We start from the raw sequence: 65,405 nt of genomic DNA, 5'->3' as shown, positions 1-65,405 counted from the left end.
TCTGACGACGTCGCACACCCGAGTCTATTCACGATCTGCCATGGGGTTCTTTTTACTTTGAAACATCTGCGTTATAGTTCGAGGGAGCTCAAGGGTTGAGCTGTCAAATGTGACGGGCTCATCAAAGTAACATATCCAGAGCTCAGAGGCATTACATCATCATCATCATCATCATCATGAGTGACGGTCTATGGTATATCACAACATAGCTATGCTTTCGATATACTACTTCAAGACTCAGGACCATACAAGAATCAATCTACAATCTTGGGCTCCTAGCTCAGTAAACGGTTAAAAAATATAGATAGTGTGGACGATCTTTCCCCAAAGTAGTATAAAAAAACCATCGATGCCAAGACTGGAGCCTGCTGGAGTGACCCATGTCATACTTCACGATGACCAGACATGATAGGCAAGAATGGCTCCCATGTGCTTCAGAAAAGCCAAAGAATGCAAAAGAATCGATAGCAATTAGTAATCTCTTGGACCTGAAGAGCTCCCCCGATCGGTAAATCCGTTTCCAATAAGCCCTGCTTATCCCCGAAAGCTTTGGCCGTTGATTTAGTAAGCCGGCTGCAGCTAACGGTTAGTGCCGCCCTCGTTGTAGTGGTGGACTCGCTCCTACAAAAGAAATGAGACCTCCGCCTTTCCTCCCTTCGCGTCCGCCTCTTTTCTCTTTGGACTGATCAATGTTCCTACCCCCTTCTTTCTGCTCCCTTTACTCTCTGAAGTGGGTCATACAGACCAGGGATCTATGAACCCGGGGGGCATGATGTTGAATGGCAATTCCCAGGTGATCCTGGGAGATTCCCGCCCCGGATCCTTACCGTCGTCGACTCCAATCTCAGCATTCCAACCCCGCAAGCTACAGCCCTTCTGTGGCGATGTGGAAGGCTGGGGCCCTATCAGTCAGCTGCGATTCGACCTGACGCCATGCTTTCTTGACTTGACTTTGGCCATCGTCGGCCTGTGGGGGGTGCTGATGGGTGCCGGCGCGATCTGGTTCTTGTTCCGAAAAAAGATTCCCCAACCGGTATCGACGAACTGGCATTTCTTCGCCAAACTGGTATGTTGATGATCTCCGTTCTGTTTTTGCGCGCATTTCTGGTCAACATGGGGACTGACGGGGACCGCGTTTTCTGGTGATCAGGCCGTACTCGCCGCCATTATCTTCACCACCGCCCTCGAAGCGGCGCTGCAAATCGAAACCTACACGCGTGTTTGGTGGAATGATATCCGGTTCTGGAGCTCGATCCTGGTGCTGCTTTCCCTGTGCGTGATCTTCACCGTTCAATACTACGAACACTGGAGAAGTCGACAGCCCAACGGGGTGGTTCTCTTCTACTGGCTTTTCTTCTGCGGCGCGTACGGCGTCAAACTGCGGTCGCTTGTCGATCGGCACGCCTGGGAGGACCGACTGCCATACTTTGTTAGCTTCAACGTGAGCTTGGGACTGGCGCTGGTGGAGTTCGTCTTGGAATACTTGGTGCCGAAAAAGCAGAGTGACTACGATGCTCTGGGCGATGAGCATGAATGTCCCTACGAATATGCGGACATTTTCTCCGTACTGAACTTTAGCTGGATGACACCGATGATGAAGTTCGGATACACCAACTTCCTGACCCAGGATGATCTGTGGAATCTTCGCCCCGGCGACAGCACCCGCGCCACCGGAGGCAACCTGCAGGAGAGGTGGGACGAGGAACAGGAGAAGAAAAAGCCCTCCCTCTGGTTGGCTCTTTTCAAGGCCTTTGGAGGTCGCTATATGCAGGGTGCCATGATCAAATGCGGAAGCGACGTACTCGCCTTCATCCAGCCGCAGCTTTTGCGACTCCTCATCGAGTTCATCAACACGTACCGGACTCCCGAGCCCGAGCCAGTGATTAGAGGTGTTGCCATTGCGATCGCCATGTTTGTCGTTTCGGTGACCCAGACGATGTGCCTCCACCAGTATTTCCAGAGGGCCTTTGACGCCGGCATGTACGTCAAGTCCTCGCTGACGGCTATGATTTACGCCAAGTCTTTGAGGCTGTCGGGCGAGGGTCGCGCTTCGAAAACCACGGGTGACATTGTCAACCACATGGCGGTGGATCAGCAGCGACTGTCCGATCTGACTCAGTTTGGCATCCAGCTGTGGTCCGCGCCCTTTCAAATTACCCTCTGCATGCTGTCGCTCTATCAGCTCGTCGGACCGAGTATGTTCGCCGGTATCGGGGTGATGATCCTCATGGTCCCATTCAATGGAGCGATCGCGCGGATGATGAAAAAGCTCCAACTGACCCAGATGAAGAACAAGGACTCCAGGTCGCGTCTGATGACGGAGATTCTCAACAACATCAAGAGCATCAAACTCTATGCCTGGAACACGGCGTTCATGAACAAGCTCAACCACATCCGAAACGACCTCGAGCTGAACACTCTTCGCAAAATCGGAGCGACCCAGTCAGTTGCTAACTTCACATGGCAGTCGACTCCTTTCCTAGTCTCGTGCTCTACCTTTACTGTCTACGTCCTCACGGATTCCCGGCCTCTGACCACCGCCGTGGTCTTCCCTGCCCTGACTCTCTTCAATCTCCTCACTTTCCCCCTGGCGATCCTGCCCATGGTTATCACCTCCATCATCGAGGCCTCGGTTGCCGTCAAGCGATTGACGGAGTACCTCAATGCGGAAGAACTGCAGACCGACGCCGTGAAGTTTGAAGACCCTGTGGCTCACATGGGCGACGAGTCGGTGCGCATCTGCGATGCCTCGTTCACCTGGAACAGATATGAGCCCACCCCCGTGATCGAAAACATCGACTTCAGTGCCCGCAAGGGCGAACTCAGCTGTATCGTGGGTCGCGTCGGCGCCGGCAAGTCTTCTTTCCTGCAAGCGCTCCTGGGAGACTTGTGGAGAACCGAAGGTGAGGTCGTCGTACGTGGTCGTGTCGCATACGTTGCGCAGTCGTCCTGGGTCATGAATGCCAGCGTTCGTGAGAACATTGTTTTCGGACATCGGTGGGACCCTGAGTTCTATGATCTCACTGTCAATGCGTGTGCTTTGCGTGACGACTTCAAATCCCTGCCGGACGGCGATCAAACAGAAGTCGGAGAGAGAGGAATCTCACTTTCCGGAGGACAAAAGGCCCGTTTGACGCTGGCAAGAGCCGTGTATGCCCGTGCCGATATCTACCTGCTCGATGACGTCCTCTCCGCGGTCGATCAACACGTGGGACGACATCTCATCAACAAGGTCCTTGGCCGCGATGGTATTCTGAGCACCAAGACGAGAATCCTCGCAACGAACGCTATTCCGGTCCTCAAAGAGGCGGACTTTATCGGTCTACTACGCAACAAGACTATCATCGAAAAGGGTACCTACGAGCAGCTGATCGCCATGAAGGGCGAGATAGCCAACCTTATCCGTACGACCATGAACGATTCCGACGAGGATGAGGATTCGACCAGTGATGACCACGGCCTGGCTAGCCCGGAAAGCTCGGAATCTGCTACCGTCATCGATAACCCGGAGTCCGAGAACACGGATACAGACGAGGCCGAGCAGCAGTTGGGAACGATTGCTCCGATCAGAGTGGGTCAGCAACGGAGGGCCAGCGGCACGACCTTACGGCGTGCTAGCACGGCGACCTGGCACGGACCCAGGCGCAAGATCTCGGATGAAGAAAACGTGTTGAAGACCAAGCAGTCCCAGGAAACTTCTCAGCAGGGTAAGGTGAAATGGAGCGTCTACGGCGAGTACGCCAAGAACAGCAATATTGTCGCGGTCGCTTTCTACATGCTCGCGCTCTTGGGTGCTCAGACGGCGCAAGTTGCCGGTAGTTTTTGGCTCAAGCATTGGACAGAGGAGAGCGAATTTCAGCTACATCCTAGTATTGGTAAATTCATTGGAGTCTATCTGGCATTTGGTTTTGGATCCTCCATCTTGGTCATTGTCCAGAACCTCATCCTATGGATCTTCTGCTCGATCGAGGCCTCCCGCAAGCTGCACGAGCGGATGGCTTTCTCGATCTTCCGTTCTCCCATGAGCTTTTTCGAGACTACGCCGTCTGGTCGCATTCTCAATCGGTTCTCTAGGTAAGTCTGATTGTTGCGTTGTGGGGGCTGAGGTTAACGTTTTTAGTGATGTATATCGAATTGATGAGGTACTTGCGCGCACGTTCAACATGGTATGTTCTGAAACCCTTCTTTGATCTTGATTGTTGTTGACTTGGTCAGTTGTTTGGAAATTCCGCCAAAGCACTGTTTACTATGCTGGTTATCGCATCTTCGACCCCCGCGTTTATCTTACTGGTGATCCCCCTGGGGTATATCTATTTGAGTTATCAGAAGTACTATCTCCGAACGTCGCGAGAATTGAAGCGTCTGGACAGTGTTTCTCGAAGCCCGATCTTTGCGCACTTCCAGGAGTCTCTTGGCGGTGTGTCAACTATCCGCGCATACCGGCAGGAAGAGAGGTTCATCCTCGAGAACGAATGGCGCATGGATGCGAATCTCCGTGCATACTTTCCCTCCATCAGCGCGAACAGATGGTTGGCTGTCCGTTTGGAGTTCATTGGCTCGATCATTATCCTGGCTTCCGCGGTACTTTCAATCATCTCCGTGGCGAGTGGCAGCGGACTATCTGCAGGCATGGTCGGTCTGGCAATGTCGTATGCGCTCCAGATCACCCAGTCCCTCAACTGGATCGTCCGACAGACGGTGGAAGTGGAAACGAACATTGTGTCGGTCGAACGTGTCCTTGAGTACGCCAACCTGCCCAGTGAGGCACCTGAGGTGATCTTCAAGAACCGCCCGGCCATCGGCTGGCCAGCGCAAGGCGCCGTGTCCTTCAACAACTACAGCACCCGCTACAGGCCCGGATTGGACCTCGTGCTCCGCGATATCAACCTGGACATCAAGCCTCACGAGAAGATCGGCGTTGTTGGACGCACTGGTGCCGGAAAGAGCTCGCTTACGCTGGCGCTGTTCCGTCTCATCGAACCGACTGGGGGGAACATCAGGTAAGAATCATGCCCGATGTCTACCGTCGTGGTCCACTGGTACTGACGTCTTCCAGCATCGATAATCTAAATGTGTCTACGATTGGGCTGTTCGACCTCCGAGGCCGTCTGGCTATCATCCCGCAGGACCCTGCCATGTTCGAGGGTACCATCCGAGATAATCTAGACCCGCGACACGTGCATGACGACACGGAACTTTGGAGCGTTCTCGGTGAGTTGGGCTCCTGCCGCTGCATATAGAATTACGGTTGACTAACTTGTGCAATGCAGAGCATGCACGTCTGAAGGACCACGTTGCGCAGATGGACGGCCAGCTCGATGCCCGAGTCCAAGAAGGAGGTAAGCTATCCGATTCGAGAACCCTACGATGGCTGCTACGTAGCCATCCGGCGGAAGCAGGATTAACACGATCACAGGATCCAACCTCAGCCAAGGCCAGCGCCAGCTAGTTTCGCTCGCGCGGGCGTTATTGACGCCCAGCAACATCCTTGTGCTAGACGAAGCAACGGTAAGTGCCACCGTCACGTCCATCTCGCCGAAAAGGTGTTTTTTTACTAACGGTGACAATCCAGGCGGCGGTGGACGTGGAAACAGATGCGTTGTTGCAACGCACGTTACGCAGTAGCATCTTCTCGGAGCGCACCATCATCACGATCGCGCATCGCATCAACACGATCATCGACTCAGACCGCATCGTTGTACTCGACAAGGGGCGCGTGGTCGAGTTTGACACCCCCGCCGAGCTGATCAAGCAAGGCGGTAAATTCTACGAGCTAGTGCGCGAGGCCGGTCTGCTCGACAGCGACGGAAGCGCGCCTGCACAGTGAGTAACAACTGGGGGCAAGTAGCTTGCGGCACAGCCGATCGCAGCTGGCGTGCGGCTGGTGGGTGTGGACGTGGGATGGATGACTGGCTGGCTGGGCTCTGGGTCCGCCATGGAATGGCTCTCATGCAGCCAGGAACGTTCCCCGTCGATGTGCATGAGACGATGGGCGGGTTTGATTTGAACGATCCAGGATGGCCGTTCATAAGGGTCATACGAGCAGATGACAGGGAGATTCACAGGTGGGGAGAGAAAGGAGGAGGGGGCGATGATCCAGGCCTCCCCCCTCCACAGTTTTGCGAGGCAAATACCTAAAAAGAAAAAAAGGAAAGGAGACAGAAAAAGAAAAAAGGGGGCGACTAAAAATTCTGGGCCGGGTAATTGATAGGCCCATGGCGTTTGATGAGGATTCAATGATATACAACTTCCTATATGATTTGATTGGGGATTGCATATCCCAGCCGTTTCGTTTCACATTGTCTGCCTATATTATATTATATCTGAAGCTACTCAACAATGGGTATGTTGATTGTCTAGGCAAAATGACCATACATATCTATATTTTATCTTATTTGCCCCAAGCCCAATAGTTAAGCGAAGACGCGCAGGAAAAAAAAAAAGTAAAGCACGAAGACAACCACACCAGCAGGGAAAATTTTCTCAAAAAGAAGCGAAAAGAAATGAGGCCTGGTTTTAATTTCCATCCTGCGTTAGTATAGATATGTACGGAGTATAATAGCGGTCATCAACATGAGGTGTCAAGGAGTAGCGGTGTAGCGAGGCATGGTCATCATGGTCATCTTGCAAGGATTTTTCCCCCCCTTTTCTGCAGCCAAAGCGGTGCTTGCATGGAGGAGATTTCCGGGTGTTAGTGAGGATATGATATGACTTGGAAGGGGATTAGTTGGGGGGGGTAAAGGGGCGTTGTTGTTGATTGTTGTAGTTATTCCTGTTGATATTATTGGAGGTATGGGTAGTGAGCAGGTGAGGAGTAAGTGACAGGGGTGTTGGTATCAGCTGTGGCGACTGAGGGTTTTACATATGTAAGTATGTAGGCAGCAGCAGTTGCAGGCGAATCCATCCAGTGCTTCAGAGTGTGGGATAGCATACTCCCGCGGGTGGTCTATATCTGATATTTGTTGAGAGTCGGAAGTCAAGTCCACTCCACCGTACAGAGTTTCTCACATGCACGCAGATTATCCAGACATACTTCAATGCCATGGTCATGGAGGAGTTCGGAGGCTAGGAACCCTGCTGATGCCAATAGACATGAGGGGAGATGGGAACTGTCGGGATGATATTACTTCTTCTTGTTGGCGGGGGAGTGGAGAGGGGTATCCAGCCAGGCTTTCTTTTCTTTTCTTTCTTTTCTTTTGATGGCTGCTTCTTGTGGAGGAGACTGGGTCATTGTCATTGTGTTTAGAAAATTTTGATTGAATCCAGTTTGTGTTTGGGGCGATGCATGATCTTGTCTGTTCCATTTCTGTATGTGCTTGATAGTGTGCTCTTGTCGCGTGGTCTATAATATAGGCTCTTTCTCAGACAGTGAATGGGATAGTATATTCTATATATTCAAGTCCCTCCACAACGTCAGGTATCCAATATTCAATAGTAAGGATGCACGTATATCCATTCAAACCTGAGAAGTTTCACTGTTCCACCATCCAGACAATCCTCCACATTAAAATAAACATACCGATCTAATATACTGATAATATAACTCTTAGGTATGCACTAGAAACCAGCATAACCCTGGAACTGTTATATCATACAACACTAACGCAGCAGCATCATCATCATCAGAAAGCTGTTCATACCCTAGGATACGGTCTAAACAGGACCAGTCAAGGAGAAGCACGTCCGTTTCATTGTTAAACACACAGCTCAAGCCAAAACAACGGTCTGATAGGATAGGCAGTCATAGATGTACTACCTAGCTCAATCCAGTTCAAACCAGCAAATGACAACCCTGGCCAACCGTTACTCGTCCAGGCAGTTCCATATGCCAGTCTGCTTATGCGCCATTAGACATTGCAGAGTATGCTGTGTGTGGCGTCTAAGTGGACTTTCCTACACAGTTAGAGATAATCTTGGACCAGACCGTACCAGACGAGAGGTGGTGAGGTCTCTTAACCCGTGGCATTGTATTACCTCGCAGCTGGTGCGCATGATGTGACTATACGATGTCGTCCATCTTTCACTGGATGGATGTTATTGTAGTATATTCCTAGTACTTTTTTTCTTATTTTTATTTTTATTTTTTATTTTGAACCAGTAACGTCAGGTGCTTCTCTAGGAGCCTATTCATATGCCCAGTAGATTCGTGCTGATGATAAGAAGCTGTAGATACGACTGTTAGGGTGGAGAACAGTACCAAGTTAGGTATATATTCCCGGATGTCATCAAATTCCCCAGGCTGCATGGTGGCCGTTTTTCAGCACGTGGCTTGTCTTTCTCTTCCTTACTCCCCTCTATATATGCGAAAATATTAATATGTATTTGTTTAATGTTGGAAGTTAAAGAGTATACTAATCTAGGATTAAACAGATAAGGGTGTTAATTTACGGCTAAACCATGTTGTTTTCTTGGATTCGTTCCGATGGAATATATATATATAGCGTATATCAACAGCTACTCCACATCTACTCCGAACACCACTAGTATTTGTATGTCCTCTTAGATATATATATAAACGCAAGAAACAACAGTAACACAATATCTTAATAGCATTCTAGTACTAAACAATGACAAATACTTCTAATCACACTATCACATACGCTATATAACAAGCTACCAACAGACCCCTTGCGTCTGTCAACGACGTCCTCGCAGGACGTATCGACGATCACAAACGAGGAGAGGGGTATATCGCGTGGTACCTAGAGTCATAGCGTCATGATCTTAGGAAATCCCGAACGAGTACCGGCCTTGTTGTTGCCCCCCCGGCGTAGATCAGGGTCTAGATTGATACAGGTGGATACTACAGAGTGAGAAGTATTTCCCTCCTTGCACTGTCGTGCATTCTCTTATCTAAACTGTTGCATTAAGTGTGTGATAGCGCAGTCTGGAAGAACGCGATCAGTTCCGATTGGCAGGAGGGAAGGGGGAAGAGGCTGTAAATGATCTTCGACAGGGAAGGGGTCCGGAAAGAGGGGCGCCAGACGAACAGACACACTCTCATGCGCGTCGCAGAAAAGGGTATGCGATTCGTATAGAACCAGGGAGGTCCACGGAACGATTCACAGATGACAAGACGGACATGATCCGCCGTATATCACCACGCAAATCAACCCTCGAGGAGCGACCGATTGGCCACGTCCAACAGCAGTGAAGAAATTAGAGTATACTAGGTTAGATAGATAGTCAACCTGATCTCCATGATTCGCATGCATGCATTCCCGTCGAGAAGATATTCTGGTAGTCGGTATTGAAATCTGGATCACCCCGCCTGGCTTAACTAATTCCGGAGGGACGTACGTCGATGACACATAACGGACAGGAACTAGTGCGTTGCGAAGGACGCCGAAGCGTCAGGATAAGGTAGTTGAGTGGATTCAATCTTCTCTCTCAGTGGCTAGGAAGTCAGGAAACCAAATTCGGATGGGGGGCTCCTTCGATTTTGAGCTTCGTACAGAGGGAACTGCTCGATATGATGTTTGTAAAAGACGATCGAAGGCTGAGGAATTTGTCATTCTGGCGTCGAGGGTGGATAGTGAGGGGAAAAACCCCGGCACTTTCAACCTGGCGGTCGCTTGCCGTTCCAAGTGCCTGTTCAAATTCGGCAGTCTGAGTTGCCCGACCGGTCTAGACGTTGTCCTGCGCGAGTTAGTACCATTTCCAACCAAACGGGGAGAAGAACACACGAAAACCTGGTAGAAAACTTCTATCGTCCTGGATAAACAAACGTCAGTCAGCGTCAGTGAGAGTATTGGCATAATCTCAGCACGGACAATTTCAAACACTCCAGCCACCCAGCTTTACTTAAGTAACTACCCACACACTAAAGCAGCAACTACTGTACAGAGTCCGAATCAAGATTAACCCCAACGCTCAGGCCTACTGACTCGCACTGACGTAACAAAGTCCACCGCGGCAATCGGGTCGAAAGCCTCGAGTCGATCCGTCCACGGAATATCAAGAGCAAGTATCCGTATATAGCACTACTCCCTGGTCGGATGGATGGATGGACCAGGGAACCACCTAGGAGGGGTCGTACTACATGACTGGCCCCTCAGTTCTCAAACACTGTTGACTGTCTCTGCAGGGTCCCCCGAGGAATCTCTTCCAGGATTACCGTGGGAGAGATCTCTGTCTCTCCACTGACGCACAGTAGCGTCCTGGATCAGAGGCCAGCTGGCAGGAACAGTCCACCCGGCGAACATCCGCGGATCATCTCGTCTATTCAACCCGTGTCTAGTCCGTCTTATGAAATGAAAAGAAGTACTGTCTTCTGGATAGAAAATTAATCCCACAGAGTAAAAATGGGCTTGTCCTGTAAGCAGATAACGAGAGCACGGCATTTAGTCAAGACATCAGTCTACAAATGAAGTTATAGAAAGACAGCTATAACGGTAGAATTTGAATATGGCCAAGTCAGCCGCAGAGACTTTGGCCACCCATCCCATAGTGAATCTAGAATCGGGCAGTCCGACAACAAACAATCGATGAAACCATCACCATTCAGAGCGCATACTCAAACAGGAAAGAGGAGGAAGACGAGGAGGCAAAAACCTAAACAAATTCTTCCCTAAGCTAGTCCCTTGACGGTGGGTTACAAACGACAAAAGCACCGGCCGAGCAAATCCTGCTACACCACACTACCTACCTAGGAGGAAAGATCGTGACAAACCAATTGTCCGTCGTCAGGCGGTCGACCGATGATCGACCAGGGACGACGACAACAACAACAACAACAATAACAAGGACAAGGATATTGTGGCAGCAAGCGGCCAAACACCGAGTGCAGAACCACTCTCGTGGTTGAGCCCTCGGCAAATAGAGTTAGTTCGCTGTTCAGCGTAAGGGGCTTCCGCTCTAGTCTCCAGTGGCGTCTTCGTTGAGGAAGGCAAGGAAGTTATCTGTCAGTGTCAGTCAGGCTGTCAGACTCAACAGTCATATCATCGTAACATCGGCTGAACTGTGGGGTGGGAAGAAGACACCAAGGCCAACGATCTTTATAGGATCTAGGGCTCAGGGTTGGAGCAAGCAAAGTGTCCTGCCAAACAGGGAAATCACCACAACAATCATGGAGGTGAAAAAGGCGGTGGGATCCTGATCTCATCAGATCCGCACAATTGAATCGCAACTAATATGAATGATACAGTATAATGAAACGAGAAAAATAAAAATAAAACTTTGTCGAAAATCTAAATAGATGAAAATAGATAAATTAGAAAGCGAAAAATAGACAACTCCACGATACTGCGTCCCAGTTACCAGGGTATCCCTCCCAGAGATATCCCCATGTAGATCTATGATTGGGTAGATCGCCCCTCTTTACTCGATTGTGTACATACGTGCATACAGACAAAAAACAAAACGATCCACAACCCGGCAAGAAAACTGTATTACCCGCGCGACATGGATATACCAGGTAAGAGGAAAAGTCAGTTCGAAGCGGACATCCACTCGTCCTCCACACATAGACACGCTTCTGCAGAATCGAAGCGGACGGAGCGGCCGGATTGCAAGTGCCGGGTGGAGACACGACTCGGATTTCTCTTGCGAGGGTTGAAAACGCCGATGAATGGGAAGGCGGAAGCGAGAGGAGAGACTCGGGAGTGTGGGAGGATTGTTACATATCATATCTGACTCTCCTTCCGGTGGGACTGACCATCGATGTTCGCTCGCACATTTCTCGGCCTTTGCTCAGCAATCCTCCCCTCTCCATCGCACTCCACGGTAGTTCGTTTTTGCCGCCCCTCTCCTCCCCTCTTTCGAAACAACCGACATATGGGGGAGGTGGGGAGCGCGCTCTAGGCTAACCTGGAACCTGTAACTTGTAACACATCGGAGACCTTGCAGTGGCGGATCGGATCCAATCGAGTCAGATTCTCGGTTTTACCGCTATCCGCGATGCGCTTGCCAGTTCAGGCCTTCTTCTCGAGTGTCCACAGAATCGGTGGGGAGGAAGTAACTAGTTAGTGGTGTTACTTCGTCAGGCGGTTCGACCCGCGGTACGATGGGTCAAAAGATAGATCCATAGATAGGCGAGATGCCAGGGAACTGAAAGGGTCTACCATGTTCGTTTTTGAACAACACACACCTACCTGCGTCTGCCCGTTCGAACCGGTTCGAACGATTGATGTCCGCGGTTCCATGGTTCAAGGGTGAGAGGGTGTTCCCGCCGAGTCTGATTCCGTGGTACGATTTGTGCGGGTGGATGTCGTGTTCCCGCGATTAAGTCCACACATTATGGGGCGGAGAGTGGTCTCCTCTAGATTTACCCCGCCATTCATCGTACCTGGTCCGTATCTACCATGGAGTGCGTGTCTCCCATAGAAACCACATCTGCCAGGAGACAATTGACCCCGAAAGATCTGTCCGACAATACTATTGTAGTATTATCAAATCATAGCCACCAGTATACACCAACTCAGCCAGCCTCGATCTCTGCAGGGCTCGGCCCGGTCGGAAAGTGGCCCTGACCATCTGCCTATCCACCCTCCCCAAAGATCAAGTCCGCCATCAATTGACAAGTAACACGGATCGGGGAAGAGAAAGCCTAGATGGATCTCGACAAGGAAGTTCCCTCTAGATTTGCCGCCTTCGCTTATGTACTCCGTATGTATCGATGTTGATAACGGGTTGGCGCGCATCATGCATACATGCATGCATGGTACTTACTTGGTCGTTTACACGGTTGGTTTTGAGCGTCTTCCGAGTCCTGACGGTCGTTAGGTAATGAGAGTAACAAATTCTGTATCAGATGTTAGTCACGACTCCTTTCTTGAACTAGATCCGCTCATCCGACTCGTGACGAAGAACATCGACGATCGGAAACATAATCTTAATCAAGCGGATCAGAATCAACCCATACTAGGAGTAAGTCGTCTGTTTCAAGGATCGTAACCAATTCATCATCGGCCTACAATCTTACGTAGCATGCACCGGTCCCCGGATTCTCCACTCCGATGCAGGCGAGCGGGTAAGAAAGGACCAACCTCATCATCATCAACGAGCTTCACCGACTGATGCGCACTGTGCAATCTTCACGCAGAAAAGACTCCGAGAGTCGTGAGGGTGTGGTTGAAGGGCGTATCCGGGGATTGCCTGGTTCATACCGCATTGGTCAATATAGTCAATATAGGATATTAATGACAAGCCTGACGAATATCTTTAATCTATGTCGCATCATGACATTGGTTTGAGATAGAGACTCAATGGTCCAAAGGTATCCGTCGAGTGGCTCACATCTGAAGCGTAGTGCTCTGCCATGGATGCAGGGGATCCCTCCCATCAACCTGGAACCTGGTCCAAAATCCCTGATGAGAAACTGTTCTCCGGGATCGCCAGGTGGAGGATGAAGCGAACCACCCATCGTCGAAAGAACAAGGAACCCGAACCTTCAGAAAGGGAAGGGGGGCGGCGCAGTGGGTTGGTACTTTGGGGATTCCAGGGCCCCTCGCGGGAGACAGTCCCGGAACATGGGGCGCTTGCTTAGTTAAGAATAATATCCAGTCACTCCGTCCTTCTGTCGTACACGAACCCCGATCGAGGAAACCCAGATCTATTCTTCACCCGCCGTAGGAAGATGGGGTGATATCAGCCAATGATCGAGACGATCTCTCGATTTGAAAAACGGGGCATCATCATCGCGACAGGGGGTAGGTGTATGGAAAGGAAGGTGGAGGTTCTGGACCTACCTTAGTACATACTAGTACTACTAACCTAGTAGGAAGTACGGAGTACTAGGGTAGCTGAACTTCGACTGACAGGGCCTTTTTAGCTTAGCGCTGGAGACGTTCGGACCGCTGTCGCCGGCCCGCCATCCGCGACCGAAAGGATGTGGGGCGGTGAAAGCCCCAGGCGGGCTTTGACAGATGATCACTGGCTACTTTCCTGCCCAATCCGAGCCACTCGTTGGGCTTTTCATGCCCGGTCTTATTTGAATGATACATTTGTCTCAATTAACCGACATTATACCCAAGATGGACACGGTGAGTTAAAGATAGAGGGAAGCTTATCCAGACAAATCTCCTAGCGAGGTCAGTTGATCACCCCCTATTCGACTCCGTATTCAAATAGAATTTACCAAAGGTACGGTACACGCTGGGGTGTCCCGTGTGGGCCTGTGGGGGATGGTCAATGGCACTAGACTTGCCCTAACGTCTTGGTCATCAACTAGCTTCTCTGCTAAACTCAACGATTGACAAATATGGACCACCCGGAGCCAATGGTCTGGCTAGTCCCTCCCTACTTAGAACAAGGTACCTTTTGATATTGGACGATTTTCTCCCCCGATCCTTCCAGCAAGGGCTTTGACTACCCTGTTCCTGACTTGAAATCCTCTCCGGTTCGCCCTGGCTCCCGCGGCTATGCCTCACAACACCATATCAGATGTTTCAAGCGGACCATGACGTCCCCCCCGCCGGGTGGCTACGATCTCCTGCATACTAAGAACAAGCGTCGATTGTTACACCAAGTTCTGCATTTCAACCCGCCATAGAGTCTACCATGATAGGAACCCAGACCGTACGATGCAATAGATGATCCCTCAGCATCTCAGCCTCGCTGACACCTGTAACACCGTAGCACGAAGGAATCTCTGCGCCCGGACAGGAACCTATTTCCGGATCGTCAATGCCTACTCACCGACGTCAAAGAGCGAGCAAGGCCGTTAACTTGTCGAGCTTCAACCTGAAATGAACAAAACTCGCTTACCATTCCCTTCCTTGGTATGTACTCCATATTTAGAGACCATCCACCCCTTACCTAGTAGGGCCTACGGTGGACATCTCTCCGAGTCTCCAGTTCCGCCGAGGCAGCAGAGCGACACCGTGCTCGGTCCTCAGATTTACCTTTGATGGCACCGCGGCACCACAGCCGTCCAACTTTCCATCCAGGTGGGAAAGGGCCCGTCCCTCGTGATGGGACGCCATTCCCTCTTCGCGACCATCCCGACGGGTCTTCCGTACCTTGGGGTCGAATAGGGAGGCACCGGATGACGAATGGAGATCGGATATTGAGATGGTCGTGTTATCCCTCCTATCTGGGGCACTCTGGGCGTCCTATCCTACTACTCGATCTGGTAATGGTCAATCCCAACTACGAGGATAGTATTAGCTAGTGTCACCCGGGCCCCCTCTGCCTCACTCTCCCGGGTCTGCTCACCCCTTCGAACGAGCTAACAGTGACAATTCTAGTCCGCGAGCGGCTAATTGGAATCAACGAGGCAACACCCCCGAGACTTTTGACGTGCGGCTTGGACCCGATGATCGTGTCAAATACCATCTTTAATCGGATCCTCCACTCCTTTCGTCACCAAGGAGTCCACTCTCCCCTCCTTCATCTTCCCCAAACCAACCCAAACCAACCCAAACCCGAACTACCACCTTCAGCCTGAGGAAATCTCCAGAAAGTAATGATCCCCGATATACTCCTCTACTTCTAATCTAGGCAGGAGTCGACCCAGCAAACAGGTAAAGGTGGGGGGACAAAGGAGGTGGGGCAGGGGTTATGAGCGGGGCGGTAACCGCGGAACATTCACTGATAGGTTGTGTCTTGAATTAGAATATCCTCGCCATGGCATTAAGGAGGGAGCTTTCTAATCATCATCAACAATCACCGACCCCGACCAACGGTTGACAACCCACAACATGAATCATTAGCATAGAATAGGGAAACGAAAATCCTGTCAGCTGTCATTGTCATCATGAATTACCCGTTGATACTACCATTGTAACCCCATCTCCAATACCCAGGCACATAGGTACTGACCTACCTACCTACCTAGTAAACCTCCCACACAATGATGCACCTGCACAATGCAACCTACCCCAACAAACAAACGAACGAACCAACCCCATCCCGCCCTCCAGACCGACTCTCAAAGATCGATATGATATCGTGGCGGTGAAGCCCTCACCGTGTCGATTCTGCCTGCCTCCCCTGACAACTGACCAGTGGTAGTACATTATCTACACCGTTTGATGCAAGCCGAGGAACTTAAAGAACTGCCTTCTTCTTCTTTCCATGCCACGTTGTCGGTGCCATGGTTGATACTGACTGAAGTGCATACATTAGTTTGATCTAGGGTTAGACTCCGTACATATGCCTGTATGTAGTACCGCCTAACTGATAAGGTCTACCGTTGATACCTTCCTACGAAAGACGCTCGGAGAAGGGCGGAGTAATCAGAGGCTCGTCATCAGCGGTAAGAGATAAAATATTCTTATTATTATTATTATTATTATTATTATATCTTTTTATTATGATTTTTTTTTCTTTTTCGAAAAAGAAATAATATGAAAATCAGCAAACACAACAAGAACCCCAAGCCCAAGCACGTTTGATGCGCACCAGACGATCACACAGCGCCTAACAGAGACAAAAAGCAATGATGAGAAAGGGGGCAATACGGTTACGGAGGGAGGCACCAAGTCACCTGGTTTTAGGGCACGGCTTGGCGATTCCTGTCACCTGAGACCCCTCAGCCCAGCCCAGCCCAAAGGGGGGGGGAAACACAAACGGTTCGCAAGGGCGGTCCTGGAGTTATTACAGCAGACCCGCTAAGACAATAACTAGGAAGTGTGATAGTGACTGACTGACTAATTATGGTGATGCTGGAGAGAAAAGGTACGATGTAGTATTTGGGGGTGAGACTATCCCAAACCAAACCAAACCAATTAGACCGTGGTGGTTAAAAGTTGCGATGCTGGAGAGGAACAAAGGACTCACTTAGGGTCTGTTTCCCCCTCTTTGGGGGGTTTGGAGGGTGGACGGGTGATAGCCATTTTAGTTTCCGGAAAGGGGCAATGCTGTTCTTGTTATTTTGTTTTTGATTCTTATTTGTACTTATTTTTATTAGATAATTATTCTAGGGAGTAGATTACATGATGTTGAGGTCACAATCTTTCGCAGAGGTACGTGCCTACATACTAAGAGTATGTCAGGGTGTCAGGATGTCAAGGGGTCAACTTCAAGAATTGTTTCAGGGCAAATAAGTCAGGAGTGATGCCTGTCAGACTCCATCTTACCTTATCGAGACGACCGGAAGTCTGGGTCGAACGATGATCCCCCCGGAGATTTTCCGTGTGTTTGAGTAGGTGGTAAAGTACTGTCTTTACCCATTCTTCCCCACTGTCAGTATGCTGACAGGATAATACACATACATATATATATATATATATAATTTTATATACTCCATATGTTTACATAGTTGCACAGGTCTGACATTTCCGCAGCAGCATAGCAAAAGAAAGACGAGTATATACATTACATTAATTATATGGAGAGACATTATCGAATTCAGCTCGGCGTTAAAAATCTGCACTCCAGCAAACAGATATCGTATTTTTGATTGAACTAAATTGAGCTATTAGAAAGTAGACACCAATGCGGTTTAATTACCACATTTTCTCGTGTCGTTGAGTTGACCTTTAGAAACAGTCCCTTGACTACAAAGAAGGTGTCGTGTCGCAAGAGTAACTATAGAATTAGAATGACAAATCTCCATCTGAAGCTAGGATCGGGGGAGGTCGATTCTCGGGACTCGGTGACACGGCGCTGGGACGCCCCGATCTGGGAACGTACGTAAAATAGAAGGGGGGGGCCTCTCATCGCGCTTTATTAATCCAAGGGATCGGGTAACGGGGGAAACTAGACCGCGAAGCCAAGCTGCATCGGCCCTTCTTCATGATATTCCGTATGCTTCAACGGGAGGGAGGCAGAGGGGCAAGAGAAAGGCGCGGTGGCGGACTACACTCCACCTTTTGTTTCTCTTTCTCAACCTCGCATACAACCTTGGAAGGCTGGCTGGTGTGTGATGGTTTTGAGGCTTGAGTCCTAGCGAACGGAATGGAGGGAGCTTTGATCCGCCCGCGCCGGTCCTTTGCTGGGCTAAGCCTGGGTGGGATTAGGGCAAGGGTCAGCACTCATCACCACTGTGACACTGTCAAACAAGTTCCGTCCTGTTTTGGGTTGGGTCTAACGCGATGGATGTTAGGTTGGCCTGTTTGGTTGTATAGGGGGGGACTGTTTCTTTGTTCTTCCATTATTATTATTATCACTATGATTTGTGTTATAATTACTATCAGGAGTCGTGGGAGTGTGGTACGGAGAACTTATTGGGGTTCCATCGTCGAACTGCCGATACCCTTGACAAATCTGTAGTATACCAACTGCAAGAAAATGACAGCCTGTCCATCTGCATATAGTATAAACTCACTCAGACAGCCAAGCACCCTCCGATCAAACCATACAACCATGATCCCAGCAACCTGGGCCTGCACAGGCCTCTTCACGATCGCCCTGCGACAGTTCCAACCCCCTAGGCCTCTCTCCAGCTTCCTATTGGACTCAACCACTCTGACACTTGGAGTAAAGTAGCCTTCCCTAGTCGCCCACTGGCTGGCTCCGGGGCACATTTGAGAGATCCGCCGATGATCGAGTCTGGGGCCCTTGCCCTGGTTTACTTTAGGGGGACCATCGTAATTTCTTCCGCTTCACTTCCCTTCTCCCACGACGCAATTACTCGCAACCATGTCCCTCTTTGATACTAGCTTCGTACTTTTGTCGTTTTGGTCGGCGGTGATGATTATGATTGTCGTCGTTATGCTCAAATAGGGTCATTGCCGCTATTACCAGTTCCAGTCAAAGTAGGTAGCAAAGTCGGGAGATTCTCAGACCTTAACTATGCGGAGGGACCTTGCCTTGACTAATTTTACTCCACGGTTCAAAAGGTCGGGCGCTGCCGCCGTCGATCCAAGGAAATAGGGTGGAAATAGGAATGAGGGTCCAATCGACTCGACCGAGTACTTAGTTATGGGCCCGGACTAGGGCTCGACCTCTGTCAGGTGACAATGGCGGTGACTCGGCGAGACCGACCTCGATCGTCGGCTGAGTATTGTTACAGTGGATGCATATACATGGTTTATTTATTTATTAAATTTGACTCCTGCCGTATGGACTCAGCCATGCTACGTAGATGTGTACGTAGTGCGTACCTCATGGGCTGTGTACGTGTGGCCAAGGAGGCAGAAGGGAAAACGTGACGATGCTATGGAGAAACAAGCGGATAGACTGCATGTCGTTCGTCTCAAGATGTATTGCGTGTAACTACCTATATGGGTATTATACTTCAGAGTTTCTTTATTCCACGGCGTACTCCGTAGTATACACTCTCTGAAGTAAGCGGCAACCGGACGATTCTGCGGCCTGTGCGTGTATGTCGAGGCATCAGGATACCCTCAGGCTCGCCGTCCCTGGATTTGAGGCTTTCCACTTGGTCTGTGTTTGGCGTTGTACCACTTCGCTGCAAGCCATCCCGGGGTTGGTAAATTAACGGCGTCCAGAGTCCTCATCGTCCCATGATCCCCGAAATTAGTCACTACAGAGGTCTCTTTGTGTCGTCAGGCATCAGTCATCAATGTGGTTGTCGATGTTAAGCTATCGACCTTTAGGGCGGGGTTAGATGACAAGAAACGAAACAAGACAAAGCAAAAAGAAAAGCAGATCAATGAAAGTAAATTAATCAAAACAAATAGATAGACAAAAATAAAGGTACCTCCGAGTAGATCCTGATCCCTCCGAACATGGAGTATTTGACAGGGAATGACTTGCTTCCTAAAATTATATCATAATTCCTCCGACCGGAAGGCTCATTCCTGTTCTGGCGACTTTTATGAAGAGCGTTAAGAACAGAAGAGAAAAAAGATAAAAATAAAAACAAAAAGAAAAAGAAAGAAAGAAAAATAAAATAGATTAGACCAACAGCTAAATCAGTCAATCGAAAAGGAAACACGAACGGAAAAAGCAACCTGAATCCTTGCTGACAAACTGATACTCGACATCAATTCAGCCAGAGTTAGACATAAAACCCGCAGTGGCGAAGATTCAGACTCACTTGCAAGACTCTGGCCATGTTACTTATTCTCTATTATCCATTGTTCATGTTATTTACTCTCGATGGTTCATGCGATGATAGAACCAAATCCAATAGCAATGGTACTTCTGACAGGCAGAAGCAACCGATCGTGATATACTTAAAATACTTTAATCCGAATAATATAAGATAATCAAATTGCAGATCAATCGTTCCCTCCGGACGGTGGAGAATCAATTATCGACACGCCACCGCGAGGACTCTTGACGGTCTTTTGCCCCCGAATAAAGCCTGGGGTTCTTAAGTGACTAGTTGGTCTCCAGTGTTGGGTCAAAGACTAAAAGGAGGTACTTTGAGACCCCGCTTGAGACGATCGACAAGAGTACTTTTAAATAAAATAAATAATATAATAGTTATGATAATAATAATAATAATAATAATAATAATAATAATAAATTAAACTAAATAAATACTATTTTATCTAAAATCAAAAAAAAAAAAAGAATAAATAAATCGAAACATCATATTCTAATCCTTCCAGACCAAGAAAATAATAATACTAATAATAATAAAATAGTAAATTAAACAGACTACTGCAAATGGACCCTCTCGTTGTTTCTCTTCCTACCCTCAAGGATTAACCCTGATCCTCGATTTGATTTGGATATCAAGAGGTTACCGAATCGGGGGGAGCGTTCGACTGTCTCCCCCCGGCCAGAGGAGGGGCGCTTTTTTTGTACTGAGATCCTAATCTCGATCCATCATTCTTCGTGCAGCTTCGCAGATGTGCCAAAAGTCCAGTCCTTTTCATTTTTCATTATTATTTTGTTGATTTTGGTTGATCACCCTCATTTAACAGTCCTTTCCCCTCGATCGTTGTGTTTTTATAAAGACCTCATTCTTCCTTATCACTTGCAAACCACTCCCTTCTTCTTCTTTCTTCTCCATCGTGATCAGACTTCTTCTTCTGATAATTGGTGTTGAGGTTCTATAGAATCCTCCACTCGATCTAGACCTGACTCCCTCTCTCCCCTTCTATCGATCTTCAGTGATACTATAATTATATCCTTTCCCCCATCCCACTCGTTGGTCTACTTCTTCTCTCTCTTCCCTGTCCTCCAAGGCTTGTCCTATACACTCAACCCCCGTTGGTGTCACCATCCCAACCCCACTCTCGCCCACTCCTACCCTCCCCCTCCCGTTTACTTCCCATCCCGGATTCAAACAAAGAAGTCACCCGCCAGGACTTCTCATTCGCGCCCAACCCCGTTGTCTCTCAACCCTCCACCTAGTACCCGTTCCAGTGTGCCATCTGCGGCTGCCAGCAGATTCCCCTGCAGCCTCACTCTTTGGATTCCCGCAAGCGCCGTCCTTGGTCTCTCCCCCAAAGACTTCCGAGGCGCTCTGACCCTCACCACCCTTTCTACCTGTGAGTACGAACAGCCTATCCCCGGTGTACCATCCCGAGACATGTTGTTTGCTTTGCTTGGATGGGATTCGATGGCCTCGTCAGCCGAGTCGGGTGACCGCACAATGGCGGGGTGTTGGTTTGATCTGCATGTCTCAATCTGTTTATATCCTCCCCTCTTCCAGACGACATCTTGCGTTCTCCACTTCCCCCTGGTCAAGGGTCTTCTTCTGCAATTTTCCAGAGTGGAACGAGAAGCTAACCCACAATTGCTGGCGTAGCCCTAACGCTGGTCCCAGTAGCGGTGCATCATTTGAAACCACTGGACGTTCGTCCAAGGTCATAAGAAGAACAACAACTCTGCTGGTTTCTCGAACGAGTACAAATTACCAGCCCATCCTCACTGAAGACCTCCTGGTTTTCTCTATGCTTTGCGCGCTCCACACGGCTCTGTCAGCGCTATAGATCTATACAACCCCTCCGGTCTATATACTATTTTCGAAACATTCCTCTCCTCTGACTCGGTGGTGCATACATCACCTCAATCGTCATGGTTCTCAGTGCGTCTGTCTCCACGACAGGGGCGGTCAAGAGACCCTCTTCTGCTTTGCAGGATGACTGTGTGGGCTGGGAGAATGCTCCGGTGAGTGAAGGTCCCATTCTCGGCGCTGCGCAGAGCTGACTCGAGGACCGCAATCAGCCCATGGGTGTCTCCACCTCTTCCTTCAACGTCCCCTATCCTCACTATGCCATGATCTACCTTGACAACATGGGCAAGCTGAAGGTGTCCGAGTCTGCCTCTATCCGGGAGCAGAATGGCACTGTCTTCTCGTCCGACGTGCGCACTAAATTCCTGGAGATTCTGGGTGCAAAGGTCGGCTACCAAAAGCCTCTGATACGCCGTAAGTCTTGACTCTATACCCTCAAGCTGAACCATTTTCTCATCACATAATACAGGATCCTCTGGCATGGGTGCATCTGAATATGGTTATGCTTACCCCAGCGACATGTCGCATTACCGACACGGCAAGCGCCGCAAGGCTTCTGCCCACGACCCGGCCCTGGATATCTCTTTTACCGAATCCTTTTCGGACCCTGTGGAAGAAATTCCCGCTTGCTCTGCCACCAACATGACAGGGCTCGAGATCGGCGATACTGAGAAGGTTCTGGAGTACTACGAGAACGCCCTCAAACACTTCCAACAACTCAACTGCCGGCAAATCGCCAAAGCGTTCATCAAGTTCATCGAGCCCCGGAAACAAGTCAAGCACCCGTACAACGGAGGTCGACCCCGGGCTGGCGCCCCTCCTGGCGAGAAAGGCGACCCAGAGAAGACCAAGCCCGAGTGGTGGCCTGCCGGTGTGGTCCACAAGGAGCCCGACCACCTCAAGAAAGACCGTAAGCATTCTGACATTCCCGGATCCCACTACGGTACAGTACTGACATAAAGACAGAGCGTATTCGCCTTTTGATCCACATTGTTCGCAAGCTGGGGCGGTTCAACATCACCCCGGATAAGCTCCAAGAGGTTGCACACGACGCCAAGAGACAACTGAAGCCGAACAAGATGGAGGTTCTTGATGAGATCTTCCGTGTACGACGGCTGGAAGAGCGATACGAACGGGGCGAAGTCGGTATGTGTTCTAGTGGCTCCTCAGAACAAGAGCCAGAACTAACCAATACCCCCAGATGCCACCACCATGGTCTACGTTCTCAACCGGGACACCAACGCCAAGGGCGACAAGGACTCGGACACAGTTAGCGAAGCAGATCAAAGAGCTGATATGGATGAGCTCGATGATGTCGATGATGGATTCTTGACACCGTCCACATCAGCCGAGCAAGCGACTTCCTTCGCCTCCATGGACAACATGGCCATGCCTAGCCAAGGCCGGTCAATGCACATTGGGACCGACCGAAACCAGATCTTCCCATACTCGGAGTCACTCAGTTTTGGCGAGCAGCCCAGAACCGACCGATCATACTACCATGCCACCCCGGAGTACTCGGACGAGTATCCATCGCACCCGATGATCAAAGCGTCTCCAAACTCATCGCTGATCAGTCCCAACGAGGCTGCCTTTGATTATCTGGCCCCTCCGTTTCCCGCCTCCACGGCAGGGGAGCAGATGGTATCCTCGACCCGCCCGGTGTCGGTCCCCATGCAACACCCCGTCAGCCACTATGATGCCTGGACGCCATCCTACCGACAAAACGTCTTCAACCCCATGGGTTACGGTGCCGCCAACCAAACGCTTCACCAGCCTTCCATGTACCAAATGCCCATGACGTCCGCTTCCCACGCTTCAGACCTGCCAGCCGGGAACGGCCTTCCTGACATGCGCGGTGACAAGATCGAAGATCTTCACCCCAAGGGATCTTCTTTCCGTGGGGGCCATTTAAGCCACCCTCACATGATGGCGGCGCACCATCCCACCGCAGCCTAAGTGCAACCAACCCATTAACGACACTCCGGAAGGCATAGCGACCTGACCCTGAATGACGCGCATGATATGTATGACTGAGCGATAGACTTCATTATTTTGTCCACTAGCGGGAACTCTTGCCTTATTCTCCAGAACCCGCCATCTTTTTTGCCGGGGGCGCTCTGCGACTTAATTTACCTAGCGATGCATTACTCCGTTCCCACCGCTATATATATATTTTGATCCGTTTCTGTTTGTGTTTCTTTTCTTTTATTGTTTCCATGCTCTTCGATTCGACTATACATTTTTGCCCTCATATATATTGCACCTGTTGCACAAGAAAAAAAAGAAGCCGGCGGTGATGGGCTCCCCCTGGACGGATGTATGCTGCTAATGTGTTGTTATGATTTGTTTATATTTCCTTTGTTTTGTTTGTTGAGCAATGGGGCGTGATTGATAGACGACGTCTTGTGGATTGTGGAGTAATTGTTAGATCCAAAATATAAATATTTATATATGCTACTTTTCCTGAATCTCGAACCTTCCTCCTGTAGACAATGGATCTGAAAATTGAGCAACGAGAGACAATGTCAGTGGAGTATGACTGATATCCCAGCCAGAAATATCGTCGCCTCAGGTTGATGCCCGGGTGGTCAAGTTCGGCAATAACCCGTGGTCTTGGCGCGCGGTAGTGGCGCTTGCGCTTCGCAGGACGAGGCCGGTCCGCTGACACAGCACAGCATCCCCAACTCAACAAACACCGGACAAAGAGCGACATATCTCCTCAATTCTGCGCTGTTCTCGTGTCAGTGCATCGTGAAGGGATTGGATCGGTGTTCCATCCCATTGCTGAGCTGCCCAGGCTACGGATCTATTCGTCCATCTACATTGCCCTCGCGTCTTCGACAGCTCTGCTCAGAGGGGAAGAGCTCTCCCCCACTCCATCGGCTCGAACGTTGCGGATCTTGCCTTCAACACCTTAGTCCGTTGAACCATCAATCGAAGTCACTTTGTCGAGTCAATTTCTACATCTTCCGAGAGAACCCACAGAATCGGTAGCCAATACCTGCGCGCAAAGGTACCACGCCATCGTCCTTCCGTCGTCCCCATGCATACTCCATCATCGTTATTTCTCCCATCCTTTGTTCTATCTTCCGATGGCTCGCCTTCTGCTTCCACGGTGTCGCTTTCGCATCATCATGATATAGTCTATTGGGTTGATCATGTCCGCTGACTCTGTCGTTATCCTCCTGTCAACGCGATCCGAAAGACAGCTCTAGGATTTCTCCACGTGCGCTGTTTTCGTCCCAAACCTACCGCCAATTACTCCGTCGATACCCCTAGACGAAAAGGAAGAAAGAATCGGAAAACGCGAAAAGGCCCAGCTCCGCTGGAAGGTACTCGGTATCGCCCGCGGATCTCGATCCCTCTGCTGCGCGCAGCAGGATGGCCGGTCCGCCGAACCCATTTGCCGGCCTCGGCCAGAGAGACGGCGTGACGGGGTCAGCGGGTCGAGGGCGAGGCGGCGGTGGCGGCGGTGTGTTCGGGAAACCGGCGACGGCGCCCTTCCAGCCTACCAAGAACTCCAGCGCGCCGCGTGATCCCAGACCCCGCGGTCGGGGGCGAGGAGCGCCAGCTGCAAGGGCCGGTCGCGGCTATGGTCGCGGCGCGAGCTCAAATCCTACCTGGCGGAAGTCGGAACCGACCACGGGAGCGCCTACGCCCGCTGCATCGTCGCCTTTCGCCCAATTGAAGCAGAACCCGCCATCCGAGTCACCCTTTGCGGCTGTTCAGAGTGCACAGCAGTCGCCTGCGTTTTCGCCCTTTGGGAAAGCTTCGCCTTCGCCTGGACCTGGACCTACGCCTGCATCGTTTGGGGCCCCCGCGGCCAGTAGTGCGACTTCTGTCGATTCGAGTCGAGATCCCCGGAGACAATCTGCGATGCAGGTGAATGGAAACACGAGGTCCGGCATTATTGTGGAGGATGGTGCTGTGCTGAATAGCTATCATGAACGTTATGAGAAGGTCAGTGACGAAGGTACACATTTTGAAAATAAGAGGATCTCTAATACTTCTACAGCTTAAACAATCCCGGGCGAAGGAAAGAGAAAAGGCGATCAGGGAAGGCCAGATGGCGGACCCCAACCAGCCGACCTCCTTAAACCAAGCCATCACCCCCGTCGGGACTTGCACAAGCATGTGCCCGGAGTTTGAACGTGTCGAACGTATTGTTCAGAAAATGGTGGATAAAAGCGAAAAGGTATTAGCGAGTAGACCTCCTGGGCTAGACCCGAAGCTCACACATCATAGTACCTTCATCCCACGACAAATTCGCTCCAAAACATGGAGCTGAAAATGCTCAAGCGCTTTAGGCGATCAGCTGCCGGATATGACGAACAACTTCCGTCTGATATTCGAACACCGATGACGCTGCTACAAACAATGAACTATTTGACTCGGCATGTGCTTAGTGGCCCGGAACCTCTAGGGGTTATCCATAAGTTTGTATGGGATCGGACGCGATCCATTCGCAATGACTTCTCGGTACAGCAGGTCACGCTGGAAGACGATGTGCGGATAGCTGTGACCTGTCTTGAACGGATCGCCCGTTTCCACATATCCTCTCTTCACTTACTCTCTAGCCCGGCCAACGAGGAACCTTTTGACCGCCACCAGGAACGCGAGCAACTGAACAACACCATGTTGTCTCTCATGTATTACTATGACGACAACCGCGGCCGTATTTCGTTCGAGCATGAAGACGAGTTTCGAGCTTACTACATCATCTTTGCGATCCACGACCAGCGACCGGATTTAGAAGCGCGTGTCCAGAAATGGCCGGCCGAGCTGCGCAGATCGCCTCGGGTGCAGGTAGCTCTAGAGCTACTAGCCGCTGCTGGAAACACGTGGGAATACCAAGGTACTCTGGACGCTAAGCGGCCGAACGCTATTGCACAGGGGTTCTATGCACGCTTCTTCGAGCTGATAGATTCCCCGGCCGTGTCGTACCTGATGGCATGCGTTGCGGAGATTTACTTCAACCACGTTCGCCAGACCGCCATCCGATCGATTTGGAAGGGCTACTGTCGCTACCCTGCATCCCAGCAGCACAAGAACGAAGAATGGACGGTCGACGAGTTGACAACCGTGTTGTGCTTCGATGACGACAACCAGACGATCCAGTTTTGCGAAGAACAGGACCTAGGATTTGCCGAGAATGCTAGTGGTAATTTATATCTCAATTGGGGCAACCGCCCTATTGATTCAATTGGTACGTGTATCTCTCGACTTCGCCATCGCTCAGTGTTGTTCGTCCGTGGGCTCGGCCTCCGCATCTCCCGAAGAACAATAGGGCTCCGTCGATATCTGTCCCAGCAATGTTGGTTTCATCGACTTACTAATTGAACCAATAGCCTTCCAACCATCCTCAGAGCACTCCTTTTCAGAGAAACTCGTCGAGTCGAAACGCGCAGGCAGGTCAATGGCTGCGATCATTCTCGGATTAAATATCAAAGACGCCGCCAGTCTTGGAATGATCGATCGCTCCCTGCTCTCACATCGAGTGCAACGACCTCTGACCGGCCCCGATTTCGAGAGCAACGACTCCCTTTTCGTGAGCGACGACGACAATGAGACTCCTGCTCCGACTTCTCAGAGAAATGGGTTCTTTGGACAAGACGAACCCGCCAGACCCGCCCCGAGTCTTCCAGGTCCATTCGGGGGCTTTTCGCAACCAACAGACAGCTCAACAACAAGCCAGACACCGAGTTCGATCTTTTCGGCACCAAAGGCTCCCGAGCCAAGATCATTGTTTCCTCCCGCCGCACCGACGACTGCCCCTTCTCCGTTTGGGGGCTCATCTCCTTTTGGCGCCCCGCAAGCACCAGCGTTCAAGCCTGCGGAGACGAAACCACTGTTTTCAACACCTGCCTCGCAATCTGCTAATTCCATATTCTCTACAAATGCGGCGAATGCAGAGACTGCTTCTGCTGCTGCTCCTGTCCCTGCTCCGTCATCCTTCAAATCGCCTAGTCCATTTCAGCAACCCGCGCCGTCGAGATCACCTTTCGGGATGCCAGCGCCGCCTACGAGCGTGTTCCCCTCTGAATCTACGGCAAAGGCAGAGTCTAGTACGGCCCCTGTGCCGTCAGACTCACCGTTCGGAATACCGACACCGCCTACAAGCGTGTTCCCCCCTGCTTCCACGACAAAAGCAGAACCTACTACAGCTCCCGCATCCTCGCTCTTCAAATTCCCAAGCCCCTCTCAGCAGGATACAGCGCCGGCGACTTCGCCATTCGGGGTTCCCTCAACTACGGACAATGCGTCCTCATCCGCAATGACCAAGGCAGAACCTGCGCCAGTTCCTGCGGAATCGCCCTTCAAATCCCCGAGTCCGTTCCCGTCAAGCACGCCGTCATCATCACCGTTTGGATTCCCGGCAACCTCGACCGGCACTGCTCTTGGGCAGTCATCTGCGTCGGCGGCAGGCCAATCCTCCACCAGCATTTTCGACGCGCCGAAAGCTCCCACTTTCCCATCAAGCTCAACCTCCGTCTTCGGTCTTTCTGGATCCACCGCACCAAGTAGCACTGATGTCCAGTCTGGCGAGACTGCAAGCTCAGCTTCAGCGCCAGCCACACAAGGTATGATCTAGTGGAATTGCCTTTCATATCGTGATCTAACAGATTTCAGGCACACCCTCTATATTTTCGTCATCTCAACCGGCACCCAGCTTAGGCAACAATTTTGAAAAGCCTGCCACTATGGGGCATGAGAATGGGCAGAATAACTCAAAGACACCATCTATCGCTGCGTCCCAGTCAGCGCCCGGGGGTTTGAACAACATCTTCAAGCAACCTGCTAAGCCGGAAAATCCCTCAACCGAAATTTTCAAATCTCCGTCGATGCCGTCTTTTGAGCAAGAGAAGGTTTCTGCACCTGAGCAGACAACACAAGATGTGCAGCAGCGATTTTCACAGCCGGAAGTCTCTCCTGCGGCAGAGAAGATTAGCGAAGGGGAAACTGGCGTATCGACATCAGAACCATCTGCAGAAGCCAATACTGCCAATCAGGATGAAGGAGTGCCAGCTTCTTCTGAGCCAGTTCGTAAGTTCGGGAAGTCACAAATTGTATAGTTTCAAAGCACTGACAATCCTAGCAATTGATGTAGCCGAGCGGCGTGTTGCATGGATCGAGGCTTTGAAAGAAGCCGCCGATAGGCGAAGACACCCGTCCTCATCCTCATCGAGTCGCAAGCGAGGCCACGAGGATCAAGAACCCGCCCCAGCAGACAGTGGCTCCAAACCGCCGAAAGCGTCGAAAGCCGAGGCGCACGTTCCACGCAAGACGTCCATGGCCCTATCTTCCATCAAGCCACTACCGAAACTCCCCATCCTAGAGCGCATCGAAGCGATGACGGCACGCAAACCGGAGAAAAAAGAACCCCCACCGCCGAAACCGCACCAAGTCGACGAAGACGAGATGCTTCTGTCCGCGGCGCGCATCGCAGCCGAGTCATTACGGAGCGGACCCAAACTGCTCGACCACCACTACTACTCTGCCCCGTACGAACCGCGTCGTTCCTCGTTCAGTCCGGGGAGCAGCTTTTCCTCGGTGAGATCTTACTCTCGGAGCCAGTCGCCTAATTCGGCGTCTCAAGTTAACGGGTACGATCTGGCTCTTGCGCCTGACACGGATCTCGGACTCGGTCGTACGCTATCTCGAACTGAACAGAGACTTCGAATGACCGGTGGCCGAGGCTTGGCTTATAAGCCTTTGGATTTTACTCCGGATAAGAAGCGGAAGAGCAGGTAGTGCTCACTGCTCATACTCCCCTGCTTTTATTTGAAACTCTTATTATGTTGTTCTGTTTTTATGCGTGTGGTATACCATGGAATGCAACATGGGTGCTGGTGTTAGGGTTGTATCATATGCATTGGCGGAGGCGTTTGTTTGTTTATTAGGTTGGTGTTCAGGGATCTTTGAGCGTTTAGTGTCATATTGGATTGAGCATAAGATTCCCATGATCCATAAAATAGTATTGTTTGAGCAACCGATTCACTAGTTTATCTATTTAAACTCCATTCAGAGGAGAGAACATCACTTGTCGTATGTTCATAGTATGGGGCCCATAGTATCTGCCTCAGGTATCTATCGACATCACATGATACCGCCCCCAACCCACCAATCAGGACCAGATTCTTTCCTCTCCAAACATCCATCCATCAAACTTATCTTATACTTCATCCATCCATCCATATACACAAACCCGACCCATCAACTTATAAACACAAGACAACGCCACTCAAGGCAACAGCCAAAATAGCTTCCCCCACACTTCCGAAGCCGTTCCATCTCGGCCCGTTCATCACCCGCATAAGACAACAAGCACGAGTCCCGCCCAGTGGAATATCCCAGGCAATTCCATATCTCGCTCGCCGCGCCTGGACACCAGCACTACGAACATTCGGCGCTAGTAATATAGCACGCTCTTGGGGAATTCCTCAAGCGCGCTCCTTTACTCCCGCTCGCGCACTCCATCAAAACCATCCCCAGCAGCACCAGCAGCAGCAACAGCAGCGCGGAATGAAAATCGCAACGCTGCAATTCGCGCCGCGGCTGGGCGACGTGGAGGGGAATATCCGCCGGGCTGATGAGTTGCTAGATGAGTTGGAGAGGAGGGTGGATATGTTGGTTTTGCCGGAGATGGCGCTTACTGGTTTGTTTACCTTTCTTTTCTATATTTGAATTTATATATGGTTGGTTGGTTGCTTTCTTACGTTGGTGGTAATGGTTCTGTCTGGATAAACTGCACAAATCACGGGAGAAAAGAGTATTAAGCTGACCTAACCAGGATACAACTTTTCCTCGGCAGACGCCATCCGACCATACGTGGAACACGTCGGACAAGGCCCGTCAGCCGATTGGGCGCGCAAGACCGCCAAAAAGCACGGGTGTAAAGTGTGCGTGGGGTACCCCGAAGTCGAAACGACCATCGCATCTAGCGAGTCAACGACGAAAACCGAAACGTACTACAACTCGCTGGTAGTGGTCGACCCGCACGGGTCTGTCCTTGTCAACTACCGCAAGACGTTCCTCTACATGGCTGACGAGCCATGGGCGGCTGAAGGCGATGCGGGGCGGAGCTTCCAGAGGCTGCGGTTTGGGGGTGAGAAAGGCGAGGAGAAGGAGAAAGATATAGCGACATCGTTTGGGATCTGCATGGACATCAACCCGTACAAATTTGAAGCGCCGTTTACAGCGTTCGAGTTTGCTAGGCGGGTCCTCGACTCCCAGACCCAGCTGGTCGTGCTATCCATGGCGTGGACTACGATGTTACCCGCGGAGGAGCTGCGCGCGCTGGGCGCCAAACCCGACCTGGATACATTCAACTACTGGATTCAGCGGTTCATGCCGCTAATCCGAGAGAGGATGGCGCATGGGGCGGACGTAGATGGGAATGGGAATGGGGATGAGGGGGCTGAGAAGAGGGTTGTGCTGGTTTTCGCGAATCGGTGCGGAGAGGACCCTGCTGCTGTCGAGGGGGAGGAGCCGGTAAGGTATGCGGGTGGGAGTACGATTATTGCTGTTTCGCAGAGGAGGCGGCGGGGGTTGGCTGCTTTGATGGGTGGGGATGATGGGCCGGATCTGGATGTCAAGATTCTGTGCTGGGGAATGATGGGCGCTGCGAACGAGGGGATCTGCTTTGCGGATACGGAGGCTGATCCGGAGATGGTGTTTGCGTTGGTGAAGCCGGAGGGGTGATTAGTAGGTAGGTAGCGAACTGGCCTCGATGGGATGGACATTTTGACAATGCTATGATTTGGGTGGTCTTGTATAGATACTTTGGCACCTAGTGTAGAAGTTATCAATCTACCTATCCCGATAACCACCACCATCGCCATTCCGTTCATTCATTGATCGCTCACCTGGCAGCAAGGTATCCCATTCATCTCAATGATCACCACAATGATTAATCCTGACCTATCATGTGAGACACGAAACCCCCCCTGTTTCATGTGACGAGGCATCATAACCACCAATCAAGCCATTTCTCGCAAAAGAACAAGGTTCATGACGACTTTCCCCGATAGCTTATCCATCCCACAGGATAGAATGTGTAATGTGTGCGCGCGCGTGTGTGTATGTATGTAGGTGTGGTGTATGCAAGCATGCATGCATGAAAGAGACATGCATGACATGCAGTGGAGACGCCGCCCTCTCCGTCTCATGACCTGTGTATCTCACCAGTGACGGGGCCCGGATCAGCGTGGTGTACGTAAAAGTGTGGATTCAGACTGGAACTGGAACAGGGGTGGGGATTGTCAAGGGGGTGGAGATAGATTTTCTGGTCAGAAAGAGGTGAGGCGTGAAGGAGGGAGGGAGATGGAGTATGTATGTGTGAACGAGAGACACATGTGACACGAGGTCAGATGAAGATGCATCTAGACCGGTGGTGGGGAGGTTTTTTTTATTTTTTATTTTTTATGATTATTAGACAAACCCTCTAGGTAGGTAGCTTTGGAACATGGTGTTTATGGTTTTGGCTTTTATTGGTGGGTAGTAGAGAAGAAGCTGATGGATTCTGTCTAGCTGGAATGCTGATACTTGGCAACCGGACTAAGACTACAACGCTGACAAGAAAGTGTCAAGCATATAATACCCACGGGTTATTATTAAAGCTTTACTAGATTGGGAGCTGTGTGAATAGAGCGGTGAACACAGATATCATATGATGAGCCTGAAGAAGTACAAGTCTACCATGCACGACTTCTAGTGTCTCTTAGTCCGAGAAGAGCAACGGAATGATGAGCAGAATCCCTGTAGGATCATGGGTTCATTTGGCGCTACTAATCCAGACCTATGAATGACTGGCGTATTTTCTCATACGTGCGGGGTGATTGGCACAGGCATGCCTATCGGATTAGTTGACGATGCGCTCATGGAGCTGGTGCAAGTTCTATTAAGATGGGACTTGATATTGTGATATCCTGTTTTCTATGATCACGTCGACAGACACCTCTGGGGAAAGACTCAGACTATCTGTGGGACCGGGCATGTGTCTTTATCGAGACTGACTCCTCGACTAATAGAAACTGGTTTGCATTCGAGACACCGACTCACTGTTCTGTTCGAGGTGGAGATGTGTCGAGGATTGACCTGTGTTAGCCAACGCCTTTCCAATAGAGAGGTTGCGTGGACTATCTCTCAGCATTGAAATTGGAAGTTTACTCAGATGACAGCTACAGTGAGAGTTGAGAACTTCATACCACCCATGTATAGTAGCCCTCCGGTGAAAATCCGATCTCATATGCCAATGTCAACACGTACGTTGAGAGTGAGTGACATACTGGGCCAACCACGAGCGGGTTCCTGGCACCATCTTCAGCGACCTTCTTGAAAGATGACCTAGAGATGCTCATTACAGTTCTCGCCATGTCAATCATCTCGGGAGAGGGCTGCGCTGTTCTCGTGATCCCAGCTAGCATGACCTTCGCCAGTAGGAGTGGAGCGGATGGTGATGTAGAACCAGGAGAATTTGCATAGTCAAGTTTGGTCGCTTGACAGGTTGCTGAGCTATCCCCTTGACAGGTAGAACTTGTGTCTCTGGCGGTTTCATGTTTGCAAGTCGCTGGGCCTAGAATACTGGACGCCAGTCATTGTTCGACGTGGCCTGGCATGTGTCGAGACCCTCCAGAAGAGCATCTCGATGTTAAAAGCCTATCTCTGTAATGCCAGAAGAATGATGCAGTTGATGAGGAATGGCTAGAATCAACTGAAGAGGTGGACTATCAAAGGTACTTTTCATGTACACGGCCTCATCACGTGTCGTCTACACGTGACGAATGCGATTCAGGAGCGGAGAAGACAAGTCCACGTGACACCAGGAACCCCTCCTCCGGCATCCGGGCAGCCAATCATCTGTCAGGATGAGCCATCTGGTGGAAGGAGGGGGGGCACGGGGTGGCTGCACATGACATTGCCTGGATGGTTTGGAGGGGGGAGGACAGAGGAGAAGAGGGTTTGAACAGGATAAAGCGAGTGACCATGAAAAGGGAGAAAGAGGAAGAAACCTAAGAGGAAGAAGAGAGAAGAAGAAGAAGAAGAAGAAGAAGTATATGATTTGGTGGTGACGATTACTAAGACATCAGGTGACTGCGCAGCCGGTCCCTTCAGGCCGCCCCAGGCATGAACTTCGGCCTCGTCGCCTGCCCGTCGCCCACGTGAGTTCCTCTCTCTCTCTCTCTTCTACTTACTACTTCCTCACCTGTTTATCCCTACGTTCCCCTCTACAATCCTCCACAACGCTTTCTTCCCGTTCAAATCCTGGCTGCTCGCTGTTTCCGTCCCTATTATTTCCCCTGATATCCTTTCGGTCCGGTGGAAATTGGTTGTTCTTGTTCTCTGCTCGAAATCGTGAATCTTCCATCCTCTTGTTGTTGCCCGTGGCAGGTGACTTGCTGTCAGGTGATAGAGATCCATCCATCTCTCACCCTTCAAGGTACGTTCCTTTCACTTTCCCTTCCTTCCGACTTCATCGCGCTTTCATTCCCCATCCTTTTCCATTTCGATTCTTTGCGCTTCTCCCCCTTCTTCCCCCCTCTCCCCCCATCCGTGCTGCCAGATGGCTTCGGTCCACACCGAGAGCCGACGTCTTCCGTCGTGAGCCGGTCGGGCGCGGTCGCTGCTTGCTCGCGACGCCGGCTCTGCTCCCTCGGTTACATCTGTTGCTGAGCTGCCATGACGCGTTTCCGGTGTGCAACCGACTGCTAGGGTCGTCCTACCTGTCTTTAATTCATCCAGGACTCCTGTCGTGGCTTCTGCGATGGTTCAGGAGCTGTCCTGGTGTGTGGGGTGATGTTTTGGGTGGCCTGCAGCGGGCGCTCCCTTCCCCCCCAATGATGTTTTGGTGCTGAATGCGGAGAGCTGGGCGCGTCGGCCCAACGCGTCTGCCATACACTGAACCAAAACAAACTCCCACTTTGCCCTCTGCATGGCTGAATGAATGGTTGGTGCTTGCAATGGAGTTCAACTTGCTTCGTGTTTCCCCATCTGTAAATATTTGTTCCTTCTGGCCTCGAATGTCCGGGCTGCGTTCCCCTGGTCTTTTTCGTGCTCCCTTAGCTCCCTCATGGCCCGAATTCTTTTCGCACTTCCCCATGGACCGCTCACTTAACTTTCCTCCATTTACACATGCACCCCCGCAGATGGCTGACTTGCATGCAGCTCACAGATAGTCGCAGTCTGTGATATTTCTACCCCAGTCGAGTTCTGCCTTGCTCAGGTAACGCGTCTCCAGTCGCAGTGTTGTGGTCCCCAGCGACTGATGTAATGTAGCAGGGTAGCAACTCCAAGCATTTTCATCATGTCGGATCCTTCGGTGGGCGCGTCGGATGGCAATGTCTCCAACAAGCGCAAGCGTGATAGCACCGACAGTACCGGTCCCGAAAACCCGCGCCCGCACCGTTCGTCGCACGGAAGCAATGGCAGCATCCCCGGCGACACCCAGTCGAATTTTCCCCACGGCTCGCTGGGGTCTTACGACACCCACGGTCTCCCCAACACCACGTCCGAGTTGAACATCGACCAGCAGATCCTCCAGCACGTGGGGACCCAGAACGGCATCTCCGACGAGAATGCCCTGACCGCGAAGGCGGCCTTGGCGGCACACAACCCGCAGGCGAAATATCCCGGGCCCCCCGACTCCGCGTTCGACAACAACCTCACCCACGGCCTGACATTTGGGGATGATATGGGCCAGATCGGTGGCGCCCATGGCCACAATTCCACCGCGGCCGCCGTCTATGCGGCGCGCGAAGCCCAAAGCATGAACCAAAAGCCGTCCGTGGGATCGCCCGAGTGGCATCAGATCCGCAAAAACAACCACAAAGAAGGTCCGTGCATTCACTCTCCGTGTTCCTTCAATAGCTAACCGAGATTAGTGGAACGCCGTCGTCGTGAAGCGATCAACGAGGGCATCAACCAGATCGCCCGTCTGGTGCCCAACTGCGATAAGAACAAGGGAGCCATTCTGCAACGCGCGTGCGAATACATCGAGCAGATTCATGGAGAGAAGCAGGCCATGGCCCAACGCTGGGAGCACACCAACATGACCACGACGCAAGCCATCAATGAGATCAGTTCGCAAAATTCCAAATTGAAGATCGAGGTGAACCGACGCGGCGAGATCGCGCAGAAGTGGCTGCAGCGGTGTCGCGACGCGGGCCTGGAGTTCGACGACTACGAAGAGTCCAAAGAACTGGAACCGCTGGATGTCGACCAGAACCAGGGCTAATCTCTTTATTTTCCTGCTTTCTTCGCCAGCGGTGTCTCGCGTTATGGTCTTCTCACGTGTGCTACGACTTGTTTTTTTCAGAGGCAGTGATTCCCTGTGGTTGCATGCTGATTTCGTCTTTTTTTTTCCTTTTCTTTTCTTTTTTTTTTTCCCGTTTCGGTCTGAATTTCCCAATCTTCCCTCCGTGAACAAATTTCCTCAATCTTCTGCTGTCAGCTAAGGTACCCGTGACCGGTTCGCCCGGGTCAGCGAGCCCACGTGGCTTTGATACTGAGTTTTCCAACCTGGGTCGGTCATCTCCTTTCATGTTTTTATTGCGGTCTACCCTCTGCTGTCTTTAATTTTCGCTTCTTTCTGTATGCTATCTTAGTATGGGTCGGCGAATTCGGGCTGGGAGTGATAATCAGGCGTGCCTCGATCCGGTGCAATGGATGAGTTCAACTGCTAATTGTAGTGTATTAAGTGTGGATGACATGACCAGTCTTAAGCTACTGTAGTACTTCATTGACTCAAGTAGACCAGCTCTGTAACAAACCAACAAGATGCATAAAGGTAATTTCAATAAAGCAAGCATACAAATGAAAGACGGAGTGAGAAAAGAAGAAAAAGCAAAGAAAAGGCCAGACCAACAGGTATCCGATCCATCTCCAACCCTCCCACTCTCCTCTCACAACTCATCAAAACCAACCACACAACAAACCAAAGCGATCAACTCAACCCACTCACTCAATCACCCCAACCAATAGAAGAAAGTATTAAGAAAGATCACTTCGAATCCCACATAACCTCATTCAACCTCAACAACGCCTCCGCACTAGCCTTCTTCGCCGCCATGAAATCCTCCCTATTCTCCGCGCCATGCGGGCCCCGCAGCGTCTCCGAAAAGCACAAATCAACCAGGATCTTCAGCTCCTCGTAGCTGAAAGGCTCGCCGTTGCCGGCCGCGAGGGCCGCGTCGGGGTTGGTCGCGAAGGCGTCTTTCTCTTCTTTGGCGTAGTCGAGGGCCTGTTCGGCGCCTTCGAGGAACCAGTCGAGGAATTTGGCGCTGCGCGGGAGGGCGATGACTTCGGCTTGGTGGGGGGAGGAGGAAGAGGGGGAGGGGTCGATGATGATGTTTTTGAGGTTTTGTTGGAGGACGAGGACGTCGAGTTGGAGGCGGAGGGCGCCGTTTTCGTTCATGGCGCCGATGTGGCGCGTGCGGGAGACGAAGGTCTGGTCGATGAAGCGGGCGAGGCCGGATTTGATGAACCAGGATTCTTTCGAGCCGAGGTAGGAGGTGATGTTTGTGTCGAAGGAGATGAGGTCGTTGTTGAGTTCGAGGACGGTTGGTGAGGCCGCTGTGGGCTGGCTGGCGATGATGTGCCACCAGGATGTGTTGGGGTCGGGGGAGGGCGTCGAGGGCTCGGAGTAGCGGATGTTGGGCGGGTTGGGACCCGTCATGGTGCGCGTTAGCATGTGGATGATACCGCAGCGGATGTCGATGTGGAGCGCGAAGAGAGCCGTCGAGGCGAGGTTGCGTAGGGATTCGAGGGTGTTGTCGAATCCGTTTGCCGTTTCTTGGTTGAGGGGCAGGTAGACGGGCTGGTTGATGCTGTCGCGTCTGGGCTTCATGGCGCAGATTAGGGTCCATCGTCGACGTTTTGGCCTGACATCTGAGGACTGAAGGTCGGCTAGCGGGTCTGGGTTTTGGCGCAGTTTCGCGAGGTTGCTTGCGAGCCATTGCTGTTTGAGTCAGCTAGGTTCCTTCAGTGAGTCCAGTGGTTTGGGAAGGGCGAACCATGCTGTTGTACAGGAGTGACAGAGACACTACCGACTTGGGGTCCGATATTATGTCGAATGGTTCAAGAGGAACCTCATCGGTGCGTTGAAGGAGGAGGTCGGTTTCCTAGCGCGGTCAGCTGGTCCTTCGGTCTATATTCAATTCGATAGACACCTACCGTATCGATGGAAATCTGTTTATTAGCGGCCTTCTCCTCCCATAGGTCGCGCACCACATCGTGGATCTCCCCCGAATCAGCGAATTGCGCTGCCGCTTTGAGCCGAACAGTCCGACTTTCCCGTGGAGAAAGCTTGGTCACGATCACTGCAGAATCATTAGAGCTGGACTCAGAAAACTGTTTTATTCGTTTTTGCTCACCCTTGTACCACCCGAAGCACTTATCATAGTAGGTCATGATTTGGGTGATCAGAAGCTGCGAGAAAGCCTGATCGTGAGGGATACTGGACAGTATTTTACTGAACTCCTTGATGATCGACATGAACTTGATAGTTCCCTTGAAGACTGGCCGCGGCGACACCGTCGACCACTGGGCATCCTCCGTGAACGCATCCGCCTCAATAAAACAGAGCGTGCAAAGATCGGTAACAGTCTCGTCCAGCTGAGGAAGGAAGACATTAACAAGGAAGTCATCCAAAAACGACGTCAGCGAGCTCGTCGCAATATCAGAGTCCATTGGCACGATTTCCTTGAGCCGCTGGATGAACGAAAGCGAAGGCGGAAGTAGAATGCTCATGTTGAACACACTGGGCTCGATGAGGATCTTGTGCCCCGTGCCAGAGTTCCCTTGCCGATTATCAGACGCTTCGTGGGATGTGTTTTTCCCTCGGGACTTGGAGACTAAGCCGGGGACGGAAGATCTGAGGATCTCGTCTAGTTCGTCTTGCTCGGCTTTCATCTGGGTTGTTCGATCCGCGTCGGACAGTTTGAACATTTTCTACTGCTCGTTAGCGAACGCAATATTTCAAACAGCCAGCATGACGCACCTTGCTCTTGTCCCTGTTGCCAGAGTAGAGTTGACGCATGTTGTCGTAGTCGTCGGTCGAGGGCTGGACCGAAGTTTCGCCATCGGTGGCCAAGTAGTCGTGCATGAGAGACCGAATCTGCAGATAGATAATTAGATGAATGCCGGCCAATTTTGATGACCACACGTACCTCGCTCTGATAAAGCTTCCAGACCTCTTTGAAACCGCCCGCAAGGGAACTGCTTTTGGGGATTCCCTCGCGCTCCATGATCGCAGCAACCACGTCGTGAACGACACGGTGTCCTTCGGCAATGGCTTCGAACTTTGCGTACAGTGTCCACAGGAACTCCGACAAAACGTGGCCGCGCTTTTCGATCACCTCCGTCGGCATTGTCTTGCTATCTAGGGGGGTCAGGCCACGCGTCAGATTCGGATATCGCGTATCGATTTCGGCATTGGTTTTATCCACCACTGTGAACAGCTCAACTGGCAGTCGCTGCTCAATCCTGTCAACTGCGATGTCCAGGTGTCCCATATTGTTCAACGATTCGATCAGAAGCTGGATGTAGTAAAATGTGTCTGCCTCTGGGTTTCGAGAAGCATCCTCCACCATCGGGGAGGAACCGTCCATTTTCGCGAGAAAGCGGTAGACAGGCCTCTCCCACGTGGTAGTCCCAGTCCAGTTCGGGGGGTTGGACGGATTAGGTTCTCCATCAGCGGCCGGGGGCTTCCACCGGTTCGCACAGTAGGGAGATTTCAGGAACAAATGGTCATGCAATTCTTCGATCAGAATGTCGGTAAGGGATGTCTCTTGGTTTGCGAAGTACGCGCGAATGTCAGCCAGGGCGCCGATGTTTTCCAGCTCTGATCGACGTAGCAGCCGTAGACCATCATGCAACACCTCGACGGCGGAGATAAACCGTTTGTCTGAGATAAGGGATTCCAGCTTCTCCGGCAACGATTGAATCTCTTGGATCTGGTTGAATAGCTGGATAATATCATCGTAGTTCTGGGACGAGGTTGCCAGTCCTTTGAGCTCGGGCTTGGTCGCAATCAACCCAGATTTGGAATTTTCCAGCGCGTATTTCAGATTCCGCAATCGGCTCTGCGAGCTTTGGATGCTCGACTGAATCTTGTGATATGTACCAATGGAGCTATTGAAGCCCTGGTGGTGTTCTATGCCACGTTAGTACCAGCTCCCAAACAACGACAAGTGTGGGACCGACCATTGACAACCGCTTTCAGCGTCTTTTGGATCTGCTCATGAACGTCGAGGAAGTCGGCCTCTCGATCCGCTTTCCCCAGTGTACTTGTATCCATCAATTGCAAGGCTACCTGGGCCGGTAGACAGTCATCAGACGCCATGAAATCCCACTCATTCTGAATCGACTGGATGACATCTACACCAAATCCAACACGTATATTAGCCACTGCCGCAGCAAAACAGAGTCCAAAAGGGAGACAATCGAACCTTCAACAGCCTGCGACCCGAGCGCACTAACCGCACTGAAATTCCTGTCACGAGCAACACGGGGATCCAACAGGCCCGGATCCAGTTGCGGCACCTGTGGTGGCACTTGCTGCTGTTGCTGTTGCTGTTGCCCTTGTTGAGGAACTTGCCAACCATCCCGCGAGCCCATCTGCCTCCTATTCGCCTCTGGTTCTCGCGTCCGCGATCGCGACGACGAGTACTCCCTCTCCCTCTCCCATCGTTCCCGTCGCGGGTCGGCGGGCGGAGACTGAGACGGAGACGGACTCGGCGACAGACTCGGTTGCTGCGACGGCTCTGGATAGAAGCCACCGTAGCCTCCTGCGCGCCCCTCGCGCTGTCGCCCACCACCACCGCCGCCGCCTCCTCCTCCGCCGCCGCCGCCGCCGCTGTATCCGTTTACGCCCAGGTTATTGCTGCCGCCGTATCCACCATCGCTGCGGTCGTATCGACTGGAGTCGGAGTATCCGTATCCGTTGGCGTAGCCCCCTCTGCCGCTCATAACAGATGTGTCGATGTTTGATCGGGGTGTGTTAGGAAGTATCGAGACCGAAGGAGGGGGGGGATATGCGGGGAGCCGGGCCGTTCGGGGATTCTGGGAGGTCTAGGCACTAATGGTGTTGGATCGGAGGGAAAGGACAAGGGGCATGATCGGACCTCGAGATGCGAGGGGAATTCTCCGAGAATGGGGTGTTTTCTGAGCTAGTGCAGAGTCCGCAAGGGGGTGTTGTTGATTCAGAGCAGTGATAAGCCACCGGGTGTCATTGTGCATGGGAGGAACGAAGCCGCAACGGGGGGGAAGAAGAGCTGGGTCGAACTCCGTAAGGTTGCGGTCGGGTCCACGGGCTGCTTCTCCACATGAGCAACGGATCCGCCAGCCACATTCGGCAACGCAGATACTCCCCTGGGAATTGATATAACGAAGGAAGGAAGAAATAGATAAATGGACAAAATTCTCTACGCTGGTATGTGAATATATTGATTGCTTGATTTCTACACAAGGGCGTTTTCATCCACCATGTTGAGCTGTACTATATACTAAACTAATACTACTGTCTCACTTAGAGATGGGCTGGGTCTCCCGCTGAAGCCAGCCGCGGGTGTAGGCGTCGTTTTCGAAGAAGTGCTGGGTCTTCTCCCAAATCTCCGCATGGTAGTTGTTCACCCACTGGACTTCGCTGTCACTCAGAAGGGACGGTTCGATCAGGTTGCGGCCGATGGGGGTCATCGTAACGTGCTCGAAGCCCAACCACGGCCGGTCACCGAACTTGTGCGTTGTTTCCACTTCACGCGCCATGATGACGTCTATTGCTGCATGTCAGTTTCATCATCTGTATCCGGTCTAGGCAGACTTACTCTCAATACGGATACCGAACTTGCCGTCCTCGTAGAATCCAGGCTCTGCTATGGTCAGCGCGTGTACCTGGAATAGACCACCAACTAGGGAAACCTACCGTCAGAGATGACATTGCCCGGGGCAATTGGAACCTCGGTGTATTGGACACGGGTGCCAATGCCCATAGGTCCCTCGTGCACATTCTGAATTGACCATGATTAGACACGGTATTCTGTTTTCCATTCAAATTCCACTTACCAAGAAAGAACCAATGCCGTGTCCGGTGCCGTGGAGGTAGTCAAGTCCTTCCTTCCACAAGTACTGACGAGCAAGAGCGTCGATCGCAAATCCGCTGGTTCCCTTGGGGAAGACAGCCGAATCGATCGCGATGAAACCCTTGAGGACCAGAGTAAAAGCCTTCTTCTCAAGGTCCGTAGGCTTGCCGAAGTGAAACGTCCGAGTCACATCCGTGGTGCCATCAAAGTACTGAGCGCCAGAGTCGCAGAGGTAGATCGCGTTGGGGTCGATGATCGCGCAGGCGCCCTTCTCGGGCTTGTAGTGGATCACAGCGCCGTTGGGGCCGGTAGAAGAGATGGTGTCGAAGGAAAGGCCGGCAAACAGATCGTGCTTCGATCGGATCTGCTCCAGCTTATCGGCAGCATCCACCTCATCCAGCGTGGTCTTTTTGTTGACCAACTCGTTCTCGAGCCAGGCAAAGTACTCCGTCAACGCCGCGCCGTCACGAATGTGGCATGCGCGCATACCAGCCAATTCCACGTCGTTTTTGACGGCCTTGGCGTCACCAATCGGACTGCGAACCTCTTCAACCTGCTCTTCCCCACCGAGACTCAGGTTCAGAGCCCACGAGGTTCGGTTCGACACGAGGAATTTGGAGGCTGCGCCACCCGACTCTTGTTTTCTCGCTTCGCCGAGGGCCTTGGCGTCAGCGTAGATCGAGTCGTACGGCTTGATGGTGACATCGTTTCCAAGATGGGCTTTCACCTCCGGCGTCAGCTTGTCTTCGTCAACGTAGATTTCGGCGGTCGTGGGTGTGATGATGGCATATGAGAAGAACACCGGGTTGTACGGGATGCTAGGATTCACCGGTCAGTAGAGATTCAAGGATATACAAGAGTTTCACTTACTCATTGCCACGGAGGTTGAACAGCCAGGCAATCTCGTCGAGCATCGCTATTGTCTGTCGTCAGTATCCAGCCAATCGACCTCATAGCTCACAGGAACATACAAACGACGAACCCGGCAGCTTTCTTGGATTCGAGCTCCTTGCGCAAATCGGCAATCTTGTCCTGGAAGCTTTTCCCGGCAAATTTCTCGGGGTGGACCGAGACCTTCTCCCTCGGAGGGGCGGGTCGCTCCTTGGCCCATACCAGATCGACCAGGTTCTGCTGAACACCCACCAACGACGAACCGGTCTTCTTGAGAGTCTCCGAGAGGCTCCGCGCGCCACCTATTGGGGGTCAGTCCGCGTCTCACTCATACTCAGCCGGTTGTTCACTCACTGGCGGTGATCAAAGCCGAATCGACACCCACCACCTTGCCACCCTCGGCTTGCGTGGTCGTCCTAGTAGTGCCCACTTAGCTCGCTGCCCTCCAAGAACCACAGACCGGTGTGCCTTACCATTCTTGCCAGGTGGGGACCCCCTCAACTCCTCGCTTCAAGAGTTCCCAATTGCTGTCCAGCTGTTTGGCAGCCTGGTTGAAGTACCGACCATCGGTAGCCAAGGCGGCCTTGGACATGGACACAATGGCGGTGCCCGCCGATCCAGAGAACCCCGAGATGAATTCTGCGGAGAAGAGTTGTGAGTCACACAGTGTATATTTGGTGGTCACCGCGGGGGCGATGCAGCGATTGGGTCTGTGGAAGGACAACCCAGGGGCGAACTCTAACCTCGACGACCGTCACATGGTGCAATATACTCCGATTGATGGCTATCCTCCGACGGAACGACTGTGTAGGCAGGTCAGAACCCAATGTTGATCTCGACGCGAAAGAAGGTAGATGATGTCATACTGTAGACGTCGACCTCTTTCTCCTGCATCAATTGCCTCAACCTTGCCAGGCGCTGGGAGGTGTCCACCGTCGCCATATCGACGGTGTATCTCGGACGGGAGGTCGAAAATAGCCTTGTACGAGGGAGGGGTAATGATCGAGCTGATCGGACGGCCGATGATAACCAGGGTAGGCGAATCGGATGGTACGAACAGAGCATCGACGGAGGATCGAGACGAGAGAAAATGCAGGTGTCCGAAGCAGTAGACGAATCCCGTCGACACGGTTTGCAGGCACAATCCCTTGGATTGTTGCACAGAGGGATGGAAGGGGAGGGAGAAGAGGAGGGAGGGGGAGAAGATGATCTGGAGCGATGGAGGGGAAGATCACTCAAGGTTAGGCACGGATACAGTGTATGATCAATGAGAAGTAGAATCGAGAGCTAGTTCAGTTAGTGAGTCGCGTTGCAGTAACCTCAGGCGGAGATGGGGGATCCATTGGGGAAGCGATAAGCCTAGCTCCGTACCGGTAATACCGTCGAATACAATGGATCATCTACAATACCCCCTGTATGATTACTATCTCTTTACCTGAACACAGTATTGTTTTGTTTCATTACAGCAACATATGGATGATCCGAGCGTTTTCCCAGTTAGAAACACAATGCAGGAATCCACCCTCTCCTTCAGATACTGTGAGTATCTACTGTAGGTACCTACTACGTAGGTGGTTAAGGGTTGACTGACATCGCCAGTTGATGCTATTAATTGGAATGTCATAATTCCCCTTGTGGACACAATTCCTTTACCACACGTGATGCTGTCAAATACCCAACAACTTGTGCATTGATCTGGTCAGTCCCCCAGGACAAAATATAATAATAATCAACAATCATCTCTCCACGACCTTACAGCCAAAATACTAAAATAGCCAACCATACTCTTCTCCCTGTGGATGCTTGCCCCTCATTCTGTGACTCCCTCCCATCCCACTTTCACCGCCTGACCGTTGTGTGGTAGTGTTATCAGCACGTGACCCTCCGTTATAAGCCACTCGTGGGCATCGTAAATCTATATCCTTTCGCTTTCCCCCTCCAAGACGGTCCTTGTCGTACTCAGGCTATGTCGATGAACATCGCAGCCCAGGCCTCGGACGTACGGCTCCTCGTCGACGAGGCCCGGTCGGTGAGTCACGCATGTGGTCGAGACGGTCGAGCAATGAGCTAATGTATCTCTCCAGCTCGTCTCGCAGCTGTATGACCCGGCCAATACGGGAAATCCCGCCAAGATCAAAGTGATCCAGGAGCAGTTACAGGGGTTTCAGAAAGGTCCACAGGCGTGGCTGGTGGCCAACAGTCTGCTGAATGAGGACCACACGGACTTGAAATTCTTTGGTGCCTTGACCTTTACGGTCAAAATCAATCAAGACTGGTGAGTTCCCCTGCAATTCAGGAGTTGGAGCCAACTGACAGCGACAGGCAACAATTAAGCGAACAGGAGGGACAGGAATTGCTGGGTCGACTAATAGATCACTATGTCTTCCTGGTGAACGGAGGAGGACAGCCCTTCGTCGTACGGAAGCTGGCAACGAGCCTCGCAACCATCTTTTTGAAGGCGAACTCCCCTTGGGCGCATGCGATTTGGAACCTTGCTGCGTCACTGGCGAATGGGAAGTATATCTCAGAGGAACAGTGTCAGTCCGTTGACTTGCAGAATGCCGTTCTTCCCGCCATGGCAGAACGCCAGGTGATGGCCTTACTGTATTTCGCCAACATTCTGGGGGAAGAGATCAATAAGTGGAGCTCCGAATCTCGTCGGGGAGCCGATAGTGATCGGATCTCCAAGAATGCGCAGGATGCCTTCCTCGTCGTCGAATTTGTGCTCCGCCATATCGTGCAGCAGGAGGTTTCCGGAAATCCTCTATCTGACGGTTCGCTCGGGATCGAGGCCATCAATGCTTTCCATGTAAGTTTATTCCTTCGACACCTGTGGCTGCATCTAACGTCTGTCGACCTTCAGTCATGGATGGGAGTCCGAAGTGCTCTTCAGCTACGTGACACAATACCTGCTTCGCAGCTGAGCTCTACCACGGACTACGTGATCCAGAGTATGAAGATCTCAACTCTGTCCAAAACCGCGACGCAGGTCCTCGTTGAGCTCATAGACTGGCGCGACAGCATCTCCACCCCGGAGCATCTCAATGCCGTTTTGGAATACATTGTTAGCGACTTTGGCTCCAGCCATATTGCTGCACTGATGGAGTCCGATTTTGACGAAGACAACCTGACATTTTTGGAGCTACTTCTGGCCTACTCAACGCTAAAACAAAGAGAAATTCTGATACAGCCCTTGGACGCGCAGCATGAGAAGGTGGTTGCTCTTCTGCACATGCTATTCAAGGCTCCTGGATACGCCGCAGTTGATGATACCGCTTCACCTTTGGCCCTGGAGTGGTGGACTGAGGTGGCCGATGACATGCAGGAGATATTCCTAGGCAGCGAAGAGCAGACGGGGCTGGGGGCCGCCAAACAGAACCTAGCCCGCGCGGCCATGGACTGCTTTGAAAAGCTCAAGTACCCAAGCACCAAGGAATTGAAAGGGTGGAATGACGACGACCGCAGCGAGTTTGGTTCTTTTCGCCGGGACGTGTGCGATTTCCTCCTGGCAATCTACCCCATGTTGGGGGTAGAATTGGTGCAGGTATTCCAGGATAAAGCGAGATCGTCCCTCATACAGCAGGATTGGGCAACCTTCGAGGCTGCCATTTTCTGCATCGCGCAGCTTTCCGAGGCGGTCGATGAGAATCAGCATGCGGACGAATGCCTCAATGCGATATTCTTCTGCGACCAGTTTGCACAGCTCTGTGAGAGCGGGGGATTGGCAATCCCCGATAAAGCTCGCCAAAGCTTGGTCGACACGCTAGGAAGATACCAATCGTACTTTGAACGCACCCAGTCCTTGCTTCCCCGCGTGCTCACCTTCCTCTTTGCGTCCCTAGACATCGTGTCGTGTGCCTCCGCGGCATCCAAATCGATATCATACCTGTGCAAATCATGTCGCAACGCCCTCACGTTCGAGCTCCCGGCGTTCGTGGATCAATTCGAGCACTTCCGGTACAAGCCCACTGCCACCGCCCAAACGATGGAGAAGGTTCTTGAAGGCATTGCGGCTATCATCCAAACTGTCCCTTCAGATGAGGATAAATCCCAGTTTCTGCAGCGAATCTTGACGTTTTTCCGTGAGCAAGCGGAGTTGGCACGTGAGGAAGCCAGCCAGGGATTGGTTGACCAAGCTCGCTCGCGGGGACAGATGTCGCTCCGCTGTATCGCTAGTGTGGGAAAAGGCCTTCGAGCGGATGGCGAAATTGTCTTGGATTCCGATGATGCCAGCAGTGCAGATTCATACCCTCCGACATTCTGGAATACAGGGAATGGCGCAGCTTCGCAAACCTTAATTATGCAGTGCATGCAGCTGCTGATGACCGACTTTCCATTGGACGTCTCCATCATCGAAGCGGCGTGTGACATCCTCAAAGCTGGCTTCACGGAACGGACAGGCCCTTACGTATTCCCACCCATGGTGGCCGTTAACTTCGTGAAGAGCATCCCGCTTGGCAGTGCTGGTACCGACATGGTCATGGCTACGGCCTCCGCATTCTTGGCATCCCACAGCGCACATCCCCAAAAGGTGCGGGAAGAAACGGTAGCATTGATCGTGCATGTGTACGAAACGTTCTGCTGGATGCACGAAAAGCCAGAACTCTACGACCCCGAGGTTGCGAACAGTGGGATTGACTTCCTGACCCGCCTGCTCCCCAAGTACCACCCCTTTCTGTTTACACTCACATCTACGCCCCCGGGCGCGGCTCAGAGGCCACCGGTTCTCCAAGCGATCCTCAACTTCACCCTTCTCTCCCTCCAAGATACCGAACCGCTCCCCCTCCGCTCTGCGTCTCAATTCTGGGTCAGCGTAGTGAATCTGTCTGGAGAGGCTGAGCCCGTCATGGGCGCGCTCAACGACTGCCTCCCTGCCCTGTGTCGGATCCTGATCACGCAAGTCTCCGGTCGGTGTGCGCGATCCGACCTGGAGCATCTCTGCGAGGTGCTCCGGAGGGTCATCTTCAAGCACCAGGGACTCGCCCGGCCACACCTTACAGCAGCACTCGCCGAGGTCGGGAACGAGCCGACCAATCAGCACCATCATCCCGTCGTATCGCCGGAGGAGAAACAGCGCTTCCTTGCGTCTCTGCTCGCTGCCCGGGGCGCCAAGTCACAGACGGTCCAGATGACTCGGTCATTCTGGGTAAAGTGTCGGGGAGCCGGCTTTGACTACACTGGGTAGATATCGAAAATGATGCGACCATTTGTGCCAAACCAGATACAAATCATTGCAGACAGATCTGTAACCCGATCGTTGGGAAAGGAAGGGGGGCCCGTATTGAGAAATATGACTAATTGCAAAGTGAGGCTCGAAAAAGCACCATGTAACACACCCAATTCTCCAACCCCAGACCACCACGGCAGCGAACATTCTATTTCTGTATGGGGCTTTCACAAGAGAACGTTAAAGATAGGGCACATCGGAAAGGGGGGGGGTAAGCGGCCTTAATTGCGCCCTATTAATAGTCCATTGTGATTTGGGCGAAACTGAGCTAACCGCATGAAAGCGCCGCTTTGTTTTGACTGAGTGGGTCAATCATCTCCAACGACATCATTAGCCACAGGGGCGGTGCAGCCAGGCACCGACCTAAGACAACAAAGCCATGCTGGCATGCACACGCTAAGGTGTTCTAGTGGCTTCAAGTGTTCAAGGAAAGCCTGAGAAAGGCTAAAGGGCAGTCCCACAGTGCAGTGACAGCTTAATTGGGCGGTAATCAGACGTTTGCCGACTAACATAGAGCTAGCTCAGCAATTAAACATCGGTCATTGATCTTCTTTTAACACCTGTTCTCCCTTTCTTTCTTTCCACTCTTTTACTAGACTTCATAGTTACCACACCATGCCTGTCAACCATAAAGCCGGATCCGCTCTAGGGCGGACTGACTCCCTAGACCCAACATCAACATGCAGAGGCGTCACAGGGAATGGCCGCCCCTGTCGACGTCCCTTAGCATCTTCGACGAACTCATCGCCCGCATCGTCCCCCTCGAAACATGCCAAACAAACAGACGCGGGCTCGTCCTACTGCTGGCAACACAAAGACCAAGCACCAGCGGTGGCCGCCCACGGCGCAAACCACACCCCACACAACCCGCAATTGAAGCCAAGGACAAGTGTCGACACGCTGATGGACCGCCTGGGGGTGTTGGAGATCAACGACTCTCAAGACGCGTCCAAAAAGCGTCGCAACCACAGACGGCGCACCGACGTGGCCCCGGCCCCGAAAAAAGAAACCAAGCGAACCCTCTGCTGCTGCTTCGAAGTGCTCGTCGAAGACGATGACCCCGTCCCATCGAGACCCGCCAACGCGGCAGCAGGGGAGAGACCCCCTGCCATGCAGCAGATGCCCTCGAACGCCAACCTAGGCCGACCGCAGCGCCCGTCAGGCAAACCATCAACCTCCTCGCAAGCACACCTTCTGTCCCCCTCGCAGACCCCCTCCCGCCCCTCTCTCCACAGCGCGCCGGACTCGACCCACTCCAACACCAAAGCGCTCCTCTCCTGGATCCCGCCGGACCTCTCCCCGCAAACAACCTCCGTCCTCCTCGGCGAGCTCGCCAAGCCGATCTCCGACGCCGACGAACCAGGCTACATCTACATGTTCTGGGTGACGCCAGCGACGTCCACCCGCAGCGGCCCACCCCCAGCAGACGTCGCGCGCTCTCTCCTCCCAACCTCCGAGTCCCGCCCGCGACGCACCAGCGACGCCATCCAAACGGCACGGGGCTTCACCACGCCAGCGGGCCAAAGCGCCGACTCCACCATCCGACTGAAGATTGGGCGCACGAGCAACGTCAACAGGCGCCTCACCGAATGGTCGCGGCAGTGCTCGCACGACCTCACCCTCATCAGATACTACCCTTATTCGCCCGGCCGACCGGAAGGTCTCCCGCCCGCTGATTTCCAGGAGGGCAAAGTGCCGCATGTGCATCGTGTGGAACGACTGACGCATCTCGAGCTGGGGGATCTGAGGCTCCGTGATCTCGGCAAGTGCGAGGAGTGTGGCAAGGAGCATCGCGAGTGGTTTGAGGTGCCGGCTGATAAGGCGGAGTTGAAGCGCGTGGATGAGTGTATTCGGCGGTGGGTGAAGTGGGCGGAGAGTCAGTAGAGTCTTAATGGGGGGCAGGGGGGTAGAAATAGATAGCGTTGTATTTATACAGCATAGCGAATTAGACAAGACAGCCTTGAAATGTTCAGTTCAATCCGTACCTAGTGAATATAACACAGCGAGTCAGAGTCAGGAAACACAAACACCTTGAGCTGTATTCAACAACCTACCTAAACGCACCCCCTACTCAATTCCCCCCATCCTTATCCTTCCCATTCTGCACCCCATTCCCATAAACCCCACCATCCCCTTCCTTCTCCTTCTTAACCACACCAGAGCGACTAAGCTCATCAAGCGAGCTATAGACCGACACATTACCATTCACAACAAACGCCCCCCACGCCCACCTCCCAAGCATGATAACCACCCACCCACACCCCCAAGCCCCTACGCCAAGCACAGTCGTCCCAATGAGCACGGGGATCAGCACCAGCCCAGCAAGACAGGTGAAAGCGGTGACAGCGACAGAAGCAGCGACGACGGCGCCGAGGAGAAAGAGCGCGATGGGGATGACGGAGCAGAGGAACTGCGCGAGGAGGAAGGTCGTCCAGTAGGGGTGGGTGAGGATTGTTTTTAAAAGGGTGGATTGGGTTTCGGGGGGGAGAAAGTGCGTTGTTAGGATTGTGTGCGCTGCTGTGAGGAGGGAGGGGGGGTCGTTGTTGTTGTCGTAAGTTGGGGTGTTGTTGTTGTTGTTGCTGCTGAGGGGGTGGTCGGAGCCGGGGTCGGGGGTGGTGGTGGTAGTGGAGTTGTCGAGTTCGATGGCCATTGTGAGGGTTCTCTCTTTTTTTCTTCTTCTGATTAGACGTGATGGATAGATAATCTGGTTGATCTTGGATGGAATGGCAGGACGTCCCCTTTTCTGGAGGTGATGTGGACAGGGAAGTGACTGGGATGAGCTGAGATTGCATGGATCGGTTGGCACATCCGACGTGGATGCCTCGGTTCCTGAGGATGACGGTGTCGATCTGCTTCTTTACCACAATACTCCGTACAGTCCATCAGTATATACTGGCCAACGATGTCATAAATCTGATCATATAATATCTTTATACATTAACTGCCATTTAATGTGCACTTCTTCCACATCTACAGACGGGTAGTTTCAGGTATGATTGACCTGTATGGAATACTCGCAACTGACCTGGATAGCATGAAGCAGCCCACTTCCACATACCAGACCCAGACCTCAATTCAAGTAAGACCTTGAATGACACAAACTGTCTATCATAAATGATAATCTATTATAAGAACACACCAATCAGTTCCATTCCCAAAACATGATCCAGCATGGACCAAGATCCAACCAGACTCCCAGTAATGACGTCAACCGGGACTGACCTCTCTCCGCATTTCACTCCCTCTCTACTACCACCATAACTCCTCAACTCCATCCATTGACTTAACACAATCAATTCACCCCAATAACCACCCCCTCCGAAATTCCAATCAAGAAAGAAAGAACAAAATGTCCCTCCTCCTCCGCCCAACCACCCTCCTCGGCGCCGGCCTAGGCCTATCCCTCGCCCTCCACCCGCTCTCCCCCCTCCGCACCCCCTCCACCCCAATCCAATGCCAATACAGCGCCCCCTACTCCCGCCACGGGGACTCATCCTCCGACCCCTCCTGGACCTTCAACGACCAGGACCCCCTCTTCCGCAAGCAAGGCAGCACCCACCCCGCCGCCAGCGGCACAACAACCCAGTCCGGCGGGATCCTGACCGCGTCCAACATGCGGCAGGTGAGTCTGGGGAGTGTGCTGGGGTTGGTCGCGGGGGTGGGACTCCGGGCATTTTCGAGGGTCTTTGTTGTGTTGCTTGGGATGGGCGTGGTTGTTGTTGAGGTTTGTTGATTCCCCTCTCTTGTTGGGAGTCGTTACGTTATTATATCGGAGTATGCTAATACAGTGATGATGATGATGATGATGATAGTGGGCTGCTGCTAAGGGTTACAATGTTTTGCCCGTCAAGCGCATGCAAAAGTATGTCAAGAGCTATGATCTCCAGCGAGTGGTATCGCGCCATATCCCGTTTAAGATGACTTTCGGGGCGACGATGGCGTTGGCGGCGTTTGCGCAGTTCTAGGTCTATAATATAATGTAGGAGGTGGAATAGGTTGTGGGTGTTTTGAACCAAAGAGAGAGAATAAAATATTCGGGTATCCGCCCTACGCTGGTGACATGAAGAAGGGCTAGAATTCAAATCTTATGGAATTAATTTAGTACCAATAGTGTACAGGGTATCATATATACATGCTTTCGTTTTCTTGCCAAATTGCACTTGCAATTAGGTCCTACGCCAACACCAAATCTTCCAACATGCTCGTCATCTCCTGCTGCGACAGCGGAACCCCCAGGATCTCCATCCCGCTCGTGTCAATCCGCGACGTGATCATCTGATGGTCGTGGAACTCCTTCAGCAAAGTCCGGAACATCATCTCCGACGAAGCGATGAACTCCTCCGCAGCCTTCTGGTACAGCATGCGGAACTCGATGCCCAGATCGTCCTTGTTGGCGGCATCCTCACGGCCATTACCAGCGTCCTCATCGTCCGACAGACGGCCCCCATCCGACATCGAGACGAGCTCCGTGAGAAGCAGTCTGTACAGGTTCTGCGCGTTCTCCGGCAAACTCTTGAGCACGAACTCGACGCCGTCTTTGCCGCCGATGCGACGCCCCTTCCGACCTAGCAAGCTGTGCACCTCTTCCACGACGTCGAACTCCCCGTCGAACGGGATGAAGGTCGTGCAGTCGTGAAAGACGAAGTTGAACTGGTCGCGGAGACTGATGTCCCACATCAGCGAGCAGTTCGGGGTGTCTGTCGTCGCGAGTAAGTGAATCTTAGGCGTCGCTGCGAGACGCGCGAGGAGGGCCTGATTGGCGGCTCGGCGGAGAGGAGGCGCGTCGATCGAGTTGATGAGGACTGTGATTGGCTTTTGGGACGGTCGTGCCTTGAGTGAGGACTGTAGCAGTTCGAGGACTTCCACGGGCTGGAACCCCATCTTCGATGGGATGTCAGCGCCCAGGACGGCGGTCACGACCATCGCGAAGATGGATCGGATAGAGATGCCGGGTGTATGGCCGTTGACCATGACGATAGCTGGCGGGGACGAGCTGTGGCGGTGGTAGTGCCAATCCGCGAACTGCTGTAAAAGCTGTCGCTTCGAGCCATATCCGTACAGGCAGATATTGAACCCTTGGTCGAACTCAAAGTCCCACTGCGGGAACGACCGGTGATGGAGTTCTTGCAGGAACGTCTTCTCTTTCTGGCACGGGTCCGTGTATCCCTGTAGCTTCTCGAAGTATTCCTCGTGTGTCAATAGGTTCAGTTTATTGAGAGTGGTGTTGGACGTTCGCGCAGGACCGGCTCGGTTCTGGAAAAAGTATCGCTCGTGAGGAGGGAGGTCGCCTTCAGGCGTAGGAGATCGCTTGTTCCTTGCGCCCTTGGGTCGTCCAGCCCGACGCTTCGGGGTTGCCGCTGCGCCCTTTTTCGCTGGCTCTCCGGACTCTGCTTCCACCGTATCAAGCACCCCACTCTCCTTCTCTATCGTTGGATCCGCATCCTCGTCGTCTAAGATTTCCTCTGCCAGACGGTCCGCCCCATCCCAGTCGTCCTCGTCGTCATTGACCTGCTCCTGGAGAAGCCGAACGCTCTTCTTCTTCGCAGACCGGTCCGCATTTTTCGCTCGAGACGGCGTAGAAGGAGCCGCCGACTTGGCTGGCGTCGAGAACAAGGCCTTGGCTTTAGACCGGTTGGTTGGTGTCTTCAGCCCCGATTCCTTCAAGGCAGCCGGGGTCGGGGCGCTGGCTTTCTGGGGGGTCTTGATGCGCCTCAGCGGCGTGATCTCTGGCGATCCATGGCGGTCTCCATTAACAGTAGCCGTCCGCTGTCTCTTGGGCGTCGAGACAGGGCGCTCTTCCTCCGCGTCTGGTTGCTTGCGCTTCATGTCAACAGGGTAGGTTCAGACGGTCGATCGACGGGAAACCAAAAAAACATACCATCAGAACACGACGCGCGCTAGCTCCAGCGCACAGAAGAAATTCGTTGACGCAAGGGGGTAATTAGTTCTCGACAGGCACAGGGTTGGAATGTTGATCCTTGAGAGTAAGATGGGGCGCGTCTGGAACACGCAGAGGCAGATCGATCATAAAGACCGAAGGGAAACGTTTCTCCGGCTCCGCTCCGATATGCGGCATTTGCGCCGATCAGCTTTGTATCCGCGGGGCGTACAAGTTTACTTCTTTTGGATTCCTCTCTGTCGTTCCTTTTTCTATTCTGTTTTAGGGGAAAGCTTTGGACTTGTCCATTACTGTTGCGGGAATATCGTGCTGGTAGCGGTGGTCGATCCTACATCGCTGTGAGTCAACACCAGCTGTAGGTATAAGTAGTGCCAGTGAGTCACATCCGTCGAGCTCCAATTGCTTCATATATATCCCTCGTACTTCTCCAGTTCTCGCTGGTATTGGCCTCTCAATCTTACTCATATACTGACTCAGAGGGGACAGACTCAGCAGCTCAATGGCCTCTCCCGCCCAACCCGCCGTGGCCGCATTCGCCCGGATGGCCAAGGGCCAGGTGCGCCACTACTCAGCGCCCCTGGACATGGCCGTCCCAGCCGCGAAGCAAAAGTTCATTCCCTCGTCCGGCTCCTACCCGAAGGGCTTCCTCGTCTCCGGAACCCACGTCGGCGTCAAGGCCTCCAACACCAAGTACCCCGACCTGGCGCTGATCTCGTCCGAGACGCCCTGCTCGGCGGCGGCCGTCTTCACGACCAATAAGTTCCAGGCGGCGCCCGTCCAGGTCAGCAAGGACATCCTTGCGACCCGCAAAGGCGAGGGCGTCCACTCCGTCGTCATCAACTCCGGCTGCGCCAATGCCGTCACCGGCAAGGGCGGCGTGGAGGACGCGGTGAGCATGGGCAAGACGGTCGACGAGTGCAGCGGGCTCAACGAGCCCAGCACGCTGGTCATGAGCACCGGCGTGATCGGACAACGGTATGAAGCATACCCACCATACCTCCCACCAAGCGTGCAAGACTGATTCCACCCACGCACACCAGACTCCCGATCTCGAAAATCCTCTCCAAGATCCCCACAGCGCACAAAGGCCTCTCCTCCACGCACGACGCCTGGCTCACCACCGCGCGCGCCATCTGCACAACCGACACCTTCCCGAAGCTGCTCTCCCAAACCTTCACGCTCCCCTCCAACCCAGGCCGCACCTACAGCCTCGCAGGAATGACCAAAGGCGCCGGGATGATCCACCCGAACATGGCGACCCTCCTCGGCGTGCTCTGCACCGACGCACCCATCGACTCCTCCGCGCTCTCCCCCCTCCTCAAACACGCCGTCTCGCGCTCCTTCAACTCGATCTCCATCGACGGCGACACCAGCACAAACGACACCGTCGCCTTCCTCGCCAACGGCGCCGCCGGCGGCCACCCCATCACGGCTCCCTCGACCGCCACCCCCAGCGCAGACTACACCGCCATGCAATCCATCCTCACAGCCTTCGCGCAGTCCATCTCGCAGCTCGTCGTGCGCGACGGCGAAGGCGCCACGAAGTTCGTCACCGTGCGCGTGCAGAACTCGCCCGACTACGAATCCGCGCGCCTCATCGCGTCCACCATCGCGCGGTCCCCGCTCGTCAAGACAGCCCTCTACGGCCGCGACGCGAACTGGGGCCGCATTCTCTGCGCGATCGGCTACACGCAGGGCGTTGCGGCCGGCACTGTCATTCCGGAGCGCACGAGCGTCAGCTTCAAGCCTGTGGATGGCAGCCCTGTGCTGAAGTTGCTTGTGAATGGCGAGCCGGAGCAGGTGGATGAGGAGCGGGCGAGTGTCATCCTCCAGGAGGAGGATCTCGAGATTTTGGTTGATTTGGGCGGTGGCGAGAAGGGGGAGAAGGGCCTTGGTGGTGAGGAGGCTGTTTATTGGTTCTGTGATTTCAGTCATGAGTATGTGACTATCAATGGGGATTATCGGACTTGATCTCTCCCCTGGTCTGTCTAATTGATAGAAAGGAAGGCCACAACTGATAAGTCTTACTATACCTCACCTCATAGGTGCCTTGTGTAAAAGTAACTCTACATTATGTCTAAGAACAAGCGTATGATGACACCAATTAATTTATTCGTAATTTTCAGATCTTTTGTGGAATATGGTTACAAACCAGGTGGATGCTATATACAGCCGAGGCTTCAACTTTTCCGACCACTCTTCAAAACACTGAAGTAAACTACAGATCCCTTAATCCGGACACCAGCCAGCCACGGCAGCGCACCACCTGGGAAGGAACGGAAAAAACATAGAAACATCAAAACAAAACCCTCAATCTCCCTTGCCTATGCAATCATCAAATATCAGGGGAACCGGTTTAGTTGCCGGGGACGAGGCCCTTGAGGCCACCGCCGATGTCACCCTCGCGGGCGGCGATTTCGAAGTATCCGTATATAATCCTGGACATCAGTTAGACAAAAGTTTTGGAAGACAAATCTGTACGGAAACTTACGTCACGGCGAGGAGGATACCAGTACCGCTGCCCAGGGCACCGAGAAGGTCCGAGGCAACGGAGAGGGCGCCAATGCAGGCACCACCGAAGGCAGCAGCGGTCGGGATGACACGCTTCAGCTCCTTGTACATGCTCTGCTCACGGTGACCGGCCATCACGAGACCCTGGTCCTTGAGCTGCTTGGCGACATCACGGGGAGCGGAGCCGGAGACCTCGATCCAGGTCTTGGAGAACAGGGCGCAGGCGACGAGCATGAAGGCGATATAGACAGCGGTGTGGATGGGGTCGAGGAGCGCCTCCTTGAAGTTCAGGGGAGGGGACATGTAGTAGGCGATACCGGAGGCGGCATGCAGCTGGGCAGATCCATCGCGGGGCTCCCACACTCCGAGAAGCTTGACGAGGATGTTATCCGAGAAGCGCGAGTACAGCATCTGACTGATGAGGAAGATGTTGGAGCACAGGGCGGACTGCAGCATGATGGGCATGTTCGAGGTGTAGAACAGGCGCACGGGGTACGAGCCACGCATGCCACGCTGGCGCGAGGACTTGACGGGGATCTCCACACGGAAGCCCTGCAGGTAGATGACGGCGGCGAAGACGGCCAGAGTGGCGAGCAGGTTCATGACGTTGGGCAGGTTCTGGCGGTAGAAGGCCTCACGCAGAGCACGCTGCTTGTCGGACCAGGTCAACAGAAGGTGGAACAGGGCGATGATGGCACCCTCGAACTCGGGGCCACGGCCAGTGTTGATGGTCGTGGGCGAGAACGCCTTCCACACGATGGACTCGCAGATGTTGGTGGCAATGAACAGCGAGATACCGCTGCCGAGACCGTAGCCCTTCTGCAGCAGCTCGTCGAGCAAGATGACCACCAGGCCGGCGACAACCAGCTGAACGATCAGCAGAACGCAGATACCGGCACCGAGGTCGCTGGGCTGGCCATAGAGACCAGTCAGGACGTACACACACGCCTGGCCAAAGGACAGGATGATGGCGAACAGCTTCTGGGCGGTCTGGTAGAGCTCACGGTCGGTCTTCAGGTCCAGGTTGACATCGATGAGGTGGGTACCAGCGAGGAGCTAGACACAGCATTCATTAGCGTCCAATGCCATTCACAACGTGAAAGAAAAGAGGTTTATCAGCCTGTACTACTCACCTGGAAAACCATGCCGGAGGAGATAATGGGGGTGATACCCAATTCCATCAGGGTACCCCGGTTACTGGCCAGCATCATACGCAGCCAGTACAGGGGATCCGAGGTGTCGGAAGAGACGATACCATACAGAGGCATCTGACTCATAACCAGGAAGATCATCAAGGTCAACTGCAGACTATGTGAGCTCGACAATCCTTGTCCCAGTCGCGACGCCAATCACTTACGCCCGTCCACATGAGCTTCTGGTTGAAGGGAACCTTGGTCTCCGGGGCTGCCACCTCCGGAAGGAGGGGCGTAAAAGGTTTGATCAAATCGAGGAAACGGACTATTCTCCCATATCAGTATTCTGCAAAGCCATTGAACCATTGAACCGATGCTGTCGCGCGATCGCGTGGAGATCACTCACGTCCGCTCATGATGACTGTTCGCCCTCCCAAGCGAGTAAACAAGTCGGGGAAAAAGAAAAGGAGGAAAAAGGAGGGAAGCTGGAAAGGAAACCAGCTGAAGGAGCGAAGATCAAATTAAAAGAAAAAAGAAGGAAGAAGAAAAAGGGCGACGGGGGAGAAGAAAGAAGAAGAGGGAAAGGGAGAAAGGGAGGAGACAGGATGAGGTTTGGTTTGGGAACTGGAGGAAAGACGTAAATCGCCTCGCTGGCCACTTTGGCGCAACCCACGCTAAACCCGGTTCAGGCCACTTGGTCCTTTTCTCCCCCAGACGCATCCACCGTTCATGATGGCCCCGATTATATTAGGCCACCTTTTCTTTATTCATTCTACTCCTCTCGAGAAGGAGATTATTTTGACTGGACACATTTGTCTGTCATGTTTTCCATTCTCGTGGAAAGGACACATCGACTGGTTGTTGACTGAAATACTACGCTACTCCAGCTGTACCTAGTGCTGAAACAGGAAACGAACAAAAACAACAAGGGGAAAGAAAAATATGTAAATAGTTTAATACAAATCGATCACTATATCAAGCCAGAGGTATCTTCGCATATCATGTTGATTGATCCAAACAGACCCAACCCAAACGTATTCTCGTCACCTCCATATATCCCTGGTATATCCACATCCCCATCATATGTAGTAGAATGTTATGTCATGAGACATGGACTGTCAAGGTCCAACCACACTCAGACAATCGTCAATGACCATCTCAAGCTCCCCCAGTCGTCCTTTCAACCCTCGATTCTCTTCCTTCAACACACCCATCACGCTCCAGGCTTCGGATGCAGGAACCCCATAGCAGATAGTGCACTTGGAGGCACTGTTCCCCCACGACAGCCCCTTCAAGACTCGATCGTACGCCGACTGACGGGGCGGTGCGGCTAAGGTGGCAGGCTTGGTCTCTTTCGGGCTAGCTTGGAGATACGCCGTCGATGGTGGAGACAAGGCGATCTGGGAGATGTTGGGGGATGGAGCCACCGTCGAGGTGGGCGATTCAAGGCCCTCGCGCCGCGAGAAGACACTCTCGGCAAGGCTCTCGTCGCCGGAGTCGAAGCCCGAGTCGCTCGTGAAGGTCGCATTGCTGTTGCGTTTCAAGCTCCGTTTGGGGGCTTGGAGGTCGCCGCCCAGGTCGGAGGTGCTGTCGTCATCGCTCGATCGGACGAGCATGACACTGCGACGGCGGGCCTCGTCGTCGCGTCGACGGAGCTGCCTCTCCTGCTCCAACTCCTCTGCCATGGCCTTCATCTCCTTATCCTGCTGAAGCACTCGTTCCGCCATCCCGTCCAGCTGGAGCTTGAGGTGTCCGACACGCGTCCGTGTCTCTTCGAGCTCTTCCTGTTTCTCGACCCGGTCGGCCAGGACCTCGTGTAGGGCAAAGGTCCTTTGTTTGTACGCGGACTGCAAGTTTCGAAGGACATTACTAGCGTTGTTGCGCAACGCTAGAAAAGCCTCGTGTTCGTCGAGTTCCGCCGATCCGGGGGGGAACAGAGCGGCGGTGACGTCCATATTCAGGAACTCATCTTCGGCCGGCACGGGAAGTTCCGTCCGTTCCTGGCGCTTCAGGCCAAAGAAGGAGAGGGGGCCCGTGGAGGTCACTTGTTTTAACGGGGATGGGGCGGTCATGCGCTTCTGTGTTCGGTTCATGGTGGGCGTGGTTGGAGATCCGTAAATGTCGTGCGAGTATCGGGTGTCCATCTTGTATTCCTGGTGGGTTTCTCGGTTCCCCGGCTGGGAGACAAGGCCCAGATTCACCGGATCGGAGTTCCCCTGGAACCAGTCTGAAAGGCGTTTTGCGCCTTGTTCAAGTTTCTTCCGGGTGACGTTACCGGGTGGGTTCGGTCGCCTATCCGCGGTGTCGATGTCTTCGAGGGTTCTGGGTTGAGTCGCAACCAGGTGTGTCGCGGGCGCAGGAGGAGGTTGTCGATGGAGAAATTCGGTGTTGGCGCGTCGGTGGAAAGAGGGGTTGGGGATCGGGGCGATCTGCTTCTCCGGCTGTGGAGAAGCGGTATCTGAGCACTGGGCTAACGAAGCTGCAGGAGTGACTCGGTGGGACAACAGCTGATCATTGTAAGACAGCGAGTGCTGCAGGTTATCGACCGGAGAAACTTTGGTCGGAGGCGGTTTAGGAACGTCAATGGCGGGCGTCGGCGTAATTGAGGGATGCTCGAGGTCTTGGAGCATTGCTGAGCCCGCGCCTGACTGGGTAGGAGGGATAAGGGATGGGGTCGAGAATGAGGGAGGTTGCCCCCTAATGGTACCACTTGGACAAGGACTGGAATGCCACGTCGATGGTTCTCGGTGAATGACGCCCAATCTCACGCAGGGTTAACCCAGATCAAATGCCTGATCGTTAACCGATGACTCCGAAAAGATTAAAAAATAAATCACAGATTAAAGGAGTGATGGGCCGGATTCAAGGACCTCCTGAACGGGGCTCCGCCTCTAGGCCGATTGTTTACTTGGAATGCGGGGAGACGAAGTACCAAGCAGGATGACCGCAGGAAATGAGAGGGGAACTCTGCAAAGACTCCTGGTCACAACGAGTCCAGTCAAACGAAGTCTAGATGGAGAGAAACGGCAGGAGAAGTAACGGTGCGCAGAGGAATCCGCAGATTAATTGGTTGTTGAAGGATTGTCGAAACGCCAAGCGATAGCGATCGTTGCACGTGCCTGTCAGTTACCCACACTCAACGGGTTCAAGTTGCTCTTGAGATCAGATTCGAATATGACACTAGATGTGCGATCCCTCGATGCGCTATGTGTTAGATGTTTAAGACAACTCGATCTAAGAATTCTATCACAATCATATATCGAGAGGCTGGGAATTAAATACCAAGTCTGCACTTGATATTTTCGAGAAATTGCGGTGGCTGAACGATGTCCTGCTCCACCAAGATGAGGCAATGCACCACTCAAACACAACGGTGATTAGTGAGGGTACTAGAGGAGACGATGCATGGAGCATTTCCTCGAATCATATCGTGGAGCTGGATTTATTCTTAGCTAAATTTGCCTCCTCATCGCCAATCTGATCGGGGAAGTTACCTCGTCCTGCAACAACGTCATCGGTCGCCGCTCTTCATGGGCGATATGTTTATGCCTACTCTAGGTCCAGTTGGGAAGAAAAGCGTCAAGTGGATCATCGGAGCTAGGTCATTTACAACCGATTGATCCTCGGCGAGTTCAGCTGCTCTACGAGCGAGGCTACAACGGCCGGGTGCCGGGGACTATGCGGCAGCTGTCATACTCATTTCCATCTTAATTATCCTAAATAAGGGACGAGGAAAGGTAGAGGGCTTGAAAAAGACGAAGATTCTCATTCTAACTGCTGCATAACATCTCCCTAGCTTTTTTTTTTTTTTTTTTTTTCTAATTCCCGCGTTCTCCAACAGCCCTATAGTTCCAAGCATGATGGACTCATTTGGAATCTGTCCACAACCAACAATCACATACTAGTAACCATCGAGCTATTCGCTCGATACAGACCCCTGCAACGTACAATTCAGGCCGGAGTATCAGATACAGAAGTCGCGTTGCCTCGTACACAAACCTACCCCACACGCATACCGATTAGCGTTGCCACAATCAACATGGTGCATAAACTGGGGATAATCACCCCGCCAATATTATCAAGCAGTACAAGACAATGAGTCCCATCGCAGCAGTCAAAGCCTATATCAGGACTGCAGAACCAGCCAGGTTTGACACAGACGGGCGAAGGGAACGATGAGACCGAGGGAGAAGGAAGAGGCCCAGCTATGACGACTGAGACGAAGAGAGCCGAGAGGAGAGCAGCGAGCTTCATGTCGATGTAGGTAATCCCGGTTCTGTGCTTGAGTGGACTTTTGGCGTCTACAACGACGAGGTTCAATTGTGCTTGGTGGATTAGTTAGGATGGGGAGGGAAGAAGTTGAAAGAACCTGGCCAAATGTTTATACTAGATTTTCTGTATCGTAAGGATGATGGAATACCCGTTAGGCAGTGAAAGTCTACATGTAAAAGTTTAACTGTGCGATAATAATGAGGTAATGATCATGAAGCTTTAACGGCAACATCACGAAGGTTCCATCCGCACAAATAGTGTCGGACGATACCATCCCAAGGATGACTGGGAGAAAAGGTCAGTGATATCCTTGAGTAATTAATGTTAGCCCTATGCCTGCAGCTACATCATCAGATGTATTACTGGGAAGCACAAAGATTCCCAGGCTTGGAACTTCTCTCTGCTTGACATCGAAGGGCATAATGAAGGGATTTAGATGATTGGCTGCAACGTTGTGTATAAACCGTATAAGGCACGTGATACATAATCCGCTTATATAATATACTACTAAAGGCGGCATCAACAGGCAGTATCAGATCGGGGCCAGCAGCAGCAGCGAGTTCGGTTTGTCTGAGAGCTCCACGAGCAGTTCACGATATTGCCAGCCCTCTGGAGCAATCGACTCCCCATATCCTTGATCTGCGGTCGATTATATTTATTTTCTGACTCTTGAAACCCCTCGTCCCGTCCAACCATCGTGACCGCAACTCCCCGCTCATCGCAATGTCAACTCAGAGCGGACTCAAATACCTCTCCAATGCCCTCGCAACCGCCGAACAATTAACAACCTCCTCATCATTCGTCGATGGCATCGCACCCGATCTCGAGGCCTCCGTCCGGTATGCAGGCGTACAGTTGACCCAGGCCGCCGGGGTGTTATTGCGCTTGTCGCAGGACACCATCGCGCAAGCGATTGTCACCTTTACGCGATTCTGGATTGGCCCGGAAGGCGGGAGCTTACGGCTCTATGCGGCAAAGGTACGAAATACCGGGCACATGAATTGAGGTCTCCGGCATGGGGGAATTGGGAGTCAGAAATGCTGATTTGAGTAGGACGTCTCGGCCGCAGCGCTCTACATGACAGCCAAGCTGTCCTTCCAGCCGACATCGCCCCGATCCATCATCAACGTCTACGCCTTCCTACTATCCCGAGACGCTTCACCGTTGTGGTTTGTGAATTCCAAGGGCGCGCCATTGACCTCGCCCGCACCGGAGACGTATACTCTGACGGAGGGTGGGTATCTGGCGCAGCGGGTGGTGCTCCTACGGGTTGAGGCGATCATCCTCCGGACGCTGGGGTTCAATACGCACGTCGCCCTACCGCATACCATCGCCCTGACGTACCTCCAGACGCTTGATGTGTCTTCGCCGGACGTCTCGCGGAGAGTCTTTGAACATCTCAATGCGGCGCTGCTGTCGCCCCAGCTGTTGTACGTCACGCACCAGCCAAACGCGCTGGCCGTCGCCGCGATCTACCTAGCAGCCAGAGAGGTCGGGGTGAAGCTGGTAGACGTCGAGTGGTGGGAAGTATTCGACGTGGACCGGGAAGACCTGGGGTTCTTGGTGGTAGCCATGAGAAGTATTGAAGGATTTGCGCGGGCGGAAAAGGAGAAATGGAGTGGGCGAGCATTGCCCATGACTGTGGATGAGCTGGAAGCCGAGGGGGAACGGAGGCGGATGATGGAAGAGGGGGGGTGAAATGATGCTGGATGTTGATACATTCTTCATTAATGAGCTATATGGCGCACAATGCCTGTCTGCCCGAAAACTGCCATCTGGTTTGCATCGGGTGCGGCCTGAACCGGGTCCAGTGGTGCCTGGGTCGGACTCGTCCTCAAGCCATGCGTTGTGGCTAGTGGACTACTAACAGGCGTTGTGCAGCGACGAGACAGGAGGTCGATATATGACGGGCTCAAAAGCACCTCAGACAACATCGATAGGCCGCTACAGATAAGATTCTCCCTTGAGACAGCGGACCATTCCCGCCAAGATGGCGGACGTACATAGATACGGATGACTTCATAATTAAGCACGAGAGGATGGACGTCGACCAGATATAAATACACAAATAGATAAATTACCATGAATGAGAACTGAAAGAAATAAAATAAAATATTACAAAGAATCAATCACCTGATGTAAACACCTGACGACTCAGCCACATGATTGACCCCGCGTGAGGACTGAGGCAAAAACCAGAGTGACCGCCACACCGATAAGGCACGCAGGCATGTCATCACCGATCATCCCCTCTCCACACTATCTCTACCTTACCTATCTCCTTTCAACACTCCCACAACTCGACCAGCCTTTCCAAGTACTACCACCGCATCTCAACATCACAAGAAGAATCCCACACGAAAGGGAAAAAGAACAAAGAACCGAAAAGGATGAACATCCTCCACTCCACACTCTCCACCTGGCGCGAGCGCCTAGCCCCCATCTCGCGCACCTCGACCTTCCGCACAACAGGGCAAATCACACCCGAGGAGTTCGTCCTCGCAGGGGACTACCTCGTATACAAGTTCCCGTCGTGGACGTGGGCAGACGCATCCTCGCCCGCCCAGCGCGTGTCCTACCTTCCCGAGGGGAAGCAGTTCCTGGTGACGCGTGGCGTGCCGTGCCACCGGCGGTTGAACGAGAACTTTGCGGGCGATGCGGGACAGGAGGATGAGATCGTGAGGGACTTTCTCTCTGGGGGAGGAGAGGGAGTGGGGGGCGGTGGGAATGATGATGATGATGGGTGGTTGAGGACTGGTGGTGGGGAGCAGCGTGGTGACAGCAGTGGGGGGAGAGGATCTGGGGATGGTCGGATCGGCGACGTGAGGACTGTTGATGAGGCGGGGAATGTCGGTGATAAGGAGGAGGAAGAGGAAGAGATACCTGATATGGAGGATGATGATGACGAGGAGGCTATTATCCGTGAGCCAGTTGGGACGACGCAGTATGTCCCCCCTAAGTTCCTTCCTCATATCTACATACATTCTGTGAATCCAAAGAAGATAATACTGACAAAAAACAGACCAACAAGGACCTACAATCTCTACATCACATACTCCAACTTCTACCGCACCCCCCGCCTCTACCTCTCCGGCTACCTCTCCCCGTCAGAGCCCCTCCCCCCACACCTCATGATGGAAGACATAGTTGGCGACTACAAAGACAAGACCGTAACGCTCGAAGACTTCCCGTGGTACGACGGAACCGTGAAAATGGCCAGCGTGCACCCCTGCCGCCACGCCTCCGTCATGAAAACGCTTCTCGACCGCGCCGACGCAGCCCTCAAACTCCGCCGCGACAAGCTACAAGCCGGAAACAAGTCCACAGCAGCGGGCGGAAGCGGACTCGAGGGACTCGTCGATGACGTTAAAACAATGACCCTTGAACAACAGCAGCAGCAGCAGCAGCAGCAACACCACCAGCAACAACAGCAGAACCCCGGCGGCGACGAGTGGGAAATGCTACAACACGACGAAGACGACCAGGTAGCGATCCGCGTCGACCAGTATCTGGTAGTGTTTTTGAAATTCATAGCGAGTGTGACTCCGGGGATTGAGCATGATTTCACGATGGGGGTTTGATATTATCTATTTGCTTTTCGCATTTCTTTCTTTCTTTCTTCCTTTTTTTT

At 52.5% G+C, this 65,405-nt stretch overlaps 17 protein-coding genes across 17 annotated transcripts; 10 read left to right on the top strand and 7 right to left on the bottom strand.

The window, feature by feature from the left end:
- The first annotated feature begins 642 nt into the window (after nucleotides 1-642).
- On the top strand, nucleotides 643-5,937 carry BDW47DRAFT_83719 (ATP-binding cassette glutathione S-conjugate transporter YCF1). Its single transcript, XM_024819988.1, has 8 exons — nucleotides 643-1,066; nucleotides 1,151-4,074; nucleotides 4,121-4,166; nucleotides 4,216-5,000; nucleotides 5,057-5,211; nucleotides 5,271-5,339; nucleotides 5,417-5,508; nucleotides 5,573-5,937. The coding sequence occupies exons 1-8, from the start codon at nucleotides 755-757 to the stop codon at nucleotides 5,825-5,827; spliced, it is 4,638 nt and encodes a 1,545-aa protein (XP_024668108.1). The 5' UTR covers nucleotides 643-754; the 3' UTR covers nucleotides 5,828-5,937.
- Nucleotides 5,938-21,582: 15,645 nt separating this feature from the next.
- On the top strand, nucleotides 21,583-23,912 carry BDW47DRAFT_83660 (uncharacterized protein). The gene is made up of 5 exons (XM_024819987.1): nucleotides 21,583-21,918; nucleotides 21,976-22,177; nucleotides 22,233-22,673; nucleotides 22,730-22,909; nucleotides 22,965-23,912. The coding sequence occupies exons 1-5, from the start codon at nucleotides 21,826-21,828 to the stop codon at nucleotides 23,720-23,722; spliced, it is 1,674 nt and encodes a 557-aa protein (XP_024668107.1). The 5' UTR covers nucleotides 21,583-21,825; the 3' UTR covers nucleotides 23,723-23,912.
- A 1,235-nt stretch (nucleotides 23,913-25,147) lies between these two features.
- BDW47DRAFT_129362 (putative leucine permease transcriptional regulator (SAC3)) lies at nucleotides 25,148-28,291 on the top strand (the record flags this gene model as incomplete). Its single annotated transcript, XM_024816981.1, has 5 exons — nucleotides 25,148-25,726; nucleotides 25,782-25,961; nucleotides 26,012-26,972; nucleotides 27,115-27,859; nucleotides 27,919-28,291. 5 exons carry the CDS (start codon nucleotides 25,148-25,150, stop codon nucleotides 28,289-28,291), a joined length of 2,838 nt encoding a protein of 945 aa, XP_024668106.1.
- A 1,648-nt stretch (nucleotides 28,292-29,939) lies between these two features.
- BDW47DRAFT_112824 (putative protein N-terminal asparagine amidohydrolase) lies at nucleotides 29,940-32,041 on the top strand. Its single transcript, XM_024814253.1, has 3 exons — nucleotides 29,940-30,419; nucleotides 30,555-31,556; nucleotides 31,633-32,041. The coding sequence occupies exons 1-2, from the start codon at nucleotides 30,290-30,292 to the stop codon at nucleotides 31,466-31,468; spliced, it is 1,044 nt and encodes a 347-aa protein (XP_024668105.1). The 5' UTR covers nucleotides 29,940-30,289; the 3' UTR covers nucleotides 31,469-31,556; nucleotides 31,633-32,041.
- Nucleotides 32,042-33,828: 1,787 nt separating this feature from the next.
- Nucleotides 33,829-34,222, bottom strand: BDW47DRAFT_112822 (uncharacterized protein). Its single transcript, XM_024814252.1, has one exon. It carries the CDS (start codon nucleotides 34,188-34,190, stop codon nucleotides 33,960-33,962), a length of 231 nt encoding a protein of 76 aa, XP_024668104.1. The 5' UTR covers nucleotides 34,191-34,222; the 3' UTR covers nucleotides 33,829-33,959.
- A 745-nt stretch (nucleotides 34,223-34,967) lies between these two features.
- Nucleotides 34,968-36,030, top strand: BDW47DRAFT_83572 (putative HLH DNA binding protein (Penr2)). Its single transcript, XM_024819985.1, has 2 exons — nucleotides 34,968-35,598; nucleotides 35,647-36,030. The coding sequence occupies exons 1-2, from the start codon at nucleotides 35,070-35,072 to the stop codon at nucleotides 35,997-35,999; spliced, it is 882 nt and encodes a 293-aa protein (XP_024668103.1). The 5' UTR covers nucleotides 34,968-35,069; the 3' UTR covers nucleotides 36,000-36,030.
- A 734-nt stretch (nucleotides 36,031-36,764) lies between these two features.
- BDW47DRAFT_120636 (uncharacterized protein) lies at nucleotides 36,765-43,797 on the bottom strand (the record flags this gene model as incomplete). Its single annotated transcript, XM_024815517.1, has 18 exons — nucleotides 36,765-37,721; nucleotides 37,777-37,884; nucleotides 37,937-38,082; nucleotides 38,137-38,713; nucleotides 38,763-38,879; nucleotides 38,932-39,917; nucleotides 39,968-40,141; nucleotides 40,213-40,721; nucleotides 41,400-41,535; nucleotides 41,587-41,631; nucleotides 41,685-41,769; nucleotides 41,825-42,659; nucleotides 42,712-42,757; nucleotides 42,813-43,034; nucleotides 43,087-43,148; nucleotides 43,206-43,371; nucleotides 43,476-43,535; nucleotides 43,599-43,797. The coding sequence occupies 18 exons, from the start codon at nucleotides 43,795-43,797 to the stop codon at nucleotides 36,765-36,767; spliced, it is 5,430 nt and encodes a 1,809-aa protein (XP_024668102.1).
- A 901-nt stretch (nucleotides 43,798-44,698) lies between these two features.
- Nucleotides 44,699-47,917, top strand: BDW47DRAFT_129357 (putative importin 13; the record flags this gene model as incomplete). Its single annotated transcript, XM_024816980.1, has 4 exons — nucleotides 44,699-44,761; nucleotides 44,817-45,007; nucleotides 45,055-45,541; nucleotides 45,596-47,917. 4 exons carry the CDS (start codon nucleotides 44,699-44,701, stop codon nucleotides 47,915-47,917), a joined length of 3,063 nt encoding a protein of 1,020 aa, XP_024668101.1.
- Nucleotides 47,918-48,246: 329 nt separating this feature from the next.
- On the top strand, nucleotides 48,247-50,097 carry BDW47DRAFT_83531 (uncharacterized protein). The gene is made up of 2 exons (XM_024819984.1): nucleotides 48,247-49,889; nucleotides 50,014-50,097. Exon 1 carries the CDS (start codon nucleotides 48,575-48,577, stop codon nucleotides 49,841-49,843), a length of 1,269 nt encoding a protein of 422 aa, XP_024668100.1. The 5' UTR covers nucleotides 48,247-48,574; the 3' UTR covers nucleotides 49,844-49,889; nucleotides 50,014-50,097.
- BDW47DRAFT_129355 (seipin co-factor family protein) lies at nucleotides 50,031-50,609 on the bottom strand (the record flags this gene model as incomplete). The annotated part of the gene is made up of 1 exon (XM_024816979.1): nucleotides 50,031-50,609. One exon carries the CDS (start codon nucleotides 50,607-50,609, stop codon nucleotides 50,031-50,033), a length of 579 nt encoding a protein of 192 aa, XP_024668099.1.
- A 382-nt stretch (nucleotides 50,610-50,991) lies between these two features.
- Nucleotides 50,992-52,028, top strand: BDW47DRAFT_83485 (uncharacterized protein). The gene is made up of 3 exons (XM_024819982.1): nucleotides 50,992-51,038; nucleotides 51,092-51,683; nucleotides 51,772-52,028. The coding sequence occupies exons 2-3, from the start codon at nucleotides 51,309-51,311 to the stop codon at nucleotides 51,922-51,924; spliced, it is 528 nt and encodes a 175-aa protein (XP_024668098.1). The 5' UTR covers nucleotides 50,992-51,038; nucleotides 51,092-51,308; the 3' UTR covers nucleotides 51,925-52,028.
- On the bottom strand, nucleotides 51,913-54,106 carry BDW47DRAFT_83505 (origin recognition complex subunit 2). The gene has a single exon (XM_024819983.1). It carries the CDS (start codon nucleotides 53,783-53,785, stop codon nucleotides 52,133-52,135), a length of 1,653 nt encoding a protein of 550 aa, XP_024668097.1. The 5' UTR covers nucleotides 53,786-54,106; the 3' UTR covers nucleotides 51,913-52,132.
- A 25-nt stretch (nucleotides 54,107-54,131) lies between these two features.
- Nucleotides 54,132-55,951, top strand: BDW47DRAFT_112798 (bifunctional ornithine acetyltransferase/N-acetylglutamate synthase). The gene is made up of 3 exons (XM_024814251.1): nucleotides 54,132-54,232; nucleotides 54,345-54,833; nucleotides 54,899-55,951. Exons 2-3 carry the CDS (start codon nucleotides 54,358-54,360, stop codon nucleotides 55,827-55,829), a joined length of 1,407 nt encoding a protein of 468 aa, XP_024668096.1. The 5' UTR covers nucleotides 54,132-54,232; nucleotides 54,345-54,357; the 3' UTR covers nucleotides 55,830-55,951.
- On the bottom strand, nucleotides 55,949-58,104 carry BDW47DRAFT_112797 (translocon subunit SEC61). Its single transcript, XM_024814250.1, has 5 exons — nucleotides 57,909-58,104; nucleotides 57,727-57,827; nucleotides 57,503-57,670; nucleotides 56,350-57,425; nucleotides 55,949-56,296 (listed from the first exon to the last, which is right to left on the bottom strand). Exons 1-5 carry the CDS (start codon nucleotides 57,916-57,918, stop codon nucleotides 56,215-56,217), a joined length of 1,437 nt encoding a protein of 478 aa, XP_024668095.1. The 5' UTR covers nucleotides 57,919-58,104; the 3' UTR covers nucleotides 55,949-56,214.
- A 382-nt stretch (nucleotides 58,105-58,486) lies between these two features.
- BDW47DRAFT_112795 (uncharacterized protein) lies at nucleotides 58,487-60,781 on the bottom strand. The gene has a single exon (XM_024814249.1). The coding sequence runs from the start codon at nucleotides 60,130-60,132 to the stop codon at nucleotides 58,621-58,623; it is 1,512 nt and encodes a 503-aa protein (XP_024668094.1). The 5' UTR covers nucleotides 60,133-60,781; the 3' UTR covers nucleotides 58,487-58,620.
- A 569-nt stretch (nucleotides 60,782-61,350) lies between these two features.
- On the bottom strand, nucleotides 61,351-61,858 carry BDW47DRAFT_112794 (uncharacterized protein). Its single transcript, XM_024814248.1, has one exon. The coding sequence runs from the start codon at nucleotides 61,754-61,756 to the stop codon at nucleotides 61,502-61,504; it is 255 nt and encodes an 84-aa protein (XP_024668093.1). The 5' UTR covers nucleotides 61,757-61,858; the 3' UTR covers nucleotides 61,351-61,501.
- A 639-nt stretch (nucleotides 61,859-62,497) lies between these two features.
- BDW47DRAFT_120629 (autophagocytosis associated protein) lies at nucleotides 62,498-65,355 on the top strand (the record flags this gene model as incomplete). Its single annotated transcript, XM_024815515.1, has 5 exons — nucleotides 62,498-62,752; nucleotides 62,828-63,468; nucleotides 64,164-64,485; nucleotides 64,636-64,718; nucleotides 64,797-65,355. The coding sequence occupies 5 exons, from the start codon at nucleotides 62,498-62,500 to the stop codon at nucleotides 65,353-65,355; spliced, it is 1,860 nt and encodes a 619-aa protein (XP_024668092.1).
- Between the last annotated feature and the right edge of the window lie 50 nt (nucleotides 65,356-65,405).

The sequence above is a fragment of the Aspergillus candidus genome (assembly GCF_002847045.1).
Source record: "Aspergillus candidus strain CBS 102.13 unplaced genomic scaffold BDW47scaffold_70, whole genome shotgun sequence".
In the NCBI taxonomy this organism is placed as follows: Eukaryota; Fungi; Ascomycota; class Eurotiomycetes; order Eurotiales; family Aspergillaceae; genus Aspergillus; species Aspergillus candidus.
Note: the sequence above shows the minus strand (reverse complement) of the source record. Positions and strands in the feature narration are given on the sequence as shown.

Coding starts and splice junctions, on each gene's coding strand:
- BDW47DRAFT_83719 (XM_024819988.1), top strand. CDS start 755: ATGAACCCGGGGGGCATGATGTTGAATGGCAATTCCCAGGTGATCCTG. Junction 5,001..5,056: donor CCGACTGGGGGGAACATCAG/GTAAGAATCATG, acceptor GACGTCTTCCAG/CATCGATAATCTAAATGTGT. Junction 5,340..5,416: donor TGCCCGAGTCCAAGAAGGAG/GTAAGCTATCCG, acceptor ACACGATCACAG/GATCCAACCTCAGCCAAGGC.
- BDW47DRAFT_83660 (XM_024819987.1), top strand. CDS start 21,826: ATGGTTCTCAGTGCGTCTGTCTCCACGACAGGGGCGGTCAAGAGACCC. Junction 21,919..21,975: donor TGGGCTGGGAGAATGCTCCG/GTGAGTGAAGGT, acceptor GACCGCAATCAG/CCCATGGGTGTCTCCACCTC. Junction 22,178..22,232: donor CCAAAAGCCTCTGATACGCC/GTAAGTCTTGAC, acceptor CACATAATACAG/GATCCTCTGGCATGGGTGCA.
- BDW47DRAFT_112824 (XM_024814253.1), top strand. CDS start 30,290: ATGAAAATCGCAACGCTGCAATTCGCGCCGCGGCTGGGCGACGTGGAG. Junction 30,420..30,554: donor TTTGCCGGAGATGGCGCTTA/CTGGTTTGTTTA, acceptor AGCTGACCTAAC/CAGGATACAACTTTTCCTCG.
- BDW47DRAFT_112822 (XM_024814252.1), bottom strand. CDS start 34,190: ATGGATGGATCTCTATCACCTGACAGCAAGTCACCTGCCACGGGCAAC.
- BDW47DRAFT_83572 (XM_024819985.1), top strand. CDS start 35,070: ATGTCGGATCCTTCGGTGGGCGCGTCGGATGGCAATGTCTCCAACAAG. Junction 35,599..35,646: donor CAAAAACAACCACAAAGAAG/GTCCGTGCATTC, acceptor AACCGAGATTAG/TGGAACGCCGTCGTCGTGAA.
- BDW47DRAFT_83531 (XM_024819984.1), top strand. CDS start 48,575: ATGCCTGTCAACCATAAAGCCGGATCCGCTCTAGGGCGGACTGACTCC.
- BDW47DRAFT_83485 (XM_024819982.1), top strand. CDS start 51,309: ATGTCCCTCCTCCTCCGCCCAACCACCCTCCTCGGCGCCGGCCTAGGC. Junction 51,684..51,771: donor TGGGCGTGGTTGTTGTTGAG/GTTTGTTGATTC, acceptor TGATGATGATAG/TGGGCTGCTGCTAAGGGTTA.
- BDW47DRAFT_83505 (XM_024819983.1), bottom strand. CDS start 53,785: ATGAAGCGCAAGCAACCAGACGCGGAGGAAGAGCGCCCTGTCTCGACG.
- BDW47DRAFT_112798 (XM_024814251.1), top strand. CDS start 54,358: ATGGCCTCTCCCGCCCAACCCGCCGTGGCCGCATTCGCCCGGATGGCC. Junction 54,834..54,898: donor ACCGGCGTGATCGGACAACG/GTATGAAGCATA, acceptor CACGCACACCAG/ACTCCCGATCTCGAAAATCC.
- BDW47DRAFT_112797 (XM_024814250.1), bottom strand. Junction 57,671..57,726: donor AGAAGCTCATGTGGACGGGC/GTAAGTGATTGG, acceptor CATAGTCTGCAG/TTGACCTTGATGATCTTCCT. Junction 57,426..57,502: donor CCTCCGGCATGGTTTTCCAG/GTGAGTAGTACA, acceptor TGCTGTGTCTAG/CTCCTCGCTGGTACCCACCT.
- BDW47DRAFT_112795 (XM_024814249.1), bottom strand. CDS start 60,132: ATGCTCCAAGACCTCGAGCATCCCTCAATTACGCCGACGCCCGCCATT.
- BDW47DRAFT_112794 (XM_024814248.1), bottom strand. CDS start 61,756: ATGAAGCTCGCTGCTCTCCTCTCGGCTCTCTTCGTCTCAGTCGTCATA.